At 43.4% G+C, this 70,963-nt stretch overlaps 4 protein-coding genes and 1 long non-coding RNA gene across 5 annotated transcripts in view; 2 read left to right on the top strand and 3 right to left on the bottom strand.

Moving 5' to 3' along the window:
• Nucleotides 1-176, top strand: part of LOC128767483 (uncharacterized) — a 1,370-nt gene extending 1,194 nt beyond the window's left edge. Inside the window, exon 5 of the mRNA XM_053879571.1 lies at nucleotides 1-176. This exon is cut by the window's left edge and continues 22 nt beyond it. Coding sequence (XP_053735546.1) covers nucleotides 1-86 — 86 coding nt within the window. The 3' untranslated portion in view covers nucleotides 87-176.
• Nucleotides 177-1,620: 1,444 nt separating this feature from the next.
• On the bottom strand, nucleotides 1,621-3,082 carry LOC128767484 (uncharacterized). The gene is made up of 4 exons (XR_008416118.1): nucleotides 2,866-3,082; nucleotides 1,923-2,018; nucleotides 1,806-1,855; nucleotides 1,621-1,716 (listed from the first exon to the last, which is right to left on the bottom strand). It is a non-coding gene; the product is annotated as an uncharacterized LOC128767484 (long non-coding RNA).
• Nucleotides 3,083-17,775: 14,693 nt separating this feature from the next.
• Nucleotides 17,776-21,346, top strand: LOC128767405 (uncharacterized). Its single transcript, XM_053879439.1, has 5 exons — nucleotides 17,776-18,041; nucleotides 18,121-18,393; nucleotides 19,332-19,463; nucleotides 19,542-19,591; nucleotides 19,659-21,346. The coding sequence occupies exons 1-5, from the start codon at nucleotides 17,813-17,815 to the stop codon at nucleotides 19,800-19,802; spliced, it is 828 nt and encodes a 275-aa protein (XP_053735414.1). The 5' UTR covers nucleotides 17,776-17,812; the 3' UTR covers nucleotides 19,803-21,346.
• LOC128767403 (uncharacterized) lies at nucleotides 19,345-23,489 on the bottom strand. The gene is made up of 6 exons (XM_053879438.1): nucleotides 23,451-23,489; nucleotides 23,043-23,381; nucleotides 22,652-22,972; nucleotides 21,169-21,270; nucleotides 20,491-20,549; nucleotides 19,345-19,985 (listed from the first exon to the last, which is right to left on the bottom strand). The coding sequence occupies exons 1-6, from the start codon at nucleotides 23,485-23,487 to the stop codon at nucleotides 19,863-19,865; spliced, it is 981 nt and encodes a 326-aa protein (XP_053735413.1). The 5' UTR covers nucleotides 23,488-23,489; the 3' UTR covers nucleotides 19,345-19,862.
• Nucleotides 23,490-44,654: 21,165 nt separating this feature from the next.
• LOC128767637 (uncharacterized) lies at nucleotides 44,655-60,336 on the bottom strand. Its single transcript, XM_053879812.1, has 5 exons — nucleotides 60,263-60,336; nucleotides 46,102-46,419; nucleotides 45,922-46,035; nucleotides 44,884-44,933; nucleotides 44,655-44,824 (listed from the first exon to the last, which is right to left on the bottom strand). Exons 1-5 carry the CDS (start codon nucleotides 60,303-60,305, stop codon nucleotides 44,660-44,662), a joined length of 690 nt encoding a protein of 229 aa, XP_053735787.1. The 5' UTR covers nucleotides 60,306-60,336; the 3' UTR covers nucleotides 44,655-44,659.
• Nucleotides 60,337-70,963: the final 10,627 nt, after the last annotated feature.

The raw sequence follows: 70,963 nt of genomic DNA, 5'->3' as shown, positions 1-70,963 counted from the left end.
GTTACACAGCCGTCTGCAGTGAGGAGAAGGCAGGAGGAGAGAGAGCAGCGTGCAGGAGGAGGAGGAGTCAGAACCTGTCACACTGAGCCTCACTGAGCTTCCTGTGTCATCTGTGTCCCACATTCACACTTCTTATCTGTCTCACCCTCTGAAACACTTCAGTTTCAACAATAACTTCACTCTGAATAGTCTCTTCTTTGAACAAATAAGCGCATGAAGACAAAATGATCCTCCTGCAAGTTCAGAATTGTTTCACTTTCATATGTGAGTCTTAGGTGAGAAACTAGATTTGTTCTGACACATTTCAAATGATTTTTTAAATAAAATAACCTTTAAAAATACATGGGTTTGTGTTTACTCAAACAAGTCATGTGACACGGTTTGACCCAGTTCCACCGTCTCAGCAAAATACCTGAACCAGGAAGCAGAAGGAAGAGTAAAGCTGGAGGCCCACACAGTCTGCACTCAGTGAGGAAGCCACAGACATCAGTGCTCGTGGTTTCTGTCTTCCGCCTCCTGCTGTCCCCAGCTGAAGTACCTGCACGGAAAGTGCTACTTCATGTTGACTCACTCTGAGCAGTGAAGCCAGTTGGCACAACTGTCATGGCTCCTTCCTCACTTCAGATTCAGAATCAGAATGCCATGGTGGTTGGAGATTCCATCAAGGGTCTTCTGGGGCTTGAGCTCCAGGCTGCTGTGGCTGCACCACGACACCAGCCTGTCAGAATGAAATGAAGGGCCTGCTTCACTGCATCGTCCACAGATCTGTTGGCTCTGTAGGCAAACTGCAATGAGTCCAGGTGAGAAGCAGTGATAGATTTCAGGTGAGAGAGAACCAGGCGCTCAAAGGACTTCATGACCACAGACGTCAGTGGCACCGGTCTGTAGTCATTCAGTCCTGTGATCCTGGCCTTCTTTCAAACATTGCAGCACAAACGGAGAGCTTGGAGCTGTTCAGGAACTTTGGTTAGAAGAAGAAAACATCATCTCAGTTCCAGGTGCCATAGATCGTCTATACTGAAGTGAGCACTGTGAGTGAACAAATGAAGAGCTGTTTACATGACATGACAAACCATTGTGTATTCAGGGAGAAAGCAGCACCACCCCATAGTTTAACCCAAACTCAACCATCTCTCTTTGCCGTGATGTGCTGCCTTGGGCGACAGGAAATGCCATGCATGCAGAAACATGTGCTTTAATTGAACGCCCAATTCTGGGAATTCTAAAAACCAGATCTGTTCCATGAGAATTTATGAGAATTATGGGAATAAAGTGGGAATTTTTATGACTGAAGGTTGGCTCTTCAGTAAGAACTTAGATATATTTGAAAGAATATTTTAGTTAAATTTTGACATGAGTAAACACAAAGACAAGAATTTTTACTTCAGTTTTTTTTAATTCAAAAAAAAATCAGCAAAAATATGTCACAACAAATCTAATTTCTTCAGACTCACATATTTAAAGTGAAACAATTCTGAACTTGTGACAGGATGATGTTGTCTTCATGAGCTCACTTAGATGAAAGAAGAATAGAAACAATGAAGAGTGAAGTTGAAGGTGAAAGTGTTTCAGAGGGTGAGACAGATGAGACAGGAAGCTCAGTGAGGCTCAGTGTGACAGGTTCTGACTCCTCCTCCTCCTGCACGCTGCTCTCTCTCCTCCTGCCTTCTCCTCACTGCAGACGGCTGTGTAACACATCACTGAGTGTTCATGGCTCTGAGGAGAGAGCACAGAAGCATCGCTGACTCAGGAACCTGAAGAACAAAAGGTCTTTCTGAAGGTCCAACAGTGACTGTGCTTCTCACCAGGGGAGCCTGGAGACCGTCGCTAGTTTGTGTTTGCAGATCAACCAGGTCTGAAGGAGGAAAATAAAGAGCAATGAAATCCCCTCACAATAAAGTCTCAGGTGTCGTGAGACTCACTTTTGGGTTGGTGGATCAAACAAGCAACAATCAGGACCACAGTCAGAGCAGCAGCCGCTCCGACATAAAGGAGGTTGTTAGTCGACATGTTTGAGCCTGAAATGAAATGTTGAATTGTGTCTGTTTGTTGTGGATCAAAGAACTGATAGTGACACACACACAGCAAGACTGAAGGAAAGATCGTCTCAGGAGGTTTGTTTTTAAAAGGAAGAGAAATGTTGCACACATAATGAAAAGAAAAATGAAAAGAAAAACAATATTTAAAAATAAGTAAAACATTTAAATACTGAGTTGAGAAGATCAAACATCATTTTAGACGATGAAAATGTTACAATTTATGTACAGTGATTGGAGCCTGGCTATTTTAAATGTTTGCTTTCGTCATTCATTAATACAATGACAAAAAACTGAAATAATAATGACAGTAAAAAAAATATTTTGTACACTTTTTATTCTTCTATAAAATACATTGATAAATTATATTTTACTAAATGATTAAGAGACATGAAAAAAACAACTGCACATAGAACACAAATATTATACTTTCTCTTGAGTGTGGTGACATAAAATTTTTTAAAATGTCTATTTTTCTGGGAAGAAATAACATCAATTAAGTTTTACATAACATGACAGGAGGGAGAATTTACGAACAGTATCTTTATTAAATGCAGAAGGCATCTGGTTTCATAATGCACAACAGTAATACATTGAAAAAGAAGGGACTTTGTTTTACAAATCCTTAGGAATGTGTTTTGTGTAAAAAGTCTTCTTTTTGATCCACAATAAATACATTTTTCGGAGCTTTTGCATTGTCAAATGTTTGTATTATGACAGTCCAATTGAATTAAAATTTTGAGTTCAGTCAAGAATCTGAGTTTAACGTTGAAAATTAAACATGAAGCAGTTGAAACCTCCATTCATTTGACTTATGCTGAAGTCCTACCTGCAGCTCCAGCATCAGACCTGTCTCCACATGAGGTGACAGAGCGTAATCCTCCCTCAGACAGGCTGGTGTTCATGAAGAAGCTGTAGACACATGTGCTGGAGGACTGTCCCTCGCGCTCATCTCCACACTCGTACTCATGATTCCCTTCAGTGTAAACTGAAGCAGGTCCAGATGGAAACTTTCCAGGTGGAAAACAGGAGGTTAAATCCTCCAGTGTTGGGCGAGGGGGAGGAGTTGAGGCTCCTGGATGGACTGGTTTGGACACATCTACAGATAACAGCAGGACAAATGTCATTCAGGTGTTGAATTATTGAGATTTGAAACATGAAAAAATGTTTCTACCTGCCACCGTCAGCTCCACACGCTTCAAAAAAATCCATGACCGCTGACTTATTTCCAGACAGATGAAAACTGCAGAATCTTCTTCTCTCGCTTGAGAAAGACGGAGGGAGAATGTGCGCTTTTCAAATGTAGTTTTAAGGTTAAAAGGTTGCTGATAAGAATAGACTGGTCTCCCAAAAGCATGCAGCGTGTGGTTCAGTCCCAGTCGGATCCAAACTAACTTAGATAGATCACTGCGCTCACAAGTCAAAGTGACGTCTTCACCTGGACTCACAGTCTTGTTTTCCAGGACCAAAGTGTCATCACTCCCTGAGTCAGAGAAGAGAAGAGTCAGATGAAGCCCTCCAACACTGCCTCCAGGTGTGAGACAGTAGAGTTTACTCACGGGCTCGGTGGAGGAGCAGCAGCACAGTCACGACCATCAACATCCTTCCTTGTTGGTCTGAGCTCTGTCGAGACTGAGGCACAGAAGAAGTGACATCTAGAAGGAGGAGCCAGACACAGGACAGACTGATTGGTCTTCGCTTGACTCTCATGTCTCAGTGGAAACTTCTCATCAAAGGCTCTGAACATCAGGAGAAAGAAAAAGAGCGGAAACATATTGATGATCTGTTTGAATAGGAAAGATACAAATAGGTGGCAGGGAAAGAAGGGAGGCTGAAGAGGAAGACTCAGAGTTGGATGCTGAGGAAGTGGACATGGTGTTGGAGATTGATGAGGCCCAGGAAGAGCCTGGTGACTGAGCTAAAATTGCTTGGAGGAAGGTTCCCATGTTTGATGGGACATTCTGCAGGGAAAGTGGCTCTTTTCATTTACCATTTTGAATGGGACTTTGTGGAGATTTTTTTAAATGGGCGAATGCATTTGTGAATGAGTGGGGTGAGAGGATTGGCCCTTTGAAACCCTACTCCCAACTGGAGTCCGCCAGTTTTCCAACATTTTCCAAAATGATATCTTTCCAAATGGCACATGGAAATTGAATGGAAAATGTTGAAAAATGCTCCTTTGCAACCTGAAGCATGCAGTGTTGAAGTGAGGAGTGAGAATGTGGTGTTTGTGGCGAGAGCTTGGTCTGAACTCTTCAGCTCAGGGACTGAAGGAACACAGAACAAGGCCACCTGGGGCTGAATGGGTGATGAAGCTGGAGATAAACTGCAGCAGAGGAATGTTTTACACTCACTGCTCTGTGACTGATACAAACGTATCATTCTGCATCTCACGGTGACTTGGTGAGAAACCTTTCCGCTGATGTTCAGAGCCTTTGATGAGAAGTTTCCACTGAGACATGAGAGTCGAGCGAAGACCAATCAGTCTGTCCTGTGTCTGGCTCCTCCTTCTAGATGTCACTTCTTCTGTGCCTCAGTCTCGACAGAGCTCAGACCAACAAGGAAGGATGTTGATGGTCGTGACTGTGCTGCTGCTCCTCCACCGAGCCTGTGAGTAAACTCTACTGTCTCACACCTGGAGGCAGTGTTGGAGGGCTTCATCTGACTCTTCTCTTCTCTGTCTCAGGGAGTAATGACACTTTGGTCCTGGAAAACAAGACTGTGACCGCAGGTGAAGATGTCACTTTGACTTGTGAGCGCGAGTCTGTTGTGAATTTGTATTGGATACGTCTGGGACTGGACCATTCTCTGGTTATTTTTGCGAAACATGGCTTCTCTGCAGAGTATCCTCACATTAAACTTGAGAGGGACAGGAAGTTCTCCCTCGTTCTTTCTGGAGTGAAGAATGAAGATTCTGCAGTTTTCTTCTGTGTGGAAGTATATCAGCGAAGATGGGCTTTATTGAAGCGTGTGCAGCTGACGATCACAGGTACAGACATTTTTTATGTTTCAAATCTCAATAATTCAACACCCGAATGACATTTATCCTGCTGTTATCTGTAAATGTGTCCAAACCAGTCCATCCAGGAGCCTCAAGTCCTCCTCCTCGCCCAACACTGGAGGATTTCACCTCCTGTTTTCCACCAGGAAAGTTTCCATCTGGACCTGCTTCAGTTTACACTGAAGGGAATCATGAGTACGAGTGTGGAGATGAGCGCGAGGGACAGTCCTCCAGCACATGTGTCTACAGCTTCTTCATGAACACCAGCCTGTCTGAGGGAGGATTACGCTCTGTCACCTCATGTGGAGACAGGTCTGATGCTGGAGCTGCAGGTAGGACTTTAATACCGTATCAACGTTTCTCTAAAAAAATAAAATCAGTTTAAAATCATTTAATTAAAAAAAAAAAAAAAAAAAAAAAAAAATATATATATATATATATATATATATATATATATATATATATAGATTTAGATTAGATTTCATCTTAATCTCCACTTTACGGCTCCCAGTAGAAGAGTGTCTCAGAAAAGTTCTGAAAAATCATGAAATGATTTTGCAAAGAGAATAAAATAATAAATGAACATCATGATCCCTGGTCAGGCGAGTCTCATGATATGAAGCGGTCGGCACCATGAATTTATTCAGTGCTGAAATACTCCATTTTTTCTCGTTCTGGCTGCCGTGCTGCAGTCAGCACCGAGTGGTGCCTTCATCAAAGTCAACAAAACCAACGTATTAATACTGTGTTTCGTGAGAGAAAAATAATGATATAGATATTTTTGTTTTGTATTCTCCTTTTAATAACTATATTAGATATATTTTTCAATACATGCCACTTTCGTATGTGACAGTTCAAATTAAAAAAAAAATGTTATTGTGATAATAATGGTTATAAATATTTTTATCGATTTAGTTTTCATATTCTTTAATGCATCCGATTAATTATTTAGGGACGTTGTATTTTTCCCTCCATTTTTCATTGACAATCATTTTCACTCATTCACGGTCATTCAGGGCCAGTGAGCATGAAAACAGTGCACAGTAGTAATGAAAGTCAGCGAGACGTTTCCACAGACTGTGTGGGTGTTTCATTTGCCGAGTCCTCAGAATCTAGTTCAATTGAAGTCATGACATCAAAAGGCGACAAGTGCTCTTCACCTGTCTGCCACTTCATCATGTTATCTTCTTTCATGTGTTTCACCATCTGCGGGCGGCGTGACTGGTTTGAACTGGTTCAGTTTTGATGCAACAAGTTTTTAACATTCGAATTCAAACGGGCCAAAACAGCAAATGAACAATTGTTGTAAATATGGCTGTTATGAAAAAGAAATAAGAAACTATCCAGGCACAAAATGTTCATAAAAATCAGAGCTGTTTTTCGAGAAATCATAAAAAGGTCAGTATACGCAATAGAGATACGGTGAAGTTTGTTTATTATTGTGTTTGATAGAGTTCCACACTGGTATATGCACTTCATTTATTTATTTTTGTTTACTGTCCAAAAGGACTCTTTCTTATTTCCTGCAATTGGCACTTCACACCAACACCCTCCCCACCTTGGCTTCTCCTGACAATCCTCCCACATTTTCCCACCCAAGAACCTCGGTCCCTGCAAACAATGTATCAGGGTGTTTTGTCATAAACCGTGGAGCAGGTTCAGTCTCCTCAGCTCACTGTGGGACAACTCTGACTCAAAACAGTGTCAGAAGATCATGTCAGACAGGTGTCAGCATGAGCTTTGGGAATGAATGAAGGTGTTTTCTCCGCCAACAGAGGCTTCATCTAGTTTTACAAACTGCGGCATCATGGCTGGTGTACTGGGCGCTGCTCTGGCTGTGAGCCTGATGGTGACAATCTTCCTTCTTCACTCCATCAAGAAACTCAAGAGTGGGTGTCTCTGCTGCTGAAAGAAGCTCAATTCTCCATGTCCTCTCAACGGTTTTGATTCTACTTCCAGATGCAGCAGCTCTGCAGGCAGAGGGTGTTGAACACCAGCAGGTACGATGCTCCGCACTCACTGTGGAAATGGTGGTCTCATTCAGACTCTCTTTTCAGGAGGACTCGGTCATTTACTCCTCGGCGGTTCAGTTTAGACACCAACCTAGAGAAAAGAGAGGGAGGAACCTCAGTCCCCCGGAGCAGCAGTGCATCTACACTTCAGTCAGAACCAACCACTGACGGAACTATTGTCCAAGCAGATGACAAGCTTCAGACAAGCTGTCTTTACCAGAACATACTACTGATGGGTGGATGAGGTTTGATGAAACAGTGTCCTGACTTTCGGAGGCCACCAGATGGCACTGTCTGTCTGGACTTGAACAACTATTTGTATGAAACCTTACATATGTTTCTAAATCAGGAGCGTCATCTAGTGACCTCTGAATATAAGACACTGTTTCATTCAACACTGTTTCGTGATGCCTCATTGAGCCATTAATAAAAATCAGCTACAAATGAGTGAAAATCACACCTCAAAGTCACCACTGACTCCGAAAACGTATCAAAACATCAACGTCAAAGTGAAGGAATCGTGGTTTCGGCCCTTCGATCGAGGGACGAACATGGTGTGGACGGTTTGAGGTTTGGTGAGTCGTCTTGTGTTTCCATGGCTTCATTTGTTGGTTGGTGTGTCGAAAACAGGAAGTGGCTCAAAGTCAAACCTCCGTCGAGAGGTTTTGTTGAAACATGTGAACATGGTCAGAAGAAGGGAGAGTGAAACTTCTTGCAGGATGCTTTGCTAGGTTTACTGAGAAAAGTCACACCTCTTCTCAACAGGGTCACAGCAGCCACGATCATCAACCACAGAGTCCTGAAGTGATGATGTGAAAGTCACGCAATGAAAAAGTAATGACCTTTTGCTGATGATCCATGCACACACTCCTTTGCTTTCTTACTTCCTGTTTGTTTTTGAAGCCAAAAATGATTGTTCTGTCTGCTGCTTTTTAGACTCTGGCACCTTATCACTTCTAATAAAATCCTAAAAACTTCAACTCACAAGACCAATGTCTCTCAGTTATTAAGGGCGCTTTCACACTACGGGTTCTGTCTCGAGACAAGATCTTTCGCCTTGGAAGTCCGAGATGTGAACACAAGCGAGTCGGGTTTTGGCTGCGGACCTGATCCCCACTGGAGAGGTGCACCACGTCTCGGGAAACTCTCAGCGGGTTGCTCAGCGGGTGGTGAGCTTGTCGCCTCTGGAGACTCAGCGCTAGATGCCGGAAACTACGTGTCCAGCCCGACTCCACACAAACATGATAGATGCCGGGCAGTAAAGGGTCTGATCAAACTCCCAGAACACTTAGGTGTGCAGCTGGGAGCTGCAGGAAAATTGCACTCCGGAGCGGTCCGGGACTCGCGATGTGAACGTGTTGTGAGAGCAGCGTGGATCAAACATGACACTCTGTATTACGCAGCTTGTTTCCGCTATTTCCTTGTAAAACAAACATGAAACCATGTTTAGTTTTGGCTGTGAAACGCCACATTCTGTTACAGCCATGGTGGAGCTCCGTCATCAGTTCAGTTCTGAGGTGAGGACGACTCATAATGTTAAGAACTGACAGAGAAATAAGGAGCCCAAGCCGGTGATGGTAAATAGGTTATTGCACGGCTGATGACAACTTCCTTGAGACGTGCTTCATCGTGGGTCACAAACCAGCTATTTTGCGCAGAGCGCCTCTAGCTGAGAGGAAAAAGAAGGACATTGCTTGAGGCACAGAGGTGCGAGGCTGCACAGCGGGGGGCGAGTCGGACTCAGACCCACCCGAGACAGAACCCGTAGCGTGAAAGCACCTTAAGATACTCCAAACTCAGCAGCTGGACCATGAAGCTTGTCTTCTCTCCACGGATCCAAACCATTTCCCTCACTTTGTCACCAGTCTTCCCCCTCTGATGAAAGATCCCTTGACTTGACTTCAGCGATCTATCTATCCACCCATCTATCTATCTATCTATCCATATATTTTCATGGGCACGATTCCATGTTCTACTCACTGATGGTGACCTCGGCTCTGAACCCCACTCTTCTGCTTCTGAAACCCTGTTCTCAAATGACCCCTGACACGTAGCTGTGGAAAACAGTCACACTCAAAAAGGAAATAGCGCTTCAGCCGAGGGTGCATGCACACGAGTGTGTAGCTGTGGTGAGGCTCTAATGTATATTGAGGCCATGTTTCCTCTCTGGTGTTTCACAGACCAATCAGACTGCTGTTGCTGAAACCGTCTCCCCTCCATCAGCTCTCTCGTTTCCTCTTCTCTCTTGATCACATTCACTGTGAAACCATGGCAATACTTGCTCTGCTGCTGCTTCTTCACCTCAGAGGTAAGTCTTCATTCGCTCTCTGACATCCAAGTCAGAAATGTTGATCTGAAATCTGTGTTTTTAGGCTGTGTTGGAAGCCTCCAAACAATCGAAGCCTCCACTGGTGAAGCAGTTCGACTAGTTTGTCCTGTGACTTCGGGGTATTTTAACTGGATGAGACTCGTTCCTGAAAACGTTCCTGAAGTCTTCACTGAATCATCATGGACGCACTTGAATATAAATGTCATCAGAGAGGAGAAGGAGAAGTTGATCCTGGAGTTTAAACACGTCAGTAAAAATGACTCTGCAGTTTATCTCTGTCTGCGAGTCCTTGGAAACAACTGGACGTTCATCAAACAAGTCAAGCTCATTGTTACAGGTGATTCAGTTCAAGTCAGAAAAAACCCAAAACATTTTCTTTATGTGAGTTATCGACATTTAGATCTTTAATCTCCCACCATCAGAGCTGCCCATCAATCATTTGACTCCAGCTCCGAGCCCAAAAACTCCACCAGTGAATTGGACCTGTTTCCCACCTGGAAAGTTTCAGTCTCAACCCAGTTCTGTGCTCGTGGAAGGAGCTCAGGAGTTCAACTGTGACGGTGACCCGGAGGAACCGTCCGCCAGGAAATGCCTCTTCAACTTCTTCATGAACGTCAGCCTGTCCAACACCACGGGGTTCGGGTCGGTGGCTTCGTGCGGAGAGAGAACTCAGCAAGGAGCTGCAGGTAGGTGCTCAGTTTACAAGGTTAAAAAAATGTCTCGGCAGCAGTAAAATACATGTCTAACCGGTCAGACACTGATGCTCTGAACGGATCTTAGTCAAATTTGGTCCTGAGCTGACCCGGTTCTGTCTCACTTTCACATAGGTTATTATTATTATTAGTTACTTAAAGAAGATCTTAAACAAGATCGTGAGTACAATAGTTCAATATCATGTCAGCGAAGGCAGAAGTGAGCATGAAGTTCGTATGACACTGCTGGAATGTCAGTCTTCATTTAAGTTCTCATCTGTCTCCTTGACTGAATTATACTAGGGCTGTCAATCAATAACAAAATAAAAATAGAAGAGATACAAAATATGAGATCAACATGCCATCAATTGCAAATTAATTTTTATACAAGATTAAAAATTGTAATCTACTGACAGCCCTACTATTAATACATGTGCATGCATTTAATTTAATAAAGTGAATGAATAAAATGTATATTTTGTTTTTTGTCTAATGTTTAGAAATATTGTCAAAACAAAAAAATATTATTCCTTATACTTTTTCACACTTACTCATTTCTCTCATTTTATTTTATTTTCCAATTCACATCACACATTTCAGTTTCATATTTCTAATCATCATCACCATGAGACAATGTTTGTATGAATCCTGTTGTGTGAACCACAAATCCAAACGTTTCCATCATCTCATCTCTCCACAGCGAATGCGAGTCACTGGACGAGCAACGTCATTTATTTCGGAGCGGCTGCTGCTCTGACTGTTCGGCTGATCCTCATCCTGACTCTCATCTGTTTCATCAAGAAACCCCAAAGTACCTGCCTCAAGACCTGAGTGTGCATCGTGACCAGACTAAATCTATCCTAACAGGTACTGTTTGTTTTTCTTTTCTTTCAGACGGGGTTGAATAACAAACACAAGCATGTTCTCCTTCACCTTTCTGAATGAGCCATGTTTCCCTCATCTTTCCTCAGAGCCATGAAGACTGCATGGTTTGGAGTGGACTAGTTCGACCTGTGGACATGGTGCATTGTCACATCAGCAGGGAACGTCAATAATATTTGCACACCTGTCTCCTCCTGCCTCCATGTAGCTTCATGCATGCTGGGCTATGCCAGGTCTTGATATCGCTGCTAAAAAAAAAATGGTGTCAATGAGTAGACAAAGAACGTTGAAATGAAACGAAAACCTGAAATGAAAGCAGAAATTCAACCAGAGAGGAGTCAAATTTCAGTTTGCTGAGTTCAGTAAACAGTTGCTTCCATATACAGTGGTACCTTGGTTTTTGAACAAATCGGAGTTCGAACAAAAATTTGGAGATTTTTTGCATCTGATTGCAAACGAAAATCCAGAACTCAAATGCCCCCAAAAAAAGGTAAAAACGTACGCGGACCGATCAGCTGACCCACGACGCGCTTTGTTATTGTGTATAACGCAGCGTCTGTATGCAGACGTGTCCCGTTAGCTACATTTACTGACTGTTTTTTCTTCATATTGAGGTGTAAAACCTTTCCTGTCTCTGCACTGGACTGTGGTAGAGTGTCACAGGGGAGGTGCTCGCTCTCCACACCTCCGAGGCTGGAGCGCTCACTCCAGGGTTTGATGTCCTGTTGTGGGCTGGAGCTGGGACAGGGATGAGGCGAGTCTGGGACAGAGCGTGACTTGGTTTATGACTTTGTCACAGCCAAACTGCACAGAAGCGCACATTCAGAGCTGGACACGCACCGGGCACCTCTTCACTTCTGGAGAGACGTCACTCACTCGGCAACCCCTCCCACATGCAGCGGCCACACACATAGAGGAACAGCGCACCTGCAGCAGACACTCTACATTCACTCCTACAAAAGACTATTTTAAGGCTCGGAACTCATTGTTTCTGTTTCCACTCATTGTAATGGGAAAAATCGATTCAGATTTCGAACATATCGCTTCTCGAACAGCCTTCGGGAACGGATTGTGGTCGAGAACCGAGGTACCACTGTATGCCCATTTACAGTTGGTATGTTCACTGGCACTAAATCAGAATCACCTGGGGTCTCGGTCCGAAGATTGAAGTCTCTGTCTGATGTCGGGTGGGAGTATTTGTATTTCAGCCCCTGCCCTTTTGTTGCATTTATTCAGCATACTTACCATTTCCTGTTCAAAGTCTCACTTTCTGTCAGTTTTGAGAAACAAATGTTAAATTCCTTTTGATTTCTTTAATGTCTAAACTGTTGCTGATATTGTTTTCGTGGTTCGACTGTGTTCAACTTCTGATTGAACAGATGGAATGTGCTTCATCTCATCTGAAAAAGTAAATCACTCAATAAATGCTCTTTTTGTATAATTAAATCTGCAAGTCTCATTTTTCATGATCTGGTTTTAAAGGTTTAAGAAAAGAGTGCAGCAGGTCAAGCAAGGGACGGAACACTGGAGTTGAAGGAAGAACAAACCTGACAGTTGCAGGTCGATCCATTCATCACTGCCCTCAGACCACGTCATCCCAGCTGTCCAGGATCCTCAGTGAAAAACAGGGAAACTGACCTCTGCGAATTCTCAAAAACACAGCTTACTATGAGAATTTCAGGGAATTTATGGGAACTTTCACAACCTAAGGCTGGCTCTTGAGAGAGAACTTAAATATAGTTGATGAAAGGTTATTTTAGCAAAATCTTGACTTAAAAAACAAAACAAAACAGCTGCCATTCAAATACAAGTGAATATGCATGAGGTTGATTCCTCAGTCACATGCTCGGAGCACTGCCTGGCTATTGAGACCACACCCCCCAGTGGAAGTGTGCAGCCCTCCATCACCTGTACAGGAGATTTCTAGAGGACTGGACCACACTTTTGAGCCTGAAGCACAAAGAAGGCTCACACCTGAGTGAATGGGCAAAACTAAGTGAAGCAAGGTTCGATGGTTTATGGGGAAATATATCGATCTGTTTGAATAGGAAAGATACAAATAGGTGGCAGGGAAAGAAGGGAGACTGAGGAAGTGGACATGGTGTTGGAGATTGATGAGGCCCAGGAAGAGCCTGGTGACTGAGCTAAAATTGCTTGGAGGAAGGTTCCCATGTTTGATGGGACATTCTGCAGGGAAAGTGGCTCTTTTCATTTACCATTTTGAATGGGACTTTGTGGAGATTTTTTTAAATGGGGGAATGCATTTGTGAATGAATGGGGTTGGAGGATTGGCCCTTTGAAACCCTACTCCCAACTGGAGTCCGCCAGTTTTCCAACACTTTCCAAAATGACATCTTTCCAAATGGCACATGGAAATTGAATGGAAAATGTTGAAAAATGCTCCTTTGCAACCTGAAGCATGCAGTGTTGGAGTGAGGAGTGAGAATGTGGTGTTTGTGGCGAGAGCTTGGTCTGAACTCTTCAGCTCAGGAACTGAAGGAACACAGAACAAGGCCACCTGGGGCTGAATGGGTGATGAAGCTGGAGATAAACTGCAGCAGAGGAATGTTTTAGACTCACTGCTCTGTGACTGATACAAACGTATCATTCTGCATCTCACAGTGACTTGGTGAGAAACCTTTCCGCTGATGTTCAGAGCCTATGATGAGAAGTTTCCACTGAGACATGAGAGTCGAGCGAAGACCAATCAGTCTGTCCTGTGTCTGGCTCCTCCTTCTAGATGTCACTTCTTCTGTGCCTCAGTCTCGACAGAGCTCAGACCAACAAGGAAGGATGTTGATGGTGGTGACTGTGCTGCTGCTCCTCCACCGAGCCCGTGAGTAAACTCTACTGTCTCTCACCTGGAGGCAGTGTTGGAGGGCTTCATCTGACTCTTCTCTTCTCTGTCTCAGGGAGTGATGACACTTTGGTCCAGGAAAACAAGACTGTGAGACCAGGTGAAGACGTCACTTTGACCTGCGAGCGCAGTGATGTATCTAAGTTAGTTTGGCTCCGACTGGGACTGGACCACACGCTGCATGCTTTCGGGAGATCAGTCTATTCTTATCAGAAACATTTTAACCTTCAAACTACATTTGAAAAGGACACATTCTCCCTCCGTCTTTCTCAAGTGAGGGAAGAAGATTCTGCAGTTTTCATCTGTCTGGAAATAAGTCAGCGGTCATGGATTTTTTTGAAGCGTGTGGAGCTGATGGTGGCAGGTAGAGACATTTTTCATGTTTCAAATCTCAATAATTCAACACCCGAATGACATTTGTCCTGCTGTTATCTGTAGATGTGTCCAAACCACTCCATCCAAGTCCTCCTCCTCGCTCAACACTGGAGAATTTAACCTCCTGTTTTCCACCTGGAAAGTTTCCATCTGGACCTGCTTCAGTTTACACTGAAGGGAATCATGAGTACGAGTGTGGAGATGAGCGCGAGGGACAGTCCTCCAGCACATGTGTCTACAGCTTCTTCATGAACACCAGCCTGTCTGAGGGAGGATTACGCTCTGTCACCTCATGTGGAGACAGGTCTCATGCTGGAGCTGCAGGTAGGACTTTTATACAATAATTTTATGATTCAAAATGACAGAAATAATCATCATTAAAAAAGATAGAAATCTTCACCGACACTTTACTGCTCCCAGTCGAAGAGTCTCATTTCAGAAAAGAAATACAAAAAATACAAAACTCAACTACCCTTCCTTGATCAGGCAGGAGCATGATAGGAAGCAGTCGGCAGCATGAATTTATTCACTGCTGAACTAATCTCTGTTCTTGTTCAGACGGCTGTGCCGCAGTCAGCACACAGGGAAGAGGTTTCATCAAAGCCATAAAAAAATTACAAATTGCTGACAATTAATTTCACTTTTTTTATTTGTTTGTTCTTTTTTTGGACTATGATGAGTTGACTTAAAAAAAAAAGTCAACTCATAGTAGTCATAAAACAAATTTAAAAAAAAGTTGAATAAAAAGGAATTATTGAAATATATATGAAATTATTATTATTTTTTTTTGCTACTTTCAGTGACTCCAGCCATAATTTTTTATTTGTATATATATTAAAAAATACATTTTGTTTTTTTAATTTATTTCTATAGTTCAAACGTCCGTGATCATGGCTGGTGTACTGGGCGCTGCTCTGGCCGTGAGCCTGATGGTGACAATCTTCCTTCTTCACTCCATCAAGAAACTCAAGAGTGGGTGTCTCTGCTGCAGAAAGAAGCTCAATTCTCCATGTCCTCTCAACGGTTTGATTCTACTTCCAGATGCAGCAGCTCTGCAGGCAGACAGTGTTGAACACCAGCAGGTACGATGCTCCGCACTCACTGTGGAAATGGTGGTCTCATTCAGACTCTCTTTTCAGGAGGACTCGGTCACTTACTCCTCGGCGGTTCAGTTTAGACACCAACCTAGAGAAAAGAGAGGGAGGAACCTCAGTCCCCCGGAGCAGCAGTGCATCTACACTTCAGTCAGAACCAACCACTGACGGAACTATTGTGAGCTCAGACCACGAGCTCCAGAGGCAAAATCCAGCTTCCTGGGTCCCCCAGAGCATTCTAGTGAAGGGTGGATGAGGTTTCATGAAACAGTGTCCTGATTTTCAGACGCCACCAGGTGGCACTGTCTGATGTTAAATGATTCAATGAAGTCTCACGTCATTTCTAAACCAAGAGCCTCCATCTAGTTACCCCTGAATATAAGACAGTGTTTTATGCAATACTGTTTCGTGATACCTCATCGACTCGTCACTAGAAATCAGCCACAAATGAGTGAAACTCACATCTTTAAGTCACCACTGACCCCGAAAATGTATCAAAGCGACAATGTCAACAGAAGTGAAGGACTCATGGTTATGGCCATTCGATCGAGGGGAGGACGGTTTGAGGTTTGGTGAGTCGTCTTGTGTTTCCATGGTTTTATTTGTTGGTAGGTGTGTCGAAAACAGGAAGTGGCTCAAAGTCAAACCTCCGTTGAGAGCTATTGTTGAAACAATGTGACACTGTTCATCAGCTAGAAAGGTCAGCAAGGCTCTCGGCTGAATTCACATGTTTCTCTATTTCTTAGTTTGCTGCTGTTAAAAAGTGAACATGGTCAGTGGAAGCAATGGGAGAGTGAAACCTCTTGCAGGATGCTTTGCTAGGTTTACTGAGAAAAGTCACACCTCTTCTCAACAGGGTCACAGCAGCCACGATCATCAACCACAGAGTCCTGCAGTGATGATGTGAAAGTCACGCAATGAAACAAGTAGCTCATTTGTTTGTCTGTTTCCTTTTTATACTTCCTGTATCTTTTATAAAGCTTAAAATTATTGTCTGTCTTGTGATTTTTATGCACCTTCTCATAAAATCCTAAAAATTGCAACTCACAAGGCCTCTGTTGAGTAATGTGGGTCAGTTTTTAAGATAGTCCACACAGAAGAGCTCACGAGACTGATGATTCTATCAAGGTTCACCAGTTCATACTCAACCATTTAAATGGCAACCTTAAAACAGAGACTCACTTTAAAGAGGAAGGAAACTCAAGCCCAAGTACCAATTTACTGCTTCATGAGCTGCACCTCGACTCATCCAGCTTCTCCGTCGTCATCATCATCATCATCATCATCATCATGAAACTGGTGGTTGTCCTCCTCTTATTCATCTCCAGCATCCCTGATCCAACTTCTGCTATTTCTAACCCCTCCTTAGTGACGGTGAGTGACCATGACTAAAACGCACATCCGTTTAATGGCCTTCAAAGGCAATTTGATACATTTTCAAACATAGAATGAATAGAGCGCCACCCAATGGCTCACACCAACTATTTATATTTTTTCACGTGTCACGATGCCTATGCGACAGCATTCGCTTCTGATGGCTGCCTTTTCGTCATTATTCGACGCAAAAGGCTATACAATATATATATAATATATGGGAGTGAGGGTGTGTTGATATAAACATACACCGTGGCATCTACTGTCCAGTTACACATCTCTTTCTCTCTTGTTGCTGCTCTGACATGCCACTGGTCTGCACTCTCTTCTCTGTCCTGCACATTTCTCAGCATTGTTCTGTGGGACTGAGCCCAGATTTCACTGTTCTTTCCCACTTTCTTCTGTCCTCTCCAGCCTCTCCTCCAACTCCTCCTTGTTCTGGCTGTCCTGTATCATCCACTAACATCAAGGTCCATAGTGCTTCTGTGCACTTTGTGAGATGCATTGAGTGGTTTTCCTCCATTGTAAAATTTCACCTTAACTTCGCCTCACTAACTTTTTATCTAGAGACCAAGTGAGGACCTATGACGCTTTTTTTTTTTAATTACATCATAACATAGCACCTGGTGTTCGCTGTGGAATATGCTGCTGTAAAATGGTAATCATAACTTTTCAGCATTGTTGAATGGACTTTCCCAACACTCTCCATCAAACATCCAATTTTTCCATGTTCTCCTCACTGATGGTGACCTCTACTCTGAGCACCACTTTTCCGCTTCAGAATGAAGCAGGACACGTAGCTGTTGAAAAGAATCACTCACACAGTGTGTAGGTGTGTGTCAAATTTCTTGTGGTGACGCTTTAATATATATTTAGCCATGTTTCCTCTCTGTTGTTTCACAGACCAATCAGACTGCTGTTTCTGAAACCGTCTCCCCTCCATCAGCTCTCTCGTTTCCTCTTCTCTCTTGATCACATTCACTGTGAAACCATGGCAATACTTGCTCTGCTGCTGCTTCTTCACCTCAGAGGTAAGTCTTCATTCGCTCTCTAACATCCAAGTCAGAAATGTTGATCTGAAATCTGTGTTTTTAGGCTGTGTTGGAAGCCTCCAAACAATTGAAGCCTCCACTGGTCAACCAGTTCAACTAGATTGTCCGATGACTTCGGGGTATTTTAACTGGATGAGACTCGTTCCTGAAAACGTTCCTGAAGTCTTCACTGAATCATCATGGACGCACTTGAATATAAATGTCATCAGAGAGGAGAAGGAGAAGTTGACCCTGGAGTTTAAACGCGTCAGTGAAAATGACTCTGCAGTTTATCTCTGTCTGCGAGTCGTTGGAAACAACTGGACGTTCATCAAACAAGTCAAGCTCATTGTTACAGGTGATTCAGTTCAAGTCAGAAAAAAAAAATTCCTTTATTTGAGTTATCAACAGTTGAATCTTTCATCTCTCACCATCAGATCCATCCGTCAATCATTCGACACCAGCCGCCAAAGTTCCGAGCCCAACGACTCCACCAGTGAATTGGACCTGTTTCCCACCTGGAAAGTTTCAGTCTCAACCCAGTTCTGTGCTCGTGGAAGGAACTCAGGAGTTCAACTGTGACGGTGACCCGGAGGAACCGTCCGCCAGGAAATGCCTCTTCAACTTCTTCATGAACGTCAGCCTGTCCAACACCACGGGGTTCGGGTCGGTGGCTTCGTGCGGAGAGAGAACTCAGCAAGGAGCTGCAGGTAGGTGCTCAGTTTTCACGCTTAAAAAAATGCCTAGTCAGCAGTAGAATACATTTCTATCTCTGTCTAATGATTTTCACCGAGATTATGATGATTATGATTATTAGATTGTTTTGTGGAACTAAATACAACTTATTACATCCTTTTAAAATATTACTCATGTAGCACATGTAGAGTGTCTGTTCGCCCACGTCTGTGAAGCACAGAGACACTGATGTGTTTTGATATCATTTCAGCGAAAGCAGAAGCAGAAGTTCAGTGAAACGAAAATAAAAGTAAATCGCATGCAAACAATATTTTTCTTTCGCTTCAAATTTGTTTAGAATTTTTGTTATTTTAATTATTATTAATATTATTATATTAATTATTTCCGTCTGTAATATCTATGAAATATTCTATGTGTCATTATCCTGTGCTTAAAACACAAGATGGAACTTTCCACAAACAGAAACTAGCAGTGGCTCACTATTAAGAAGCAAAGTCTGTGGCCAGGGTTGTTCCCCAGTGAGTCTAAAAGAAGAAGTGAATATTGAAAATAAAGCACATTTGTCTATAATATACATATATATTACATACATACATATATACATATTACAGGACACTGGCCACTATAATGAAAGTATGTTCAAATATAAAGTGCTTTGAAACATGTTAAGGTTTGTAGCAAAATAATAAGAAGTAGTGGAAAGAAAATATTTTTTATGCAGCAGTGTAAGAAAGTTCTGTTTCTGGAAGTGACTTGGACATTTTGACTTGAAATTTACTCAATACAGACAGGCGTAAAATCATTATGAGACCTGAGTTTGGATGTTGAATCGGAAGAGTCGGAAAGAAAATCAAAAGCAGCAGACTTGAGGAGCAGAGAGTAAATATAAAGTTTATTTTGGGGAATAAATAAACAAAAGTTTTTTTTTTAATTTGTTTGATTTCTTACACAGCAAATGTGTGTGACTCCACAAAATACGACAAAGTTCATATTGTCATGAGCGTAGCTTTGACCGTGAGCCTGGCGTGCATCGCGGTTCTTCTTCACTCCATCAAGAAGCTGAAGAGTCAGCTGCAGAGCAGGGGTGAGACACATCCTGTCAGAAACGCCTCGCTTTTGCAATGAGTTATTTCAGTCGAGTTTCTTTGTTTCTCTTGAACAGACATGACTGAGCTTCAAGACGGCGCGAGCAGCGTTGAACAGGACCCGTCGGTACGTTCAGTCTGAGGTTCTTATGCTGTTCAGTTGAAATGACTTCTTCTGATTTGTCTTCCTTCAGTCACACTCTTTGATTTATGCGACCAACTTGAGGTTTCAACGCAGAGCTGACAGCAACGGAAGACAAGGGACCAACCAACGGGAGGACCAGTGTGTTTACTCAACTGTGAAGAAGCATCGCTCAGGAAGTATAATACGGGTTTAAATAACATCACAGACACATGAATAAATAGATGAGGTTTGGACTCCGGCTTCAGGCGCCTCTTCAGTGGATGTACGCAGCGGACGTTTGGGAGTAGATGCATTCCTCACTTTTGTATTTCAGTCTTTTGGATTTCCTCATGGGAAAGTTCAGCGCAGCGTAGCTGACTCCTTCCACGTCACCATCCTATACGGACCCATAAAACAAAACGATTAAAAAGGAGTTGAAACACACAGGGTTGCGATAATAATTATAATAATTATTATCGTCATCTTGACACACATTTATTCAGCTTTTATTTTGTCTGACCACTTCCTGTCTGTGGTCTGTTGCTGCTCTTTATAGCAGTTCCCAACACTCTCTCTCTGGATTATGAATTTGTTGCTTCCATGTGTCTCTTTCTTCCTTTCTTTTACCTCGTTGTTGTGTTTTACAGGTGTTATTTTACATCTTCCATTTTCTCTAGACCTCTGTAGACATCACCGTTATTCCAGCTACCTGCGATGACATATGGGGGACGCCAGTTCACCTCAGACAACCCCTCACACGCTGCTTAGAAACTCCACACAGAAGACAGGGCATGGGTTCACCTCACACCCAAGAGTTGACCCTTGCTCTGAGGCCGCAGCACGGAGGCCTTTCGCTGAGAGAGTAAGGTCACACTCTAAATAGAAGAAATCCTACAACTCACCGGGTGGAGTCCACGGTCAGTGGCCTGAGAAGGAGCCGCACAGGAAACAGCTCTTCCCTCTGTTTTAAAGAGAAACGGATTTCAATTTTTGCAGGGTAAAACCAATAGAAATTCATGTGAAAAAAGGTATTTTATACAGCGGTATGAAAGTGTTTAGTTATGCTACAGAATTTGTGGCATTTATTGTGAAAATGAAAACATGTCTGTGGTGGAGCTGACATTTCAGGCAAGCATGTGACCTGAGGCTGCACCCAGTGGCTTCAGGCGAAGCTGCTCTCAAAGGTGACAAACTAAATTTAAACATGCATGATAATGCAAATACGATAAAAGTTATTCTATATATATTTTTATGTTTTTTTCAATAATTTCTTATTGAAAAAAACGCTGCTGAAAATGAGTGTCACTCTTTGGAGGTTTGAATGAGAGAAGTGGAAATAAAGACTGAAAACATAAAGAGTGAGAACGTATTTAGAACTAGAAAAGTGAATGAAAGAAAAATGCAAAATCTTTTCCAGTTTTGCTCATGAAGGTCACATAAATACAGGCAAAGGGTCGAATGTGTGGCCACACTTCTCCTCTTGGAAAGTGACAGGATTGAAGATTCAGTGGATTTGTTAACATTTTAATGACGTACATCCTCTCCGTCAGAGTGAAGTAGTGAAGAACTTGAAAACTCACCTTTGCCGACTTTATTCCTGGCTATCAGCAGCGCTACAATTACGACCAAACAAACTGCTACGAGTGCTGTCAGCACGATGATGATGATCTTCACTTCTTGTTCTGCGAGAGCAAGAGAGAAAAAAAGGCACTTTGTAATTCAACATTTGATGGTAAACAAAATGTCTTTTTCATCTTTGAAGTGGAAAAAAAAAAAAGTCATTTCCTTCACGGCTGAGCCAGAACTCTGTAACCACAGAGTTTCGTCTTCACAAAGATTGACATTTAAAGACGAAACTGTGAATGTGGTCGTCAGTGTTGTGATGGAATATGTATATATGTATGGTGCTGACTATAAAGCCGTTTCCTCTCTGAAACGGCTTTATAGTCAGCACCATACACCCCCCAACACGTGCCTACGTGTCACCTGTCAATCACTTCAACATATATTTACGATAAGAAATGAGTCAAAGAAGTTTGTGTGGTGAAATAATCCTCTCCGTGTTTGGAACATTCTATTCATGAATCATACAGTACTGTAATATCATGGCTTGTTCATGCACTTCATTGAATACTCATCATGGATTCCATGTGGGTGTGTATTGCTCATGTGGAAAGAAATATCAGTATGTCTGACCCACACTTTTTTTTCCAGAAACATGAAAATGGCGTAATAATAATAATAATGAATTAAATAAAAAATCAAATTGGTGTGATGTAAAGTATTACGATTTTATAAAATAAAACAAAACAAACAAAGGCTATTGACATGTTGGCCATTGACAGTATATGAACATTTCTGGGACGTATTTATATACAAAGTTCTGCAGATGAGGAACACAATTAATGAAGTTATTTACTATGGTAAGTTATTTAATACCCATTGATAAACTGGCTCCTCATTTCTTTAGCGTCTTCTCAGCGCATGGCAACTGTATTTTCAATCCGGTTTTTAAGGACACGGCTGTGTTGTTGCCAGGGGGGAAAGTGCTTCACAGTCCAGGCACCTCTCTTCAGTTTCCTTTTGTCTTGTCTCCCTTTAAAATTGCAATGACACCAACCATGCCAAACCTTTTCAATAGCTCCGTGTCCAGTACTTTCATCTGTTCGATTGAGCAACCAACAGTTGGTGCGGCCTGTGAGAGACTCACTCTGCACTGAGCGATTGAAAACTCGGGCAACAAATTCTCACCACTGTACATTCCTGAATAAATAGATAAGTTCTTCTCTCCATCTCATGTGGAGGTGGAAATGTGGACGAAGTTCTGCCGATTGGAGTGATCCCTTCAGTCAGAAGGTGAAGGCTCAAGAATCCAAAACCCAAGTGTTGAGTGAATGGGATTTAAAACATCCTACAGTCTAAGTTTGTAAAGAACCAGTGATGTACTTGACCTGCTGCGGATGAAACTTCCTCACAAATATACAAATGATGAATTTACTCAGCGAATGTGGCTCAGTGTGCTCTTATGGTTAGTGTGAGGGTGAAGCTTGGTGTGATACTCACCACTCTCCACAGTTGTTCCCGGTCCGAACAGCACTCGGCCACATGTGAGCGCGGCGCAGTAGTACACTCCAGAATCCAAAGAGCCGCCGGCTCGCAGGAGACTATAGTGGCAACTTTGCTCGTCGCTCCTGTTCCTGGGTGAGTAAATCACGTCTGGGAGGGAATCTCTGGCTCCGGTTCTAAACCAGTACACTCCGTCTGGACACGGGTCAGTGGCGCTGCTGCCGGGGAAGAGGGAGCACTGGAGGGGAGTCGAGTCCCCGGGCTGGACGGACTGAGGTGTTTGTTTCACGTGGAAACACTTGTGCTTCTTCTGTTTGTCTGCGTTGTTTACGAAAATGAAGTGGTTCACCAAAACGGCATTGACTTAAGCAAGAGCTTTGATTCTTACCAGTGATCTTTAGATGAGTCACGTTGACGAATCTGAATGAATACGGTGTCACACTTTCACACAAATACGTAGCTTCATCCTCCTGAGTGACGTTTGTGATCTGAAGATGATGCTGATCCTCCACTTTTGTATAGTTGAGTCTTGAGCCTGAAAACTCCTCTGTGACTTTGATATTCCTATGTGATCCACTCACAACAGTTTGAGGCATAAATCCAAAGTGGAACTTGTGCCAGTACAACAAAGGTTCCAACATAGAGACAGGACAAGTCAGCGTGACAGTCTCCCCAACTTCAGCCACGACCACGGAGATCCTCTCTGGAGTCTGACTTTGGATCAGAGCTGCAAGAGAGACACACACAACAATGACGTCTCCGTCTGGTCAAACGACAGCTGCACCGACAGACTCACTGAATGTTCGGAGGAGAATCAGTATTGCGAACATCATGCCTCAGATCCTGCCTTGATCTGGAGCTCCGCTGAGAAAGGACGAGGCTGTAGACCTCGTAGAGTCACTGTGATTGGCTGAATGGTAGAAACACACTTCCTGTGAAATTCTTCTGTGAAAGCATTGCTACCTCAGAAAACCCTTCCAACCTCAGCTGTAACCCAACAGCATTTGCATAGCAGCTAGGTCATACTTTCCATAGAAGGCGCCTGCCTCAGTCAGAAAACTGCTCGGCATTCACTGAAACAGGAAGCGTCACGGTGAAGAGGAAATCTCTTTTTTGAGAATCAAAACAGCTGCAGAATTTAGTTTTTGAAATGCCTCCCGTCGTTGCTCTTTGGAATTCCACTCCTGGTTTTGGCTGATGTCGGCTGAGGAAAGCGCCTGATCACTGAGGTACTATGTGTGAGCTGTGAAGCCGGTGGATGCCACAGGTTTGGGGCCCTTTGATCCTGAATGCAGCTTTGACCCTTCAGTGTCTTTCTTGAGCCTGAAAATATTTATTAATACATGCGAGATAGTTTCTATCTCTCTGTGTGCATTCCAGTTTCCTCCCACGGTCCAGCGAAAACAGAGGTCATTCGGTCACTGATAATGTGTCTTCGTCCTGTGAACGCCCCCTTGTCTTGTCCAACCTCCCCTTTACCTTCTGATGTCCTGCTGCTGGCATGTTCTGCACGACTGGGACCAGCTGAACAGTCTGAGCGACACATCGTCCAGCGACATGATCTTTGGACGTCAAATTCAGAATCCATTGCTCGCAAGTCCAACTCTAAAGACTCTGAATTGTATGCAGTTATCAATCCAGAAGCTAAGTAATACAATAGTAACAAAACAGTCAAATAACATTTGAAACTGTAATGTGTCAGAGAATTGAAATAAACATTCATTCATTCAGAAATATTTTGGTGGGAGGTTGAAATATGATTTAAATTTCCACAATATGACTGTTGTCGACTAGTTTCATTCTGAAGTGGCTGAATTCTTCCTGTTCTAGGACTAGCACTTACATTTTGGCAAAATGAGAGGCTCCTGTCATTTCTGCAGTATTGAAACTACCCAGCAACACATCTTGTTGAGACCCACCACTACAAATAGCTACAGCAGTGGCGATGATGTGACGACTGCTTTGAGGTTTCCACTGAGAAGAGAACACATTTTCACATTTTTATTTCTCAGGTTTGTCTGTAAAGGACATTTCAGAATTTAAGATGGTCAAAAAAAAATGCTCACGAAATGAGGGGAGAAATAACATTTCTATTATATGTTTAAAAAAACGTGTTTGTCAGATTATATTTTGTGGTTGAATATTCAACATTGTTGCAAATAAAGATAAAAATTAAATGGATTAAAAAATATGGAAATCAAAGACAGTCTTTATGATACAGAGATAACATCAAGGGTTAAACAGATGAATAGAGGAATAAAAAAAAATGCAAAAAGTTTTTGCATATTATGCTGTTAAACAAAGATATTCTCCTAAACAAAATGCTGCTGTATGAAAGCAGTGTGTCTCAATGAAAAATAATTTAATGCGAGGATTTAAAACGGCATATGAAGGCTGAGAGCAGCGTTCAGAGTGAGCTCCGAGCTGTTCGCTGACTGAGTTGTCATTTATAAGAAACGGTTTCACACTATGGTGAATACAGCGCTGAATACGTCTGAAACTGGCAGTGCTTCCTGTTGACGTGCTCTGGCGGGTTGATGGTGCTCAAACACGAGCAGCGGTTGATCAGCGTGCCTGCCTTGGGTTTTGGTTTGTTGGAGAACTTCCTGTCTGCTGTGCGTTTCGGGGGGGATGTTGATATAGAAAGCTTCCACGATACTGAAACGTGTTTGTATTGTATTTTTGACACACTTGAAGATGAAGGTTAAAAAAGCTGTGGAGCTTCAGTGGGTTTTTCGTTTAAAAAAAAAAAGTGAAACTGAAGAGTGAAGAAACTGAAAGTGAAATGTCGGAGGCGACAGCAACATTTTAACTGACTCAGTTGTCAATGAATAAATGACAAAATGGACGGTGGGTGCCCCCCTCTTCTTGTCATGTGAAAGTGGGATACGAGGCGAATGCAACCCCAGAATAATAGAGAAGCTCTTGGTTCTAGTTCTATCGAGAAAAGTTGACATCAACTTTTTTTAAATGTATCAATATGAATAAATGAGACAGGAAGTAGCTCTTATTGAACTTTATTTAAATTTGCAACATCATCATCATTGACTCGCGTCTGATCAAACACACGTCTGCGTCCGGACGGAAGAGTGGTTTCTCTATTTCTCCTCATGACAGTGGTCTCTTTTCACAGTGTAGAGCGCAACCGACTCCATGTCTCCTCTCTCTCCCTGAGAAGGATATTTCAACTTCAAATCACATGAATGCATCAGAATCTGTCCAGCAAAATGCACTTACCTCAACTGTCTGCCGACCGCAGATGTTTTCTTGATCTGGACAAGTAGAGATTTTTTTGTGTGAATTTAATAGTACATGAAAAAGGAGTGAAATAAGTTCATAGAAAAAAAATAGAACCTTCATTATTCTGGGCCATTTCTCTTTTGACGATGCAGAAAAATATGGCCGTCACACTTGCGGCCAAGATGGACGTCAATGAATGCATTATTAAATTTGCCAGCGTCACGTGACCCCCTGAATATCACGAATAAAAAACAGCAAAAGTGAAGGCTTTAGTTAAAAGTGAATGTAAAGTAAAAGACAAACCAGTCTCCACAGTTGTTCCCGGTCCGAACAGCACTCGGCCGCATGTGAGCGCGGCACAGTAGTACACTCCAGAATCCAAAGAGCTGCCGGCTCGCAGAAGACTATAGTGGCAGCTTTGCTCGTCGCTCCTGTTCCTGGGTGAGTAAATCACGTCTGGAAGGGAATCTTTGGCTCCGGTTCTAAACCAGTACACTCCGTCTGGGCACGGGTCAGTGGCGCTGCTGCCGGGGAAGAGGGAGCACTGGAGGGGAGTCGAGTCTCCGGCCAGGACGGACTGAGGTGTTTGTTTCACGTGGAAACACTTGTGCTTCTTCTGTTTGTCTGCGTTGTTTACGAAAATGAAGTGGTTCACCAAAACGGCATTGACTTAAGCAAGAGCTTTGATTCTTACCAGTGATCTTTAGATGAGTCACGTTGATGAATCTGGATGAATACGATGTCACAGTTTCACACAAATACGTAGCTTCATCCTCCTGAGTGACGTTTGTGATCTGAAGATGATGCTGATCCTCCACTTTTGTATAGTTGAGTCTTGAGCCTGAAAACTCCTCTGTGACTTTGATATTCCTGTGTGATCCACTCACAACAGTTTGAGGCATAAATCCAAAGTGCAACTTGTGCCAGTACAACAAAGGTTCCAACATAGAGACAGGACAAGTCAGCGTGACAGTCTCCCCAACTTCAGCCACGACCACGGAGATCCTCTGTGGAGTCTGACTTTGGATCAGAGCTGCAAGAGAGACACACACAACTTAAACTCTCTCAGACACTCAGGTGAATAAAAAGCACTCACTCGAACTGAAGGCAAACAGAGCTGCCAGCGTCACGATCATCCTGTCGCAGAGTCACTCCTTCTTATGAACATTCCGTGGCAGTCATGAAGCTTTACACGCTGAGAGTCGACGTGATTGGCTGCAATATAACAACACACTTCCTGTGACAAACCAAGAGCCCATCAGCTTGAATCAAAGACTTCCCCTCAGCTCCTGACTGATCACGCTGCCTCCATTATGTCTATTTGTTTCTCATAAACCAGTGTCAAGACCCCTCCCTGTAGTTGGCGGCTCACGTGAAATCCATACTGCACATTTATACTTTGCATTTTGGGTTGTGGTGGTGAAAAATCAATGAATGAAAAAGAAAAGTCGAAATTCTCGAGCACTACGTGTGAAGCATCCTGAGGAGGATAAGTGCTTTTAAGTTTAAGTCCGTGGTGGATAACTGTGGAATGTTTTGTGAGGAGCCATCACTTTGACAGAGGTGTCAGTGATAAGTCAATCGATTAACCCAGGAAGTGGGTTTACAAAGCTTCATTTTCAAAACCCACTAGGTGGCACTCTTCGCTCTATAACGTTGGGCCTTGAACAGCTACTTTAACGCAATTGTTTTTTAAGTCAGATAGCGCCACCCACTGCGCTCTGAAATTAGCACAGTGCTTCTTCATGAAGCCTCACATGCCCAGGACAATACTTCTGGTCAGAGACATCTTTTTGGTATGACTTTGACCCTTGACAAAAAAAATGGATAGACAATTCTAGTGTCTAACTGATCAACTTTGACCAAATAGTACACAATGATCATTAACTCAAATAATGAACAGCATCTGTACTTCAGAGCTTTGAGTTCAAAAGCACAGCTGCAATAATCTGGTCTCAGCGTTTCTTTCACATGAAGGAGCCACAAAAATGATGACCTTGAAACAGGAAGCTGAGGTCTTCTGAGAGCGCAGCATGTCTGGAGCCTCAACTCCACACAAATACATTTCCTTTTCAGATGAAGGTCTCACTCTCAAGTGAAGTAGATCACTGTGTATGTGGCTTCATGCGAGGAAGAGCTACAGTCTCTCAGGAGAGAAGAGTTTGGGCCAAACATTGTACCTGCCACACTTGTCTCCATCTCTGTATCTGACACTGGAGCAAACCACTCCCACCTCTTCGGCAGCGCGACCACAAGACAGATGTATTTTTAGGTTTCTATGAACTCCTTTTCTCTGAACCTTTAGCAGCATGTTAACCACAAACGGAGTGCAGTCAAGAAAAGAAACCAGGGGAGGAGATCAGTGGGCTCGGTGCTCGAGAGAGAGATTGTGGGCTGGGAGAGAGTGCTCTGCGCAGATGTTGCTTGTGCTCGTCCTTGCTGTGCCCTGAGTCAACAGCAGTGAGGTGCCATTGATCCAACTCTTGATAGTCCACCAGAAAACCTTTTGAAGAGGAAGAGTACGAGTAGAGAATGAGAGACAATGACCTGTATGTTGAGGGATGCCAAGGAGTCTGTGGACCTCCTGCCCCACATGGATATTGAAGTCTTGAGTAATCCCCTGGATTTAAAGACCAGTCCACCAACAACTAACTAAAGTCTGACTGACTAAATGAGCTGCAGGGGAAGTTATTGTGTTTTATTGAAGAACAACTGTGAATAATCCAGTGGGGCATCAGGGGTTTGTATCTCCAGCGTCTTGCTAGCGTGCCACCCTCACACCAGAGTAGACCACGCTCTCCTCCGCAGGCACTTGTTCTCTCCGGGGAGATTTCCTCTTGGCGTAGCTCGGTGTGGAGTAAACCAGATACATGTCACTGTCCTGCAGAGAAGAGAGGAAGTGCTGTTGGTCACCAGGGCTTTAGTGAAGGAAAGAGTTCCATAGTTCACCTGCACAGTGGGGGAGGCACCAGTGGGGCTCGGATCATCAGCTTGATGAGAAGAAGAACCTGAAGACAGGTGAGGAAAAATTGATTTGAAAAGACTTGTAAAGAGAGAGAAAAGGGAAAAAAAAATCAGATTGAAGTGGTGGCAGCAAAGGTTTCAGTGAGGACTTCAAGTCAAACACATATTAAATAGAAAGTTGCACCTCTTTTTCAGCACAACTGCTGTCAGAGAGACTTTTTAATATTTATAAATATGAACGTTGAAATACCACCAAATGATAATAATGATCGTGTTGCATCACAATAACCACATCAGCCGTCCTTTCAGTCACATACCTTTCACTTCCCTCCTCTTTTTCTTGATGATGTAAATCAGTAGAGCAACCACGACCAGGACTATAACAAGAGCGCCACCTAACAGCAGCAGAGTCAGAAGAGGAGGAGGAAGGTTGGAGGGAGCAGTGGACGGAACAGGTGTAGTTTCACCTGCAAAGTGTTTGAAAGTGTTGAACTTCAGTTCAGCGAATGTCAATTGCTGAACTCAGAAAATAAAGGAAATGTTCAGGACAACATACCTCTGACTTGCAGAGAAGTGGAATTCAAAATTGTCACATTCAATCGAGCAGCTACAAAGCAGTAGTAGAATCCAGAGTCGCTGAGCTCAGCACTGCTCAGATGCAACACAAACTCTGATGTGTTGCAGGTGACAGTGAAGCGAGGGGACTTGGGAGAACAGTCGTTCTTCACCATAGTTTCAGCTCCTGCTAAAGCTTCAGGAAAGTTGTCCACAGAAGATTTCATCCAATACACTCCTGCAACACCATCACTGGGAAGTGAGCATGTCAAAGTCAGACTGTCTCCAACTGAAACTGTGGTCTTCACTGTGGTGCGCTCACTTGTGGATCCTGAAAGACAAATCACATAAAAGATCTGACTCGATTCAACAGTTGGAGTCTCAGCTCAGATTTCTTCAGTCTAATCTGTTGAAAAACATCACCTGTGGATGGAAACTAATATCAACAAGAACAAACAGTGACTTGACTTAACAACTGCACCACAATCAGTAATAAACAAATATAAATTTTGTTTGATTCGGAACTTACTAATACTTTTAAAAACAAAACAAAAAAATAAAAACAATAATAACAATAATAATAATGTTTATTTTGTCCGATGAAAGAAATTCCTCAAACCAAGCTATGAACTCAGTTGTTCAGTCATGTTCAGTAAAAAAAAAAAAACAGAACAGGAGAAAATCTAGTTTTCTAAAAGAGCTGGAGCACGGACCATGGAATAAAGGAGTGTAATAGTATTCATGAGAGTCAGATACAAGAGGTCAAATAAGAACCACAACGGAATTTACATTTTGGAATTTTTGGTTTTTGTATTTAAAGTAGCCCAAACTTACACCAAAGAAACATATTTCATGTATAGACTTTGGTTGAGCTCCATGTCCATCATGAGGTTCAGAGGACCGATGGGTGAGGCAGATGAAAGAGAGCAGTGAGAAACGGTACGTACCCCCGATGGAGAACAGAAGACAGAAGAGAAGCAGCATCTTCACGTAAAGTCCAGCCCAGTCAACAGAGAGCGGAAGATGCTCTTGTTAAATAGACGACAGAGAAGAAGGGAGGGAGCAAGAGAGTCCTCTGTGATTGGCTGATCTCAGCAACATCTGACCACATCCATGTAGCTGCTCGTGTTCAGCCTTGACTCACACCTCTCTTGGCCTGTTATTCACAATGAACTGGGGCAAAGAATCAGAGCAGATTTGTGTTTCAGCAGTGTGGAGGAGAGCTGAGTTCCAGACTTGGAGAGTCACATGCTCAGGTGTGTCCAAGTCTCTCCTCTTTATGCACATATTCGCGGGAGGATTTTCCCTATACTGAACTGGTACGTCGCCCGAGTGTAGAGTCAAACCTGGTGGAGAGTCAGAGCCAGACATGTCTGTCAAGATGCTTCCAGTGTCTGCGAAAGAACCAGACTTCCTTGAAGCTCTGGGGTCAGAACTCAACAAACTAGTTTGCGCTTGAGAAAGAAAATGGCGGCACTGGTCTGGTGGTGTGTCGGTTGGGAGTTTCCTGTTTCACTTTAATATATTCACATCGGCTCACGAGCAGGAAATAGTTCTGAGCAGAGCCTGTGCGAGCGTGAGGTTGTGGCAGGAAATGTTTCTCTCAGACTGAAAACAGAAATGAGCCTCTGGTCTGATACATTCTGAATCCACTCCATCACACCACAGCGACGCACACTTCATGTTGATCAAGGTGTCAACAGTGTTCTGTCAGCTGCTTCATCTGATCTGAGCTCATGTTTGGTGCTTCATTTTTGGTGCTTTACAGGTAGTGACCTTCACAGTGACCTGTGAAGGTCACTAGTTCAGGAGGCTGCAGTCAAAGCTGAAGAGAACCTGGGTCCATCCTGGATGGACTTTGGAGATGTGATTTGAAGGACTCCCTCGAGGCACTCTGGTGTCCATTGCAGCCATGGAATGGTGAAAATTTGGAACACTGGAGCCCCATGGAGCTGCAATATTCTCCATGGACACCAACACCTGCACCTCCACTCTTCCAGGCTCCTGACTCCACCCTAAGTGGAGACGGAGAAAACGGAATGGAACCCAGGGCCAGTCCTCCCCCATCATGCTGCACGGCTCTCCAGCCAACATTGTGAAGCTCTTCTTTCTCAGCCAAACCAGGAGCTCAAGTGGGAGCTGAACATCAGCCCTCTCATCACTGAAGCCCATCAGAGGGGCTTTCTGTTGCAACTGAAGAAGTTCCAAGAACACAGTTTGGATTTCATGAGAGTGAAATTCAAAGTAATGCTTCAGAATAGCTGATTCTTTGATGAAAAATAATCGTTCCTCTGAACAGTTTATTATTGTGGACAAAAGATGAATGTGATTAGTTTCAACGTTTTTTGGAGAAAGTTTAGATTTCTAGAGGAAGCTCTGGAGCATGGATCATGGAATTAAGCCATAGCATTACAGTGGTTCTCAGGAGCAGATGACTATTACTCAAAATGGTGGTGAGCCCAATTTTTAAAAGGATTATTGAGATAACAACCATGATGGTTCAGATGGGAGATGAATACCTTTTTTGTTTTTTCAAGTTGATTGCTAGCCCAAATTGACCCCAAAGAACCATAAATCAGGTGTAGATTTTGATTGAGATCCATGTCCATCACGAGGTTCAGAGGACCGATGGGTGAGGCAGATGAGAGAGAGCAGTGAGAGACGGTACGTACCCCCGATGGAGAACAGAAGACAGAAGAGAAGCAGCATCTTCACGTAAAGTCCAGCCCAGTCAACAGAGAGCGGAAGATGCTCTTGTTAAATAGACGACAGAGAAGAAGGGAGGGAGCAAGAGAGTCCTCTGTGATTGGCTGATCTCAGCAACATCTGACCACATGTATGTCAGCATCTTCTAAGTCTTACAACCTTGTTACTTTTTCTGAAGACCAGAGCTGGGGCCCCTCTCCACCAGTATGGTCAAAGATGTCATGTAGAATGAAGCAAAATACTGTTGAATGGTATCAAATTGACACCAAACTAAAATGAAACAATGTTTCCTTCAGCAGAAGATGCTCCTCCACAGTCTGGTGGTCTTGTTTTCAGGGGCCACCTCGTCCCTCTCAACGTCGTCATTTGTCAAAGTCTCCGCTTGTTTCACACACCAAAAACAGATATCAAGGTCACAAGGCTGCATGTGAATGTGGCTATAGAGGCTGTGGCAGGAAACAGGCTGACGTGCAGAAGCAAGAAGATGAACGTGTTTGAATAGAGCGAGAAAGTCGGCTGTAAATAGAAACCAAGCAGAGCCTCACAGACGACACCACATCTGTCCTAAACAGACTTTAATGAGTGATCAATATTCTGGCAGCGTGACGCTCTGTAGCCTGTGAAAATCCATATACTCACGGTGTCGTTGTACAAGTTACAATGTTCAGACCATGAGGAAAAAAATAGCAGCTTATAGTCTGGATATTACAGTACTCTGTGAGCCACTCCCCTGTGGAGGAGTCTGTGGTCCATCAACCCATGCAACCACCTGGTCCAAACCTCCAGCCTCAGGAACAGCTTCTCTCTTCCTGCTGCTGAACTCCTCTGTGAGTCAAAGCCTTATGAACATAACTGGACTTTTCTGTTTTCCTCACTCCATGTTTTGGAAACGTGTTCACGTCTTGATGTTCTGTTGCTCACATGACTCCAACATGATGACACCAGGCTTTTAGGCTGACTCTGATTTCAATGTTGTCAATTCATCAACCAATGTTGGTGAATAAAAATCGCAAGACTAAGATTCTGCAAGAGTTTTAACCTACGACCTCAACGTCTGTCATCCGTTATGTTCGAGGATCATGATGTTTCCACAGCAACTGCAGAGAGTGCAGGTTTGGTGTAGAAAGAAAAGGAGAAAGTCAGTCAGTTGTTTCACTTTTATTGACATAGAAATACATATTCTATATATAAAAAAAAGATGGACTGGGACCCCGCCATCTTCATGACGGTTGAACAATGTGGACTTTGAGTGACAGAGACACAGCTGAGGGATGAAGAACTTCAAGGGTGGTTTGGTCAGTATTAGGTCAGTAGTTTGGCTTCCAAGGGTTTCTGTTCAGCTGTGATGAGAACAGGAACAATGAGAGACCCATCATCTCTTCCTCTGCTACGGACCGTCTCATGCTCTGTTGCTGCAACTGGTCAGCGTCGAGGGGGCAGCAGAGGACTTCATCAGTGACTTTTTTACTCCATCTTTGAGTGAATCACAAAGTCCACCATGGAGTAAAGTTGGTCTCCACTCCAGGCTGAGGCTTTTGTCTCATGTGGTGCAGAAATCACAGAAAACTTTTGTATTTCCTGAAACATGAAGGAACGGAAGGTCACTTTAGTTGAAGGAGAAACCTGTGTTCTATTTACCTCCTGATCAGGTCGGTCTCCTGCTGATTGTTGGCCTGAAGAAAGAAAAAAAAAATTGGTTAAATATATATTATCTTCCTGTTTCCCTTAATGTGCGTATATTTGATTTTGTTTATTTTAAAGACAAGTCTGAGTCAAAGCAACATGAGGCTGATCCTGGGCGACTCTATAAGAATAAGATACCTGTTACTGCGACACAATAACCACATCAGCCGCCCTTTCAGTCACGTACCTTTCACTTCCCTCCTCTTTTTCTTGATGATGTAAATCAGTAGAGCAACCACGACCAGGACTATAACAGGAACACCACCTAACAGCAGCAGATTCGGAAGAGGAGTGGAGGGAGGAGGTGGAGTTTCACCTATAAAAGGTTTGGAAAAGTGTTGAACTTCAGTTTAGCAAATGTTAATTTGCTGAACTCAGAAAATTAAGGAAATATTCAGGACAACATACCTCTGACTTGCAAAGAAGTGGAATTCAAAAATGTTACATCCAGTTGAGCAGCTACAAAGCAGTAGTAGAATCCAGAGTCGCTGAGCTCAGCACTGCTCAGATGCAACACAAACTCTGATGTGTCGCAGGTGACAGTGAAGCGAGGGGACTTGGGAGAACAGTCGTTCTTCACCATAGTTTCAGCTCCTGCTAAAGCTTCAGGAAAGTTGTCCACAGAAGATTTCATCCAATACACTCCTGCAACACCATCACTGGGAAGTGAGCATGTCAAAGTCAGACTGTCTCCAACTGAAACTGTGGTCTTCACTGTGGTGCGCTCACTTGTGGATCCTGAAAGACAAATCACATAAAAGATCTGACTCGATTCAACAGTTGGAGTCTCAGCTCAGATTTCTTCAGTCTAATCTGTTGAAAAACATCACCTGTGGATGGAAACTAATATCAACAAGAACAAACAGTGACTTGACTTAACAACTGCACCACAATCAGTAATAAACAAATATAAATTTTGTTTGATTCGGAACTTACTAATACTTTTAAAAACAAAACAAAAAAATAAAAACAATAATAACAATAATAATAATGTTTATTTTGTCCGATGAAAGAAATTCCTCAAACCAAGCTATGAACTCAGTTGTTCAGTCATGTTCAGTAAAAAAAAAAAAACAGAACAGGAGAAAATCTAGTTTTCTAAAAGAGCTGGAGCACGGACCATGGAATAAAGGAGTGTAATAGTATTCATGAGAGTCAGATACAAGAGGTCAAATAAGAACCACAACGGAATTTACATTTTGGAATTTTTGGTTTTTGTATTTAAAGTAGCCCAAACTTACACCAAAGAAACATATTTCATGTATAGACTTTGGTTGAGCTCCATGTCCATCATGAGGTTCAGAGGACCGATGGGTGAGGCAGATGAAAGAGAGCAGTGAGAAACGGTACGTACCCCCGATGGAGAACAGAAGACAGAAGAGAAGCAGCATCTTCACGTAAAGTCCAGCCCAGTCAACAGAGAGCGGAAGATGCTCTTGTTAAATAGACGACAGAGAAGAAGGGAGGGAGCAAGAGAGTCCTCTGTGATTGGCTGATCTCAGCAACATCTGACCACATCCATGTAGCTGCTCGTGTTCAGCCTTGACTCACACCTCTCTTGGCCTGTTATTCACAATGAACTGGGGCAAAGAATCAGAGCAGATTTGTGTTTCAGCAGTGTGGAGGAGAGCTGAGTTCCAGACTTGGAGAGTCACATGCTCAGGTGTGTCCAAGTCTCTCCTCTTTATGCACATATTCGCGGGAGGATTTTCCCTATACTGAACTGGTACGTCGCCCGAGTGTAGAGTCAAACCTGGTGGAGAGTCAGAGCCAGACATGTCTGTCAAGATGCTTCCAGTGTCTGCGAAAGAACCAGACTTCCTTGAAGCTCTGGGGTCAGAACTCAACAAACTAGTTTGCGCTTGAGAAAGAAAATGGCGGCACTGGTCTGGTGGTGTGTCGGTTGGGAGTTTCCTGTTTCACTTTAATATATTCACATCGGCTCACGAGCAGGAAATAGTTCTGAGCAGAGCCTGTGCGAGCGTGAGGTTGTGGCAGGAAATGTTTCTCTCAGACTGAAAACAGAAATGAGCCTCTGGTCTGATACATTCTGAATCCACTCCATCACACCACAGCGACGCACACTTCATGTTGATCAAGGTGTCAACAGTGTTCTGTCAGCTGCTTCATCTGATCTGAGCTCATGTTTGGTGCTTCATTTTTGGTGCTTTACAGGTAGTGACCTTCACAGTGACCTGTGAAGGTCACTAGTTCAGGAGGCTGCAGTCAAAGCTGAAGAGAACCTGGGTCCATCCTGGATGGACTTTGGAGATGTGATTTGAAGGACTCCCTCGAGGCACTCTGGTGTCCATTGCAGCCATGGAATGGTGAAAATTTGGAACACTGGAGCCCCATGGAGCTGCAATATTCTCCATGGACACCAACACCTGCACCTCCACTCTTCCAGGCTCCTGACTCCACCCTAAGTGGAGACGGAGAAAACGGAATGGAACCCAGGGCCAGTCCTCCCCCATCATGCTGCACGGCTCTCCAGCCAACATTGTGAAGCTCTTCTTTCTCAGCCAAACCAGGAGCTCAAGTGGGAGCTGAACATCAGCCCTCTCATCACTGAAGCCCATCAGAGGGGCTTTCTGTTGCAACTGAAGAAGTTCCAAGAACACAGTTTGGATTTCATGAGAGTGAAATTCAAAGTAATGCTTCAGAATAGCTGATTCTTTGATGAAAAATAATCGTTCCTCTGAACAGTTTATTATTGTGGACAAAAGATGAATGTGATTAGTTTCAACGTTTTTTGGAGAAAGTTTAGATTTCTAGAGGAAGCTCTGGAGCATGGATCATGGAATTAAGCCATAGCATTACAGTGGTTCTCAGGAGCAGATGACTATTACTCAAAATGGTGGTGAGCCCAATTTTTAAAAGGATTATTGAGATAACAACCATGATGGTTCAGATGGGAGATGAATACCTTTTTTGTTTTTTCAAGTTGATTGCTAGCCCAAATTGACCCCAAAGAACCATAAATCAGGTGTAGATTTTGATTGAGATCCATGTCCATCACGAGGTTCAGAGGACCGATGGGTGAGGCAGATGAGAGAGAGCAGTGAGAGACGGTACGTACCCCCGATGGAGAACAGAAGACAGAAGAGAAGCAGCATCTTCACGTAAAGTCCAGCCCAGTCAACAGAGAGCGGAAGATGCTCTTGTTAAATAGACGACAGAGAAGAAGGGAGGGAGCAAGAGAGTCCTCTGTGATTGGCTGATCTCAGCAACATCTGACCACATGTATGTCAGCATCTTCTAAGTCTTACAACCTTGTTACTTTTTCTGAAGACCAGAGCTGGGGCCCCTCTCCACCAGTATGGTCAAAGATGTCATGTAGAATGAAGCAAAATACTGTTGAATGGTATCAAATTGACACCAAACTAAAATGAAACAATGTTTCCTTCAGCAGAAGATGCTCCTCCACAGTCTGGTGGTCTTGTTTTCAGGGGCCACCTCGTCCCTCTCAACGTCGTCATTTGTCAAAGTCTCCGCTTGTTTCACACACCAAAAACAGATATCAAGGTCACAAGGCTGCATGTGAATGTGGCTATAGAGGCTGTGGCAGGAAACAGGCTGACGTGCAGAAGCAAGAAGATGAACGTGTTTGAATAGAGCGAGAAAGTCGGCTGTAAATAGAAACCAAGCAGAGCCTCACAGACGACACCACATCTGTCCTAAACAGACTTTAATGAGTGATCAATATTCTGGCAGCGTGACGCTCTGTAGCCTGTGAAAATCCATATACTCACGGTGTCGTTGTACAAGTTACAATGTTCAGACCATGAGGAAAAAAATAGCAGCTTATAGTCTGGATATTACAGTACTCTGTGAGCCACTCCCCTGTGGAGGAGTCTGTGGTCCATCAACCCATGCAACCACCTGGTCCAAACCTCCAGCCTCAGGAACAGCTTCTCTCTTCCTGCTGCTGAACTCCTCTGTGAGTCAAAGCCTTATGAACATGACTGGACTTTTCTGTTTTCCTCACTCCATGTTTTGGAAACGTGTTCACGTCTTGATGTTCTGTTGCTCACATGACTCCAACATGATGACACCAGGCTTTTAGGCTGACTCTGATTTCAATGTTGTCAATTCATCAACCAATGTTGGTGAATAAAAATCGCAAGACTAAGATTCTGCAAGAGTTTTAACCTACGACCTCAACGTCTGTCATCCGTTATGTTCGAGGATCATGATGTTTCCACAGCAACTGCAGAGAGTGCAGGTTTGGTGTAGAAAGAAAAGGAGAAAGTCAGTCAGTTGTTTCACTTTTATTGACATAGAAATACATATTCTATATATAAAAAAAAGATGGACTGGGACCCCGCCATCTTCATGACGGTTGAACAATGTGGACTTTGAGTGACAGAGACACAGCTGAGGGATGAAGAACTTCAAGGGTGGTTTGGTCAGTATTAGGTCAGTAGTTTGGCTTCCAAGGGTTTCTGTTCAGCTGTGATGAGAACAGGAACAATGAGAGACCCATCATCTCTTCCTCTGCTACGGACCGTCTCATGCTCTGTTGCTGCAACTGGTCAGCGTCGAGGGGGCAGCAGAGGACTTCATCAGTGACTTTTTTACTCCATCTTTGAGTGAATCACAAAGTCCACCATGGAGTAAAGTTGGTCTCCACTCCAGGCTGAGGCTTTTGTCTCATGTGGTGCAGAAATCACAGAAAACTTTTGTATTTCCTGAAACATGAAGGAACGGAAGGTCACTTTAGTTGAAGGAGAAACCTGTGTTCTATTTACCTCCTGATCAGGTCGGTCTCCTGCTGATTGTTGGCCTGAAGAAAGAAAAAAAAAATTGGTTAAATATATATTATCTTCCTGTTTCCCTTAATGTGCGTATATTTGATTTTGTTTATTTTAAAGACAAGTCTGAGTCAAAGCAACATGAGGCTGATCCTGGGCGACTCTATAAGAATAAGATACCTGTTACTGCGACACAATAACCACATCAGCCGCCCTTTCAGTCACGTACCTTTCACTTCCCTCCTCTTTTTCTTGATGATGTAAATCAGTAGAGCAACCACGACCAGGACTATAACAGGAACACCACCTAACAGCAGCAGATTCGGAAGAGGAGTGGAGGGAGGAGGTGGAGTTTCACCTATAAAAGGTTTGGAAAAGTGTTGAACTTCAGTTTAGCAAATGTTAATTTGCTGAACTCAGAAAATTAAGGAAATATTCAGGACAACATACCTCTGACTTGCAAAGAAGTGGAATTCAAAAATGTTACATCCAGTTGAGCAGCTACAAAGCAGTAGTAGAATCCAGAGTCGCTGAGCTCAGCACTGCTCAGATGCAACACAAACTCTGATGTGTCGCAGGTGACAGTGAAGCGAGGGGACTTGGATGGACAGTGGTTCCCAACCCATTCAGCTCCTGCTAAAGCTTCAGGAAAGTTGTCCACAGAAGATTTCATCCAATACACTCCTGCAGCACCATCACTGGGAAGTGAGCATGTCAAAGTCAGACTGTCTCCAACTGAAACTGTGGTCTTCACTGTGGTGCGCTCACTTGTGGATCCTGAAAGACAAGTCAGATAAAAGGTCTGACTCGATTCCACAGTTGGAGTCTCAGCTGACGTTTCTTCTGTCTAATCTGTGTAAGAATTTAACACGGAAGGTTTATCGTTCCAAACCTTCAATAATTGTACTCTCCACAGCAGAAAAGCAATTTAATAAATAGATTGATGCATCATATCATGATACATGATGAAAAAGAGTCATCACCTCACCAGCATGCCAGTGTTTAAACTGCCTCTGTTTACTCTTTTACATTTGTTTTGATATGAATAAAATACAAATAAATCCACTTCTATTCCAAATCTACGGCCTTGAAAAACATCTTCATTTTGAGGGGAACAGTTATTATTCATCAGTTAATCTTTTTCTAATGCTGAATAATGGAAGTACAAAGATTGTCACAGGATTAATTTGAAACAAAAGTTGTGCGTAAAGGTGCTGGCTGTGATGTTCTGCTGAACGCCTCAAAACATGATCAGAAAATGTGTTAGCGAGAAACGCAAAGCTCTTCAGGATAAATGTGGACCAGCTCTGCTCTTTGATTATAAATGTTTGCTCCTCTGGACTATTGACAATAGTGGACAATAGATGAACATATTTAGTTTGTAGTTTACGTTGAAACTCGAGGATTTCTAGAGGAAGGTCTTCTTTCTTGAATCTTGTAAGTTTGGCAGATTGTTAGCACAAACTGACACCAAAACAGCCCAAATCAGGTGTAGATTTTGGTTGAGCTCCATGTCCATCATGAGGTTCAGAGGACCGATGGGTGAGGCAGATGAGAGAGAGCAGTGAGAGACGGTACGTACCCCCGATGGAGAACAGAAGACAGAAGAGAAGCAGCATCTTCACGTAAAGTCCAGCCCAGTCAACAGAGAGCGGAAGATGCTCTTGTTAAATAGACGACAGAGAAGAAGGGAGGGAGCAAGAGAGTCCTCTGTGATTGGCTGATCTCAGCAACATCTGACCACATCCATGTAGCTGCTCATGTTCAGCCTTGAGTCACACCTCTCTTGGCCTGTCACTCACAATGAACTGGGGCAAAGAATCAGAGCAGATTTGTGTTTCAGCAGTGTGGAGGAGAGCTGAGTTCCAGACTTGGAGAGTCACATGCTCAGGTGTGTCCAAGTCTCTCCTCTTCATGCACATATTCATGGAAGGATTCTGTCAATACTGAACTGATTGTAGAGTCGAACCTAGTGGAGAGTCAGAGCCAGACATGTCTGTCAAGATGCTTCCAGTCTCTGCGAAAGACTTCGAGACTTCCTTGAAGCTCTGGGGTCAGAACTCAACAAACTAGTTTGCGCTTGAGAAAGGAAATGGCGGCACTGGTCGAGTGGTGTGTCGGTTGGGAGTTTCCTGTTTCACTTTAATATATTCACATCGGCTCAAGTGCAGGAAACAGTTCTGAGCAGAGCCTGTGCGAGCGTGATGTTGTGGCAGGAAATGTTTCTCTCACACTGAAAACAGAAATGAGCCTCTGGTTTGATACATTCTGAATCCACTCCATCACACCACAGCGACGCACACTTCATGTTGATCAAGGTGTCAACAGTGTTCTGTAAGCTGCTTCTTCTGATCTGAGCTCATGTTTGGTGCTGCAGCTTCACAGGTCTCAGAAGGTCACTGGTTCAGGAGGCTGGAGTCAAAGCTGAGGAGAACCTGGGTCCATCCTTGATGGACTTTGGAGATGTGATTTGAAGGACCTCCTCCAGCTACTCTGGTGTCCAGTGCAGCCATGGAATGGTGAAAATTTGGAACACTGGAGCCCCATGGAGCTGCAATGTTCTCCATGGACACCAACACCTGCACCTCCAGTCTTTCAGGCTCCTGACTCCACCCTACCTGGACTCGTCTCAGATGAGTCAGACAGCAGCGTCTAAAGCTAAAGTGGGGCTTAGTGCTCTAAAGACAGTGGACCTCAGGAGGAACACAGGGCCCCTCCTCCCCCATCATCCTGCATGGCTCTCCAGCCAACATTGGGAAGCTCTTCTTTCTCAGCCAAACCAGGAGCTCAAGTGGGAGCTGAACATCAGCCCTCTCATCAACAACAGAGGACCTCAACGTCTGTCTTCCATCAGGATGTAGAAAGAATTGGAGGATGTAAATCAGTTATTTATTTTTTAATTCTATAAAAAATAAAATGAAAAATCTGGATCAATCTCTCTCATCATCTTCTTATCTGCTGGCATCATCTCGGGTTCTGTGTGGTTTTTGTCTTGTATTTGAGTAAAAACAGAAGAAGAGAGTCAAAAAAGAAGAGAACAGAAGGAGGCTTCATCAAAACCGCAGAAACAACAGCAATAGAAGCCAAAATATGCCTCCTGCATGCTGAAGTCTTGACCGATCATCCATGCTGAGACTTGAGAAGCGTCATCCCCTGGATTTAAAGAGCAGTCCACCAACAACTAACTAAAGCCTGACTGACTAAATGAGCTGCAGGGGAAGTTATTGTGTTTTATAGAAGAACAACTGTGAATAATCCAGTGGGGCATCAGGGGTTTGTATCTCCAGCGTCTTGCTAGCGTGCCACCCTCACACCAGAGTAGACCACGCTCTCCTCCGCAGGCACTTGTTCTCTCCGGGGAGATTTCCTCTTGGCGTAGCTTGGTGTGGAGTAAACCAGATACATGTCACTGTCCTGTAGAGAAGAGAGGAAGTGCTGTTGGTCACCAGGGCTTTAGTGAAGGAAAGAGTTCCATAGTTCACCTGCACAGTGGGGGAGTCACCAGTGGGGCTCGGATCATCATCTTGATGAGAAGAAGAACCTGAAGACAGGTGAGGAATAATGGATTTGAAAAGACTTGAAAAGGGAGAGAAAAAAAAATCAGATTGAAGTGGTGGCAGCAAAGGATTCAGTGAGGACTTCAAGTCAAACACTTTGGTTGGTCACATATTGGATGGAAATTTGCACCTCTTTTTCAGCACAACTGCTGTCAGTGAGTCTTTTTAATATTTATAGATATGAATGTTGAAATACCACCAAATAACAACAACAACAACAACAACAACAACAATAATAACAATAATAATCATAATAATAATACTTTTGTTGAATTAGTTATTATGATTATCGACGTGTAATAAGAGTGTATTTAAAAAAAAATCTCATCAACATTCAGTGTTCCGGATGTTCCTTCTTCTGTTTCATGATCATGTTGCATCACAATAACCACATCAGCTGCCCTTTCAGTCACGTACCTTTCACTTCCCTCCACTTTTTCTTGATCATGTAAATCAGTAGAGCAACCACGACCAGGACTATAACAGGAACGCAACCTAACAGCAGCAGAGACGGAGTTGATAGAGGAGTGGAGGGAGGTGGACTTCCACCTTTAAAGTGATGAAAAATGTTGCATTTTCTGTTCAGCTTCCATGTTGAAATGAAAGAAAATGAGAGATATTCAGGACAACATACCTCTGACTTGTAGAGAAGTGGAATTCAAAAATGTCACATTCAATCGAGCAGCTACAAAGCAGTAGTAGAATCCAGAGTCGCTGAGCTCAGCACTGCTCAGATGCAACACAAACTCTGATGTGTTGCAGGTGACAGTGAAGCGAGGGGACTTGGATGGACAGTGGTTCCCAACCCATTCAGCTCCTGCTAAAGCTTCAGGAAAGTTGTCCACAGAAGATTTCATCCAATACACTCCTGCAGCACCATCACTGGGAAGTGAGCATGTCAAAGTCAGACTGTCTCCAACTGAAACTGTGGTCTTCACTGTGGTGCGCTCACTTGTGGATCCTGAAAGACAAATCAGATAAAAGATCTGACTCGATTCAGTTGGAGTCTCAAAACGGTGTCTTGATTTCTGTTCTGAAGCATCTATAACAGAAAATGTGTTTACCCAAAAAAATCAAAGCTCTTCAGCATAGATGATGTGTGGAACAGCTTTGCCCTTAGATTATCGATGTTCGCTACTCTGGACTGTTGGTTATTGTGGACAAGAGATGAACATATTCAGTTCAGAAGTTATGAGGAGAAAGTCTGGATTTCTAGAGGAAGGTCTTCTTTCTTGAATCTTGCAAGTTTGGCAGATTGTTCGCTCAAACTGACACCAAAACAGCCTAAATCAGGTATAGATTTTGGTTGAGCTCCATGTCCATCACGAGGTTCAGAGGACCGATGGGTGAGGCAGATGAGAGAGAGCAGTGAGAGACGGTACGTACCCCCGATGGAGAACAGAAGACAGAAGAGAAGCAGCATCTTCACGTAAAGTCCAGCCCAGTCAACAGAGAGCGGAAGATGCTCTTGTTAAATAGACGACAGAGAAGAAGGGAGGGAGCAAGAGAGTCCTCTGTGATTGGCTGATCTCAGCAACATCTGACCACATCCATCTCAGCCCCTTCTCACCTTTTTACTCAGCTCCTTTAACACAAGGACAGAGCTGCGTTGCCTCTGCACCAGTCTGTAGTCAAATTTATTCACAGTTATCACATAGACTGAAGCAATATAAGGTTGAATGGTACAAATAATATTCTTCAGTTAGTATAACCACCATCCAGTTTTATTCATTTCTGTGTTTTTATTTATTTCAGTTACTTTACTGGGGGGCGGAGCTACTGGCTCATTTGGATGGCTGATCCATCCTATACATTTCAGTCACCTTGAATGTGTCGCCGACGCTGTGTCGACCTCCATCCTCAGTTTTACAATGATTTTAGAAGACGCTCCATGGAAGTGGTGCTGTTTTGAAAGGTGAAAACAGTTTCACCCTCAAACTCAGTGGAGCCCACCTTCAACAGGGGACCAGGTTTTGTTTTGAATAAATGGCACTTGTGTCTCTTGACACTTTTCTGGTTGCAGTAAACGCCAAGCTCCTCCTCAGTCTGGTGGTCTTGTTTTCAGGGGCCACATCGTCCCTCTCAGTGTCTACATTTGTCAAATTCTCCACTCGTTTCACACACCAAAACGGAAATGAAGTTCACAAGGCTGCATGTGAATGTGGCTGTGGCAGGAAACAGGCTGACATGCGGAAGTAAGAAGATACAAGAAAGTTGGCTGTAAATATAAACCAAGCAGAGCTTCACAGACGACACCACATCTGTCCTAAACCACTGCTACACTGATATATATATATATATATATATATATATATATATATATATATATATATATATATATATATATATATATATATATATATATATATATGTATGTATATGAAATAGAAAGCAACACACTTCTGCATTGGCTTTGATTGATTTTATTTCTTCAATTGACACACTACTGTATATCCAAAGCAAACAGAAGTCCTAAACAGCAAGACAATGTACATGTGTCTCTGCGCTGACATTTACAGTCATCGAAAAAAAAAAAAAAAAAGTTGTCAGTGGTCTTCAAAACAGATCCTCGGTTCTCCAACTCTCACATTAGAATAGATCACACTCTCCAACTGGCTCACAGGTGGTTTGCCAGCAGTTCTCCTACTGGTGGTGCTTGGAGTTGCATACGTCAGGACATCTCCATTCTCCTCCATGGCAGCGAAGCCACTCTGAAAACAGGAAAGGGAATTTTACAATGAGGTTCATCTTTACATCTGTTTATATTTACCTGTGGACCATTCCTGTCACCTGCGGTGGGATTCCGGAAAGAAGTAGCCGCTGGAAAATGGAACACGAGTTTAGTTTTCAAGGTAAAACCCGAGTAGGACTGGATTCTTGGATGCAGCATGAAGAGGGCAGTTGTGTCTACGGAAGAGGATCAAGATGGGTGGTGCGGACTTTCCATGGCAACCCCTGATGCATGAAGTTTGTCGACCTTTGCTCTTGTACACTCAGCATTACCCATCTGTCTGAGTCTTAAAAAAAGGTTGTCAAAAGAACATTTCTGTTCCACATCACCCAGTGTTGCCGACTTTGCTAAAGAATCTGTTGCAAAAGGTTTTTGTGGCGCCACTCTCAGTGAAAAACAAACAAGTTCTCACTCCCAAGGTGCCAAACAGCCATTATTTTCAAGTGATTCTCTGAGTGTTGACGTATTCGGCGCTCCATGTTGACTGTGCGTCATGTTATAGAAAGGCAGAGGTTGGGGTTCGGGTTACAGAGTGGCGCTGCCTGTGCTCTGTCAAGTTCTCAGTCCATGCATCCATGCTTTTTTTTTTTTTACATTAGCTGCTGTTCACCTCAACACATCCAACCGGGCAGGCAGCCCAGAGCCGAAAGTTGACGACAACAACAAATATGGCGACTGTGGAAGGAGAACTGACAATGTACCTCTTGTACAAAAGTGGAAAACACTAAATGTATCACGACTAAAGGTCGTTGTTAAGTCTTCTTCGTGTCTCATTAGGGCTACGTATTGGGTAGTGACAGCAACACTGCCCCCCACAGTTTCCAGTGGTACTGCTCTGTTTGGTCCGTATCAGTAAAAACTGGGGGAATGAAGGCAGAGCACGGACCGAAGGCTCTGTCTGGATCCAGATCTGCGGGTAACGTTGAGCATAATGGTATAATACAGTGTTGGTGAGGACCCGTCCCACAGTACCGCTACTGAAGCAGGAGAAACCTGAGGTGACTACATTCAATATACTACATACTACATTCAATAATAACACATATAACTCAATAACTCAAACAGTTGGTTTCTTACCAAGCAAATCTCGCTTCAGTTTCATGATGATGTAAAGGAGTGCAGCGATGACTCCCACACAGATGAGGAGTCCACCTCCCAACACACCTGGAATCACCAGATCCTGAGGAGAAGCTGTGAGCAGGAAGACAAGAGAATTATTTCCTTGAGGAGGATTGAGTTAAATAAACACTTCATTACATTCATTCATGGCTTTTGAGAAATTCCCAACTAGAATGTGTCCACATGAGAGCACAGCACAGAAGTCAGGGTCACTGTTGTTGACAGTGACGTTTCTTGAGGTGCGGAAAACACACTTCTGCTGTGGTTCTCTCTTGCATTCAGCCTTTTCCTCGGTCGTTTGATTAAAGATGAAAGTGGGTGGTGATCCGTCTGGTGCAGATTTGAACCAGAAGACATTTCCCCGCCTGCACTTTAAATTCATTCCATGACCGAAAACGGAGCAGTCCATGGTCTTCTTGCTTACTAGCTCCAGCCGAGTTGTCTCATTTTCTGCTCCTATGAAAGACAAAACACCGTCACAGATTTAACCAAATCAAACCTTCAGACACCATGTTAATAGCAAGTATGTGATAAAAAAAAGAGCAAGAAAAGTTGTTTCATGCATGAGAGAACTGTGTGTTATTTGAGTTGAGCCTCATTGTCATAAACATAGCATGCTGTGTGGAAACAGGAAGCGATGGAACAGTGAGACAAGACAGACCGATAACGTGCTTGAAACGAATGCGTCACATTGAAAATATAATAAAATAAATTGTCATCATTGTTAAGTTCAAGAAAGCCTGTGAAAGAATAACTAGAAATACCTAGAAAATATGAGGATTTTAAATGTATCAACAGGTCTGGAGTCAGAAACCCAAAATAACTGATGCTAAAAGTGAGGCAGCCATTTAAAGTTCCTCCTCATGAAGGTCTGAAGAGTACTTACGTCCGATCACCAAGAGAAGAGCGAGGCAGACACTGAGCAGCATCTTACAGGGAGCGCAGCAGAGTCGACAGTCAGCGGTGGAAACTTTCAGCGCTTATGAGAAGACGAAGAAGAGGAGGGGACAACAGCAACGCATCTGACCTAGTCATCTGATAGGCTGGGTTGCACTCTCGCTTTTTTGTGTTTACTTTCTCACCAATAAAATGAAAAAAAAAAAGATAAGAAACAGAGCTACACTCATCACACTTTTCTTTTTTGTTAGTTTATTAGAATCAAAACATGCATTCATGCTCTTGAGGCCTGGGAGTTTGAGGGTTTGTTGCAGTCGCTGTTCCTAGGACTGCACTCTTCTGGGCTGAGCTTCAGATGTCCAGGGATCTGTTGGAGCCACTTTCCCACTTTGCGGTCACAGCTCCAAGTGCTCCTATTGCCACAGGGACTACGCTGGTCTTGACCTTCCACATCTGTTCCAGCTGTTCTTCCAGCCCCTGGTACTTCTCAACTGTTTTGTGTTCTTCCTGATGTTGGTGTAAGCTGGTATTGCCACATCTGTCACCTCCTCACTATTGTGCTCCTCTACAACCATGTCCGCTTGGTGAGTTAGTCTGGAAGCTGAAGGTCCACACTAACCACTGTCGTGTCCTATTGGGATTTGGGTACTAGTCCGTACTGGGTACAGATGTATGTTTGTAAATATATATTTCAGGTTTGTGAACTACTGGATGTTGGTGAGGGACAATGGCAGTGATCTTGGAGGTGATGAGGTGATGGCGGAACATCTCAGATCCAGAGAAGGTTGACGATCCAGGGTCCAGTCTCATGTTCCTCTCTTCTATTCCTGCCCCCTCACTTAGGAATAGATGACATTTTCCCGCACCTTGGCACGTGTTTCCTTTCCTCCAGTTTTCCTCTTGGTGTGTCTTGGCACAGCATACACCAACGACCTGTCTCCTCCCTGTTGGATGGGAAGAAACACGTGTTGAACAATCCCAGTTGGATCTCACTGGAGAGCTCTGGGTTTGTACCTGCTGACCACGGCTGCCATCAGTGGGTGTCGGTCGGAGAGAAGCAGCAGCTGGAAGAGAACATCCAGGCTGGTCACCAGTGAATCCCAGGGGTTCAGTTATTTCATCTCATCTCTGAACTGAGGTTCGATGACCAACCAGGTTGTACATTTCATCAAAAGTTGAATCAATGTTTCACTAAATGTTGACCCTCTACTGAGCATTTTCACTCCTCAGATGTCGATGATGGTACGATCTTTACTGCAGGGAGCTGCAAAACCCTCACACTTCTCTCAGATCTGGTGGTTGTGACTGCGTAGGTGGCCTTCCTTTCACGCCACCAATGTTTTGAAGTTGAACAGAAGGAAACTTTATGAAAGAAGACAAACCTTGACTGACGTCCCATGTGACTGAACTCAATCTTTCCTCTGCCTCACACATACAAACTCTCTCCACCTGTAGACCATCTAAGACCCTTTTGCAGTTCAGGCTGACCTGTCCAAGACCTTACAGACAAGCAAACTATTGTTTTCCTCAGCACCACCTCTGCTTCCTCCACTTTGCACATCATATTTGCGACACTTGCATCCTTCTTTGGTTTAAAGAACAAATCAAATATGTACAATCCAACAACAAGATGTAAAGCAAAGCAAAGAAAAATACAGAAGGTGAAATAAAACATTACCACAAACGTCTCGGTTTCTTACCCAGCAAATCTCGCTTGAGATTCTTGATGATGTAAAGCAGCGCAGCGATGACTCCCACACTGAGGAGGAGTCCACCTCCCAACACACCTGGAATCACCAGATCCTGAGGAGAAGCTGTTAGCAAGTAGACAAGAGAATTATTTTCTTGAGGATGAGTGAGTTAAGTAAGTCCTTGACTGTATTCACCAGAGGGTTTTGTGAAATTCCCAATTGAAATGTCTCCACATGAGAGCACAGCACAGAAGTCAGTGTCAGTGACAGTGGAGCTGATGTTTCTGGAGATGCTGTAAACACACTTCTGCTGTTGTGTCGCAGCCTCTTGACCACATTCAGCCCTTTGTTTGGTCGTTTGTTTGAAGAGCAAAGTTGGAGGTGATTCGTCTGATGAAGATCTGAGCCAGTACACAGTTGCATGTGTGCACATTTGACTCTTTAAAGAGGGGAAAACTGAACACGTGAGGTTCACTGTGCTTCCTGGCTGGAACAGAGCAGTATCATGGTGCGCTTCTGTGAAGAAAGAAAAACTGTGAAGGTCTTCAGAGGAGAGACGCTGAAGAGACTTGAGTAGTTACCTGAACCTTACCTTTCACTTCAAGAAATGTGCTGCTCAAAAATGTGATTTTTAAAAACGTCACTTCAGCACAGAAGTAAAATCCTGCATCGCTCAACTGCACGTCCTTCAGATGAAGGTCAAATCTCTTCACCATTAATCCAGCTGTCTGACGCTTTTGTTTGATGTTATATGTTTCCCCATTTTTATCACCTGCAAGTAGAACTTTAGGAACGTGTTTGCCTGAAAATGTAATCCAGTAAAATTCTCCATATGTTGTCAGAGGGTCACATGACAGAGTCACATTTTGTCCGATCATCACAGTCGTCCTGGACAGAGGAAAGTCACCGTCACATTCTGGAAGACAAACATAGTTTTTATGGAAATTATGTGGTGAATAATGAGCAAGAAAAGACAATTTATTGATATTAGAACTGAATATTCTCTTTTAGCATTGTATCAATGCGACAAAGGGTTTTACCATACTGTTATAGAAGGTGTGAAACAGGAAGATACAGAACAAAGAGCAAAGACAGACTGAAAACCTGAAGTGTTTCGAGTGAATGGGAGGAACTATAAATAAAATAAATCGATAAATGAGATCAGCATTCAGTTTTTTTTTTCTTTTTTAAGTCTGTTAAAGAATATGTTGTGAATACTGTCAGGACTATCGTCGCTTTGGGACTCAGACACACACATCAATTGACGTTAAAAGTGACGCAGCCATTTAAAGTTCCTCCTCATGAAGGTCTGAAGAGCTGAGCAAGTACTTACCTCCGATCACCAAGAGAAGAGCGAGGCAGACACTGAGCAGCATCTTCCAGGGAGCGCAGCAGAGTCGACAGTCAGCGGTGGAAACTTTCAGTGCTTATGAGAAGACGAGGAAGAGGAGGGGACGGCAGACATCCTTCTGATCTAGTCATCTGATTGGCTGGACTGCACTCTGGTTTTGTCTTTGCTCTCTCACCCAAAAAGAGACTCACACGCTCACACTTTGCTTTGAGTGTTTCTTAATTCTTGAAAGACTGTGAAAGAATGAACAGCAAAAACATTGATGTGCTTCATCTGAGTCGATATGTGGCTCCAACAGAAGGTTATCAGTTGAGGTTGATCCTTAACTGGATGTTGGTGAGGGACAATGGCTTTGATCTTGGAGATGATGAGGTGATGGTGGAACATCTCAGATCCAGAGGAGGTTGACGATCCAGGATCCAGTCTCATGTTCCTCTCTTCTATTCCGGCCCCCTCACTCCAGAATAGATGACATTTTCCCGCACCTTGGCACGTGTTTCCTTTCCTCCAGTTTTCCTCTTGGTGTGTCTTGGCACAGCATACACCAATGACCTGTCTCCTCCCTGTTGGATGGGAAGAAACACGTGTTGAACAATCCCAGTTGGATCTCACTGGAGAGCTCTGGGTTTGTACCTGCTGACCACGGCTGCCATCAGTGGGTGTCGGTCGGAGAGAAGCAGCAGCTGGAAGAGAACATGCAGGCTGGTCACCAGTGAATCCCAGGGGTTCAGTAATTTCATCTCATCTCTGAACTGAGGTTTCGGGCCGGAGCAGAGTGTGAATTTATAATAGAGATTTACAAAATCTTTTCCAGGAGCAGGTGAAGTGAAACATCTAAATACGCATCACACGAGTGACAATTGATATGCGAATACAGAAAGTAAAATATAAGCAGTAAAAATGAAGCAGGGCCAAATTGCGACTCTGAGGAACAATGACTTCTATTCTACATTGCAGTTGCGACCAGGAAACAGTGCTCATGGTCACTTACCTTCAGGGTTGTTTCCTTTTTGTTTCTTGATGATGCAAAGCAGGAGAGCTATGACTCCCAGACAAACAACGATAACACCACCCAGCAGGAAGTGAAGAGTCTGATGGCCAAAGAAGGATTTTTCTTCTGCAAAAGATCACAGTGAAGTTGGTCACCAATCACAAATATCATTGTCATTTTAACGGACTTGCTTTCTCCACCTTCACTGTAGATTTTGGATCCATTTCCAAACAGAATGTGTCCACAAGAGACCACAGCGCAGTAGTTCATCTCATCTCCAGAGGAGCTGATGTCTCCGGAGACACTGAAGACACATTTGTGGGACTGGGTCGTAGAATCCCATCCACACTCTGCTCCTCTGTTTTTATATGCCTGCAGCAAACTTGGACGTGAGTCATGGTTTCCACGTGTGAGCCAGTACACTGTTGCTTCACCAGCACTACGATCAGAATCAGAGAAGACTGAACACTGGAGATCGACAGGGCTCACTGGTGGGACCAAATCTGAGGATGCATCTTGAAATACAGCAGTGATGTCAGACTCTGTGTCTGTTGAGAACAAAAGAAGATTTTGATCACAAAGATGGTGGTGCTGTGAACTTCAACTCATAAAACTAAAATACTAAATGCAGTTTTGGGTGACGTCACCTTTGACTTGCAGGAACATCATGCTTGAAAATGTCATGTCAAAGGTCCAAACTGCAGTGCAGAAGTAAAATCTCTACTGCACGCTGTGAAGGTCTATGTCAAACTTTCCTACGGCGTCATATCTCACACTGATGTGAGAACCTTTAAAATAATATTGGGATCGTTGAGAATCAACTGCAATCAAAAGTCTGGGTAGTGAGTTGGCAGAAAATCGGATCCAGTAGAAGTCTCCCTTTGTCTCCTGACTTCTACATTCCAGAGTCACATCTTGTCCAACCTCAACTGTCTTCGTCCAGACTGCATTTTCACACCCTGGAACAGATACAAACGCTACATGAAGAGTTGCAACTTGGTTCGACACAAATGTGGTGAGAGAAACTGAAGAAGAAAACAGAGCTGAGATTCATCAAGTTTAAACAATTCATCTGTGAAAAGTGTTGAGTAACTGCTACAGAGTTGAAATCCTTCAAGTTCATACTGAATAGAATTCATGAAGAAGAGTTTGGGGGAAACTTACCTCCGACGGAGAAAAGTGCGAGACATAAAAGGAAGAGCATCTTCACGCTTCTTTAAAGTCCAGACGAAAGGCGAGGTGGGAGGAGACAAGACAAAATCTCTGCAGTTGATTTTTTTCGACATCTGGTTTGTGTGTGTGTAATGAGTTTTCTTGTTGCTGTTGTTGTTTTTCATGGCGGCTTGTAGTGGGACGAAAACGAAAAGAAACCATTGACTGAAACTCTGAGGGACTTGACAGACATCGTCAGACTTCCTTTTCAACATGTTTAATAAGGGAAAGAACACCTTTATTTATACATGTGGGGATTTTAACAGATCCTCCATCACACTTTCTCCCAGGACTTTTAAACTCATTGTAGTTACCGCAATGTCATCAAGCTGTATTTCCCTTCACTAAAATGAAGCATCAGAGAGGAAAGCGTGTCTTCAAAGAAAACAAGAAGCAAGTCTGAGGTGGAGACCTTCATTACAGTCTTTAACAATTACTTCTCTGAGGTTTAAACTGTGGCCCATCTGGAGGAACAACCCTGCCATGTCCTTTAATCTTCCCCTGCTGTGGCAGGTGTCTGTTGCTGGCCACGTTGATCGAAACTAGCGCAGCACGCCTTCCAACTCTACTGACTTCCTGTCTCACTCTCTGTGAGGCGCAGAAGTCCAGACACCTTTTTTTCATCACTGCGAGTGAAGAAACCACACGAGAGATTGACATCAACGTCCTCACACAGTCCTGAGCTGATTCACACTGAAACACAAACACATCTAGCAACTCAAAGATTGTCCTGTCCCAGTGTCCAGGGAGCATCTTAAGTCCTGAGTGGATGATCCAGGATCTATTCCATCATCTGCACTGCAGAATACGTCACATTTTCCTCCACCTCAATGTATCCTTTTTTTCCATCCACTTGTCCTCTTGGTGTAATTCACCATAGTATAAACCAGAGGTTCTTCATTCAGCTGCTGTGTGGTGAGAAATCATCATTAAACAGTGAGAGGGTCAGATGCACCTCCTTCTAACATCTACCTGCTGGTGCTCTTCACTCAGTGCTGGCTGGAAGCTGGAGGCTGCTGGATACAAACAGAGAGTTCAGGGAGTTGTTCAAACTCACTTCTCACTATTATTTCCTTAGTGACTGCAGAACGCCTCATGAGCCTCATGCTACTCTGAAGATCAGTGATATTCAAGGCAAACACAGGTTCAGAAACAGGAAACAGCGACTGAGTGGTTGTGGCAGGAAGCAGTCGGGTGTGCTTGGACTGCACTGCACTTGTGAAGGACGCTGTCGCAATCACACACACACAATATCACGACTTAAACTACAGCCTCAGTCACCAGCATTATTCCTCACCATCACAACGAGAAACAAAGAAAAGAAGCCACATATATGAGTCGGTTTCAAAGCTTCACAGCAGCAGAGCAGAACGTCTCTGTTGATGGAATGATCCATAATAACTGAATAAAAGTGCTTTGTACAACTTCAGTTTGCTCACCACTGAAGTCCCTCTTCTGTTTCCTGATGATGTAAACCAGAAGAGCGTTGACTCCCAGACTTATGATCAGACCAGAGCTCACCACACCTGCAGTTAACCAGGAGTGATGAGGCTCTGTCAGAGAAAGGACGAATGAAGGACTGAAAACAGGATCGACAGCAACTAGAACAATAACCATGTTCTTCTTTTACCTTTAGGAGGCTTTTTTGGCCCATTTCCGAAGAAGATCTGTCCACATGAGAGCACAGCGCAGTAGAGGGTCTCATCATGAGACCAGTCCACGTCTCTGGACACGCTGTAGACACATTTCTTCAATCCAGTCGTAGAGTTCCATCCACACTCCTCACCTCCGTGTTTATGTGCGACCAGTAAACTTGGTGATTTGTCTGCTCTGGGTTTGAACCAGTAAACTCTCTCTGAACATGAACTAGTCTTGGAACTGGAGGAAACTGAACAGTGATGGTTGGAAGAGAGTCCATGATGGACCTCAGATGAATCCTCTTCTATGTCAGTGACGTGAGGAGACAATTCTGCGACAACAGAAAAAGAGTAAAACTTGATCTACATCTTGATACTGTGAGAGTAGAAAGTAAAGAGGAAGGTGTGAGATTTGTTCAAATAACAAATGTTGAGGTCGTCTTACCTTCAACATGTAAAAAGGTCACGTTCAAAATCTTTAAATCTGTGTACCAAACTTCACAGCAGATGTAAAATCCAGTGTCATTCAGCAGCACTCCATGAAGAGGAAGATCAAACTTCCCTGATTCGTCTTTCTTTACCACCTCAGAAGACTCGCGGCTGTCACTGGTGGCTAAATATTCCACAGACTTGTCGATAGAAAGTCGAATCCACCTCAAAGTTCCGTATGAGTTCTGACTGCTGCAGTACAGAGTCAAACTCTCTCCAACTGGAACAGACCTCAGAAACACTGATCCACATCCTGGAACACAAGTTATTGAGTGTTGAGTGTTAAGCAATGACGGTTCAGACAGATTCAAAAGGCTGTTCAAGCTAATTTTTTGTTCTTTTTTCAAAAAAAAACAAAAATAAAATGATAATCAAACATGTAGTCTGTGTTTCATGTTGACATGAATGTGACTTTCATCATTTGGTGAACACTCACCTCCAATCCAGAGAAGAGCAGCCAGACAGAAGAGGAACAGCATCTCCACGACAGACTCAGCAAACGTGACACAGTTTGAGGTGAAGACTCTCTCCGTGACGCTTTTAAGCAGAAGCACAAGCGAAGGGAGGAAGCCACTTGGTTCTCTGATTTCATTGGTTCATCTCAACACTTTGGTTTTGAGTTCAACAAAAGGTGGCTTTTAGATTTTTTTTTTTTTTTTAAACATGCGACTTGTTGAAGTGTTTCCACTAAAAAAAAAAAAATTAAAAAAACATACAAACACACACACACACACACACACACACACACACACACACATATATATATATATATATATATATATATATATATATATATATATATATATATATATATATATATACACATATATATGGATTTTTTGAGGGGATACTCTTCAAGAAAAGAAGAACACATCACACTGTGAGTTTACTTTCTCACATTTATATATTCAGTCGTGAAAGACAGAGAGTCCCCACCTGAACTCTCATTACGAAACAGACAAAAATCTTGACATTCTTTCTGTCAAGATTTGGGGATTTTGGTGGGTGGTGTGGTGGGACAATGGCTGTGATCTTGGAGATGATGAGGTGATGGTGGAACATCTCAGATCCAGAGGAGGTTGAGGATCCAGGATCCAGTCTCATGTTCCTCTCTTCTATTCCGGCCCCCTCACTTCAGAATAGATGACATTTTCCCGCACCTTGGCACGTGTTTCTTTTCCTCCAGTTTTCCTCTTGGTGTGTCTTGGCACAGCATACACCAATGACCTGTCTCCTCCCTGTTGGATGGGAAGAAACACGTGTTGAACAATCCCAGTTGGATCTCACTGGAGAGCTCTTGGTTTGTACCTGCTGACCACGGCTGCCATCAGTGGGTGTCGGTCGGAGAGAAGCAGCAGCTGGAAGAGAACATCCAGGCTGGTCACCAGTGAATCCCAGGGGTTCAGTTATAACATCTCATCTCTGAACTGAGGTTTGACGACTGAACAAGTTGTACATTTAATTGAAAGTTTAAACAATGTTTCACTAAATGCGAAACCTCTTCTGAGCATGTTCGCTCGGCAGATGTCCATGATTGTAGGATCTTTGCTGCAGGGAGCTGCAAAACCCTCACACTTCTCTCAGATCTGGTGGTTGTGACTGCGTGGGTGGTCTTTCACGCCACCAACGTTTTGACGTTGAAGAACACTAAACATTATGAAAGAAGTCAAACCTTGACTGCACCAGATCGGGCCACACTGACATCACCTCAAACACTGACGTCCCATGTGACTGAACTCAATCTCTTCTCTGCCTCACACATACAAACTCTCTCCACCTGTAGACCAACCAAAACTCGGTCTGGAGAAGAGAAAACTGTGACCCCTGTCATGCTGTCCTGACCTTAGAGACATTGTTTTCTCTGTTCACATCATATTCGCAACACTTGCATCTTTTGTAGTAGCAGTAGTTGTAACAAATCAATGATGAATCAACAATGTGGAGGAAAGCAAAGCAAAATACTGAAGATCAAACAAAACATTACAAAAAAAAAATCTCTGTTTCTTACCGAGCAAATCTCGCTTGAGATTCTTGATGATGTAAAGCAGCGCAGCGATGACTCCCACACTGAGGAGGAGTCCACCTCCCAACACACCTGGAATCACCAGCTGGAGAAGATCCTGAGGAGAAGCTGTTAGCAAGAAGACAAGGGAATTATTTTCTTGGGGATGACTGAGTTAAGTAAGTCCTTGACTGTATTCACCAGAGGGTTTTGTGAAATTCCCAATTGAAATGTCTCCACATGAGAGCACAGCACAGAAGTCAGTGTCAGTGACAGTGGAGCTGATGTTTCTGGAGATGCTGTAAACACACTTCTGCTGTTGTGTCGCAGCCTCTTGACCACATTCAGCCCTTTGTTTGGTCGTTTGTTTGAAGAGCAAAGTTGGAGGTGATTCGTCTGATGAAGATCTGAACCAGTACACAGTTGCATGTGTGCACATTTGACTCTTTAAAGAGGAGAAAACTGAACACGTGAGGTTCACTGTGCTTCCTGGCTGGAACAGAGCAGTATCATGCTGCGCTTCTGTGAAGAAAGAAAAACTGAAGGTCTTCAGAGGAGAGACGCTGAAGAGACTTGAGTTGTTAACTGAACCTTACCTTTCACTTCAAGAAATGTGGTGCTCAAAAATGTGATTTTTAAAACCTGAACTGCAGCACAGAAGTAAAATCCTGCATCGCTCAACTGCACGTCCTTCAGATGAAGGTCAAATCTCCTTTTCTTGTTCAATCTGGCCGTCAGATGGAAGTTCTTTGTTTCATGTGTAAAATCACTGTCCATAGCTGCAGCTATAACTGCAGGGAAGTCGTGGCCAGAAAATGTAATCCAGTATAATTCTCCAAAGTTTTTCTGAGCGTCACATGGCAGAATCACATTTTGTCCGACTGGAATTGTCGTCCTCGAGAGGCTGAAGTTACTGCCACATTCTGCAGCACAAGCAGAGTTTTAATAGTTAGTATGTGGTAAATACTGAGCGACAAAAGCCAATTTATGGATATTAGAACCAAATATTCCAATTTAGCATTGTGTAAATGCAACAAAGGGTTTTATCGTAAAAAAAAGTTGTGTAACAGGGAGAGACAGAAGAAACAGCAAAGACAGACTGAAAAACCTGTTTGTTTAATGTTTTGTGTTTAGATTGAATAGGACACACAAAAAGTAAAACAAATGGAATGTATGAGATCATTTACGCATAAATTTTTTTTAAGGCTGTTGTCTGTTTTAAGTCTGTCAGTCCTATCATCACTTTCGGAGTCAGAAACACAAATCAATCAATGCTAAAAGTCAGGCAGCCATTTAAAGTTCCTCCTCATGAAGGTCTGAAGAGCTGAGCAAGTACTTACCTCCGATAACCAAGAGAAGAGCGAGGCAGACACTGACCAGCATCTTACAGGGAGCGCAGCAGAGTCGACAGTCAGCGGTGGAAACTTTCAGTGCTTATGAGAAGACGAGGAAGAGGAGGGGACAACAGACATCCTTCTGATCTAGTCATCTGATTGGCTGGACTGAAATTGTGTTTTCAGTTTGTTGTTTTACATACGCAAAAAAGCCCACACACACTTTCCAGCCAAGTTTTTTTTTAATAAACTGTTTAAAGACAAAGAAAACATGATGTTGAAAACAACAAAAACAATGATGTGCTTCATCTGAGTCGATGCATGACTCCTACAGAAGGTTATCAGTTGAAGTTGATTCCTAACTGGATGTTGGTGAGGGACAATGGCTTTGATCTTGGAGATGATGAGGTGATGGTGGAACATCTCAGATCCAGAGGAGGTTGAGGATCCAGGATCCAGTCTCATGTTTCTCTCTTCTATTCCGGCCCCCTCACTTCAGAATAGATGACATTTTCCCGCACCTTGGCACGTGTTTCTTTTCCTCCAGTTTTCCTCTTGGTGTGTCTTGGCACAGCATACACCAATGACCTGTCTCCTCCCTGTTGGATGGGAAGAAACACGTGTTGAACAATCCCAGTTGGATCTCACTGGAGAGCTCTGGGTTTGTACCTGCTGACCACGGCTGCCATCAGTGGGTGTCGGTCGGAGAGAAGCAGCAGCTGGAAGACAACATCCAGGCTGGTCACCAGTGAATCCCAGGGGTTCAGTTATAACATCTCATCTCTGAACTGAGGTTTGACGACTGAACAAGTTGTACATTTAATTGAAAGTTTAAACAATGTTTCACTAAATGCGAAACCTCTTCTGAGCATGTTCGCTCGGCAGATGTCCATGATTGTAGGATCTTTGCTGCAGGGAGCTGCAAAACCCTCACACTTCTCTCAGATCTGGTGGTTGTGACTGCGTGGGTGGTCTTTCACGCCACCAACGTTTTGACGTTGAAGAACACTAAACATTATGAAAGAAGTCAAACCTTGACTGCACCAGATCGGGCCACACTGACATCACCTCAAACACTGACGTCCCATGTGACTGAACTCAATCTCTTCTCTGCCTCACACATACAAACTCTCTCCACCTGTAGACCAACCAAGACTCGGTCTGGAGAAGAGAAAACTGTGACCCCTGTCATGCTGTCCTGACCTTAGAGACATTGTTTTCTCTGTTCACATCATATTCGCAACACTTGCATCTTTTGTAGTAGCAGTAGTTGTAACAAATCAATTATGAATCCAACAATGTGGAGGAAATCAAAGCAAAATACTGAAGATCAAACAAAACATTACAAAAGAAAAATCTCTGTTTCTTACCGAGCAAATCTCGCTTGAGATTCTTGATGATGTAAAGCAGCGCAGCGATGACTCCCAAACTGAGGAGGAGTCCACCTCCCAACACACCTGGAATCACCAGCTGGAGAAGATCCTGAGGAGAAGCTGTTAGCAAGCAGACAAGGGAATTATTTTCTTGGGGATGAGTGAGTTAAGTAAGTCCTTGACTGTATTCACCAGAGGGTTTTGTGAAATTCCCAATTGAAATGTCTCCACATGAGAGCACAGCACAGAAGTCAGTGTCAGTGACAGTGGAGCTGATGTTTCTGGAGATGCTGTAAACACACTTCTGCTGTTGTGTCGCAGCCTCTTGACCACATTCAGCCGTTTGTTTGAAGAGCAAAGTTGGAGGTGATTCGTCTGATGAAGATCTGAACCAGTACACAGTTGCATGTGTGCACATTTGACTCTTTAAAGAGGAGAAAACTGAACATGCAAGGTTCACTGTGCTTCCTGGCTGGAACAGAGCAGTATCATGCTGCGCTTCTGTGAAGAAAGAAAAACTGTGAAGGTCTTCAGAGGAGAGACGCTGAAGAGACTTGAGTAGTTAACTGAACCTTACCTTTCACTTCAAGAAATGCGCTACTCAAAAATCTGATTTTTACAAACGTCACTTCAGCACAGAAGTAAAATCCTGCATGGCTCAACTGCACGTCCTTCAGATGAAGGTCAAATCTCTTCACCATTAATCCAGCTGTCTGACGCTTTTGTTTGATGTCATATGTTTCCCCATTATTAGCACCTGCAAGTAGAACTTTAGGAACGTGTTTGCCTGAAAATGTAATCCAGTAAAATTCTCCATATGTTGTCAGAGGGTCACATGACAAAGTCACATTTTGTCCGATCATCACTGTCGTCCTGGACAGAGGAAAGTCACCGTCACATTCTGGAATGCAAACATAGTTTTAATGGAAAATATGTGGTGAATAATGAGCAAGAAAAGCCAATTTTTCGATATTAGAACTGAATATTCTCTTTTAGCATTGTATAAATGCGACAAAGGGTTTTACCATACTGTTATAGAAGGTGTGAAACAGGAAGATACAGAACAAAGAGCAAAGACAGACTGAAAACTTGAAGTGTTTCGAGTGAATGGGAGGAACTAGGAATAAAATAAATCGATAAATGAGATCAGCATTCAGTTTTTTTTAAAACTGTTAAAGAAGTCTGTTAAAGAATATGTTGTGAATATTGTCAGGACTATCGTCGCTTTGGGAGTCAGACACACACATCAATTGACGTTAAAAGTGAGGCAGCCATTTAAAGTTCCTCCTCATGAAGGTCTGAAGAGCTGAGCAAGTACTTACCTCCGATCACCAAGAGAAGAGCGAGGCAGACACTGAGCAGCATCTTACAGGGAGCGCAGCAGAGTCGACAGTCAGCGGTGGAAACTTTCAGCGCTTATGAGAAGACGAGGAAGAGGAGGGGACGACAGACATCCTTCTGATCTAGTTATCTGATTGGCTGGACTGCACTCTGGTTTTGTCTTTGCTCCCTGACACATACTCACACTTTACTTTCAATGTTTATTCATTCTTGAAAGACTGGGAAAGAGTGAACAGCAAAAACAATGATGTGCTTCATCTGAGTCCATGCGTGGCTCCAACAGAAGGTTATCAGTTGAGGTTGATCCTTAACTGGATGATGGTGAGGGACAATGGCTTTGATCTTGGAGATGATGAGGTGATGGTGGAACATCTCAGATCCAGAGGAGGTTGACGATCCAGGATCCAGTCTCATGTTCCTCTCTTCTATTCCTGTCCCCTCACTCCAGAATAGATGACATTTTCCCGCACCTTGGCACGTGTTTCCTTTCCTCCAGTTTTCCTCTTGGTGTGTCTTGGCACAGCATACACCAATGACCTGTCTCCTCCCTGTTGGATGGGAAGAAACACTCATCTCCAGAGGAGCTGATGTCTCCGGAGACGTTGAAGACACATTTGTGCGACTGGGTCGTAGAATCCCATCCACACTCAGCTCCTCTGTTTTTGTATGCCTGCAGCAAACTTGGACGTGAGTCATGGTTTCCACGTGTGAGCCAGTACACTGTTGCTTCGCCAGCACAACGATCAGAATCAGAGAAGACTGAACACTGGAGATTGGCAGGGCTCCCTGGTGGGACCAAATTTGAGGATGCATCTCTCAATACAGCAGTGATGTCAGACTCTGTGTCAGTTAAGAACAAAATTTTTTGGTCACAAAGATGGTGGTGCTGTGAACTTCAACTTAAAAAAAAAAAAAAAAACATCACACAAAATGCAGTTTTCGTGTCGTCATGATTCTGCTTTTACTTTGGTCACGTGAGTCCAGTTTTGTTTTCTCCCTCCTGTCTTCCTGTTCCTGTGGCACATGGCTTGAGCCAATCACCCTCTAATGACCCCAGCTTAAAAACACCTGCACTCCAGCAACGTGTGTCAGATGGTTTGCTTCATTTGCTCCGACTGGTAATCTGCATTTGGTCCTCTCTACCCGTGTACATTTATCCGACGTTTTGACTTATCTTCTGTTCAGTTATTTCTAAACCCTGGTGTTCTGAGTTTTTGTAGTTTGACTCCCTTTGTTCTCCCTGCTCTGTGTGGCTTCTTGGTTTTCTCTCCGTTTTCTGTAACTCCCTACTCGTACGTTTGTTTTGACCACCTCGATAGTTTACTTTGTTTTATTGCACATTGTGTGTTTGCTCTCCTGTTACAGACTCTTCTTGCATTGTTTCTCCCAGTTCGGTGACGCTTTTTTTTTTTTGTGATAAATTATTGTATTGACTCGCTCCTGCCTCCTGTGACTCTTTCAACACTGCACGTGGGTCCTGCCCCGCGTCTCGAACCATAACAGTCACCTTTGACTTAGAGGAACATCACTCCTAAAATTGTCATGTCCAAACTGCAGTGCAGAAGTAAAGTCCACTGTCTCTCATCTGCACGGTGTGAAAATGAAGATCAAACTTCCCTGAGTTGTCGAGCTTTGCTTTCAAGTGAGAATCTTTAATAACATGACGTAATCGGCGGGAATCAAAGGCAACCAACAGCCGAGGCACAGAGTTCAGAGAAATCGAGTCCAGTAGAAGTTTCCACTCGTCTGACTGTTGCATTCCAGAGTCACATCTTGTCCAACCTCAACTGTCTTCGTCCAGACTGCATTTTCACACCCTGGAACAGATACAAGCTCTACATGAAGAGTTACAACTAGGTTCGACACAAATGTGATGAGAGAAACGGAAGAAGAAAACACAGCTGAGATGCATGAAGTTTAAAGCAATTCATCTGTGAAAAGTGTTGAGCAACTGCCACATAGTTCATGTGGTTCAGGTCATATTGAAGAGTATTTAAGCTGAAGAGCTTGGTAGGAACTTGCCTCCGACGGAGAAAAAAGCGAGACAGAAGAGGAACAGCATCTTCACGACAAGTCGACAGTCAGAGAAGAGTGTGGGCCTTTTAAGTCCAGACAAAAGGCGAGGTGGGAGGAGACAAGACATCTCTGCAGTTTGGTTCTTCACATTCGGTGCACCAGGAGACTCAGAGAAAGATGAACAAAACATGAAATACCTGGTTAAATGTGTGAAGTAACTCGACATAAGTCACCAGAATTTGGATTTTCAAATACAGAAATATTAGGTAACAGATTGTGAATGTCTTGATATGAGCACAGATGATGTGGACTCTTGTTGGTCGAAACTAGTGCTGCACGTCTTCCAACTCCACTGACTTCCTGTCTCACTCTCTGTGAGGCGCTGAAGTCCGGACACTTTTTTTCAACACTGCAAGTCAAGAAACCACACGAGAGCTGAACTAGTGTGAGCTTGAACTGCCTCCGATCAAGTCCACATGAAGACAGAGTCTGTCATCTCTCTCTAGAGCTTGTTGGGAATTTCAAAACAAAGTTTTTGTCCAGACCTTCATCACTGAGCAGCAAGTCACCGTTGAACTCCATTGTACTCCAGTTGAGAAGCACACTCACCAGAGAATCACAAACACAAGTTTAATATTCTGATCAAACTTTTATTTTCTCAAAACAATATATCTATCTATCTATACTTCATTCAGCTCACTAGCTGATAGAAAAACGGGTCAACATTTCTAACGTCATTAGATAGACACAGTTCAGATTACATCTTTAAAATGAAAAGTCGAGCAAAAGACCGTTATGATATATTTTGAAAGCACTGAGATACAAGTGGTTGTAGATCTGAAAACTCCCAAACACAGATGTGAATGCATCCACAGTATGGTGATGCTCAGACCCCGATCGTCTTCTTCTCCACAACCCTCTGGTCACTTCTGATGGTGTCTCCGCCTCACATCCGCTCTGTATTCTCCCTCAGCAGCTTTCATCTGTGTGAAACTCACCACAGAGAACACGGAGGAATCTACGTTTCCCTGCATCAATGAAACAAGAAACTCAGAATCACACACCAAATAAATGGCTCCACTCTGACGTCTTCAATACTGACCTGCTGGATGTGTTGGTCTGCAGTCCATGGTGCATGGTTTGTTGGCAGAGAAGAAGCAGGTAGAAGAAGAGATTCATAAACTCTTCAAGGTCGTCATGTTGGCTCAGTCAGAGTCAAAGGAAGAGCAGGTTTGGAGCTCATGAACGATGTGTGTGTCTCACTGACTCACCCACAGAATCATCAGCTGTTTGTCTCTTGAGGAGGTGAATCAGTAGAACCAGAACTGATAAACTAGTGGTGACAACACCGGACCATAACAATTTCATCAGAAGATGTTTGGGTGAGATGTCTGTGGATGAAATGAAGAAAAAACAAAGAAAACTTGAATATTTAGTCTCATGAAGTGGGGTTTTTGTATATGTTTCACACCGTTGTGCTGGAGGGTTGTGAAATTCCCAATTGAAATGTCTCCACATGAGAGCACAGCACAGAAGTCAGTGTGAGTGACAGTGGAGCTGATGTTTCTGGAGATGCTGTAAACACACTTCTGCTGTTGTGTCGCAGCCTCTTGACCACATTCAGCCCTTTGTTTGGTCGTTTGTTTGAAGAGCAAAGTTGGAGGTGATTCGTCTGATGAAGATCTGAACCAGTACACAGTTGCATGTGTGCACATTTGACTCTTTAGAGTGGAGAAAACTGAACACGTGAGGTCCACTGTGCGTCCTGGCTGGAACAGAGCAGTATCATGCTGCGCTTCTGTGAAGAAAGAAAAACTGTGAAGGTCTTCAGAGGAGAGACGCTGAAGAGACTTGAGTTGTTAACTGAACCTTACCTTTCACTTCAAGAAATGTGGTGCTCAAAAATGTGATTTTTAAAAACGTCACTTGAGCACAGAAGTAAAATCCTGCATCGCTCAACTGCACGTCCTTCAGATGAAGGTCAAATCTCTTCACCATTAATCCAGCTGTCTGACGCTTTTGTTTGATGTCATACGTTTTCCCATTATTATCACCTGCAAGTAGAACTTCAGGAACGTGTTTGCCTGAAATGTAATCCAGTAAAATTCTCCATATGTTGTCAGAGGGTCACATGACAAAGTCACATTTTGTCCGATCATCACAGTCGTCCTGGACAGAGGAAAGTCACCGTCACATTCTGGAACACAAACATAGTTTTTATGGAAAATATGTGGTGAATAATGAGCAAGAAAAGCCAATTTATCGATATTAGAACTGAATATTCTCTTTTAGCATTGTATCAATGCGACAAAGGGTTTTACCATACTGTCATAGAAGGTGTGAAACAGGAAGATACAGAACAAAGAGCAAAGACAGACTGAAAACCTGAAGTGTTTCGAGTGAATGGGAGGAACTAGAAATAAAATAAATCGATAAATGAGATCAGCATTCAGTATTTTTTTTCTTTTTTAAGTCTGTTAAAGAATATGTTGTGAATACTGTCAGGACTATCGTCGCTTTGGGACTCAGACACACGTTAAAAGTGAGGCAGCCATTTAAAGTTCCTCCTCATGAAGGTCTGAAGCGCTGAGCAAGTACTTACCTCCGATCACCAAGAGAAGAGCGAGGCAGACACTGAGCAGCATCTTACAGGGAGCGCAGCAGAGTCGACAGCCAGCGGTGGAAACTTTCAGTGCTTATGAGAAGACGAGGAAGAGGAGGGGACAACAGACATCCTTCTGATCTAGTCATCTGATTGGCTGGGTTGCACTCTCGCTTTTTTGTGTTTACTCTCTCACCAATAAAATGAAAAAAAAAGATAAGAAACAGAGCTACACTCATCACACTTTTCTTTTTTGTTAGTTTATTAGAATCAAAACATGCATTCATGCTCTTGAGGCCTGGGAGTTTGAGGGTTCGGTGCAGTCGCTGTTCCTAGGACTGCACTCTTCTGGGCTGAGCTTCAGATGTCCAGGGATCTGTTGGAGCCACTCTCCCAGTTTGCGGTCACAGCTCCAAGTGCTCCTATTGCCACGGGGACTACGGTGGTCTTGACCTTCCACATCTGTTCCAGCTGTTCTTCCAGCCCCTGGTACTTCTCAACTGTTTTGTGTTCTTCCTGATGTTGGTGTAAGCTGGTATTGCCACATCTGTCACCTCCTCACTATTGTGCTCCTCTACAACCATGTCCGCTTGGTGAGTTAGTCTGGAAGCTGAAGGTCCACACTAACTTAGCTTTGTTGTCTCGACCTCTGTCGTGTCCGATTGGGATTTGGGTACTTCTAGTCCGTACTGGGTACAGATGTATGTTTGTAAATATATATTTCAGGTTTGTGAACTACTGGATGTTGGTGAGGGACAGTGGCAGTGATCCTGGAGGTGATGAGGTGATGGCGGAATATCTCAGATCCAGAGAAGGTTGACGATCCAGGATCCAGTCTCATGTTCCTCTCTTCTATTCCGGCCCCCTCACTCCAGAATAGATGACATTTTCCCGCACCTTGGCACGTGTTTCCTTTCCTCCAGTTTTCCTCTTGGTGTGTCTTGGCACAGCATACACCAACGACCTGTCTCCTCCCTGTTGGATGGGAAGAAACACGTGTTGAACAATCCCAGTTGGATGTCACTGGAGAGCTCTGGGTTTGTACCTGCTGACCACGGCTGCCATCAGTGGGTGTCGGTCGGAGAGAAGCAGCAGCTGGAAGAGAACATCCAGGCTGGTCACCAGTGAATCCCAGGGGTTCAGTAATTTCATCTCATCTCTGAACTGTGGTTTCGGGCCGGAGCAGAGTGTGAATTTATAATAGAGATTTACAAAATCTTTTCCAGGAGCAGGTGAAGTGAAACATCTAAATACGCATCACACAAGTGACAATTAATATGCGAACACAGAAAGTAAAATATCAGCATTAAAAATGAAGCAGGGCCAAATAGCGACTCTGAGGAACAATGACTTCTATTCTACATTGCAGTTGTGACCAGGAAACAGTGCTCATGGTCACTTACCTTCAGGGTTGTTTCCTTTTTGTTTCTTGATGATGCAAAGCAGGAGAGCTATGACTCCCAGACAAACAACGATAACACCACCCTGCAGGAAGTGAAGAGTCTGATGGTAGAAGAAGGATTTTTCTTCTGTCAAAAGATCACAGTGAAGTTGGTCACCAATCACAAATATCATTGTCATTTCAACCGACTTGCTTTCTCCACCTTCACTGTAGATTTTGGATCCATTTCCAAACAGAATGTGTCCACAAGAGACCACAGCGCAGTAGTTCATCTCATCTCCAGAGGAGCTGATGTCTCCGGAGACGTTGAAGACACATTTGTGGGACTGGGTCGTAGAATCCCATCCACACTCAGCTCCTCTGTTTTTATATGCCTGCAGCAAACTTGGACGTGAGTCATGGTTTCCACGTGTGAGCCAGTACACTGTTGCTTCGCCAGCACAACGATCAGAATCAGAGAAGACTGAACACTGGAGATTGACAGGGCTCCCTGGTGGGACCAAATCTGAGGATGCATCTCTCAATACAGCAGTGATGTCAGACTCTGTGTCTGTTGAGAACAAAAGAAGATTTTGCTCACATAGATGGTGGTGTTGCGAACTTCAACTCATAAAACTAAAATACTAAATGCAGTTTTGGGTGACGTCACCTTTGACTTGCAGGAACATCATGCTTGAAAATGTCATGTCAAAGGTCCAAACTGCAGTGCAGAAGTAAAATCCACTGTCACTCAACTGCACGCTGTCAAGGTCTATGTCAAACTTTCCTACGGCGTCATATCTCACACTGATTTGAGAACTTTTAAAATAATATTGGGATCGTTCAGAATCAACTGCAATCAAAAGTCTGGGTAGTGAGTTGGCAGAAAATCGGATCCAGTAGAAGTCTCCCTTTGTCTCCTGACTGCTGCATTCCAGAGTCACATCTTGTCCAACCTCAACTGTCTTCATCCAGACTGCATTTTCACACTCTGGAACAGACACAAACTCTACATGAAGAGTTACAACTCGGTTTGACACAAATGTGGTAAGAGAAACGGAAGAAGAAAACAAAGCTCAGATGCATCAAGTTCAAAACAATTAATTTGTGAAAAGTGTTGAGTAACTGCTACAGACTTCAAATGGTAGGAACTTACCTCCGACGGAGAAAAGAGCGAGACAGTAGAGGAACAGCATCTTCACGACAAGTCGACAGTCAGAGAAGAGTGTGGGTCTTCAACGTCTACAACGTCGACAAAAGGCGAGGTGGGAGGAGACAAGACAACACCACTGCAGTTTTTGACATCTGGTATCTGTGTAATGAGTTTTCTTGTTATTTTTTATTTATTTATTTTTTTCCAAGGAGGCTTGTAGTGGGACGAAAACAATGAGAAACAATTGACTGAAAACTACGACTTGACAGACATTGTCAAACTTCCTTTTCAACATGGTTCATAAGAGAAAGAACAAAGAAAAAGTTTTCACATTTATTAAAAAATGTAGGGATTTAAACAGATCCTCGTATTACAGTATTTCCCTTCACTAAAATGAAGCATAAGTGATCAAAACTAAACAATAACTGTATCACATCTGAAGGAACAACCCTGCCATGTCCTTTAATCTTCCCCTGCTGTGGCAGGTGTCTGTTGCTGGCCACGTTTATAGAAACTAGTGCAGCACGCCTTCCAACTCTACTGACTTCCTGTCTCACTCTCTGTGAGGCGCAGAAGTCCGGACACCTTTTTTTCATCACTGCGAGTGAAGAAACCACACGAGAGATTGACGTCCTCACACAGACCTGAAGTGATTCACACTTGAAATGAGACAAACACAAACACATCTAGCAACTCAGAGATTGTCCTGTCCCAGAGTCCAGGGAGCATCTTCAGTCCTGAGTGGATGATCCAGGATCTATTCCATCATCTGCACTGCAGAATACGTCACATTTTCCTCCACCTCAATGTATCCTTTTTTTCCATCCACTCGTCCTCTTGGTGTAATTCACCATAGTATAAACCAGAGGTTCTTCATTCACCTGCTGTGTGGTAAGAAATGATCATTAAACAGTGAGAGGGTCAGATGCACCTCCTTCTAACATCTACCTGCTGGTGCTCTTCACTCAGTGCTGGCTGGAAGCTGGAGGCTGCTGGATACAAACAGAGAGTTCAGGGAGTTGTTCAAACTCACTTCTCACTATTATTTCCTTAGTGACTGCAGAACGCCTCATCAGCCTCATGCTACTCTGAAGATCAGTGATATTCAAGGCAAACACAGGTTCAGAAACAGGAAACAGCGACTGAGTGGTTGTGGCAGGAAGCAGTCGGGTGTGCTTGGACTGCACTGCACTTGTGAAGGACGCTGTCGCAATCACACACACACAATATCACGACTTAAACTACAGCCTCAGTCACCAGCATTATTCCTCACCATCACAACTAGAAACAAAGAAACGAAGCCACACATATGAGTCGGTTTCAAAGCTTCACAGCAGCAGAGCAGAACGTCTCTGTTGATGGAATGATCCATAATAACTGAATAAAAGTGCTTTGTACAACTTCAGTTTGCTCACCACTGAAGTCCCTCTTCTGTTTCCTGATGATGTAAACCAGAAGAGCGTTGACTCCCAGACTTATGATGAGACCAGAGCTCACCACACCTGCAGTTAACCACGAGTGATGAGGCTCTGTCAGAGAAAGGACGAATGAAGGACTGAAAACAGGATCGACAGCAACTAGATCAATAACCATGTTATTCTTTTAGCTTTAGGAGGCTTTTTCAGCTCATTTCCGAAGAAGATCTGTCCACATGAGAGCACAGCGCAGTAGAGGGTCTCATCATGAGACCAGTCCACGTCTCTGGACACGCTGTAGACACATTTCTTCAATCCAGTCGTAGAGTTCCATCCACACTCCTCACCTCCGTGTTCATGTGCAACCAGTAAACTTGGTGATTTGTCTGCTCTGGATTTGAACCAGTAAACTCTCTCTGAACATGAACTAGTCTTGGAACTGGAGGAAACTGAACAGTGATGCATGTAAGAGAGTCCAGGATGGACCTCAGATGAATCCTCTTCTATGTCAGTGACATCCGGTCGTGCTTCTGTGGTACAGAAATAAGTTCAGTGAAACTGCACCTTGAGATTGCGTGTGTTAAATGCTACAAAGATGAAGATCCGATGAAATAATGTGTGATGAGGTCATCTTACCTTCAACGTGCAAAAAGATCACGTTCCAAATCTTCACATCTCCATACCAAACTTCACAGCAGATGTAAAATCCAGTGTGATTCAATTGCACTGCAGTAAAAGGAAGATCAAACTCCCATGTGTCGTCTCCTTGTAATGACTCCTGGAGAGTCTTTGCAGATATGACTTCAGGAGACTTGTCAATTGAAAACCGAATCCATCTCAAAGTTCCGTATGTCTTCTGCCCGCTGCAGTGCAGAGTCAAACTCTGTCCAACTGGAGCAGTCAGAATCACTGGCTCACGTTCGCATCCTGGAACACAAATGAAGGAGCACATGTGAAGTTGGAGGCTATATATGAGGAAAAAGCATGTTAAAGAAAATAATCCTTTTTTTCTTATTTCGTAGCAGATATGCTAATCCAACCTAAATCTGTGATTCACGTTGACATGAATGTGATTTTCATCATTTGGTGAACACTCACCTCCAATCCAGAGAAGAGCAGCCAGACAGAAGACGAACAGCATCTCCACGACAGACTCAGCAAACGTGACACAGTTTGAGGTGAAGACTCTCTCCGTGACGCTTTTAAGCAGAAGCACAAGCGAAGGGAGGAAGCCACTTGGTTCTCTGATTTCATTGGTTCATCTCAACACTTTGGTTTTGAGTTCAAGAAAAGGTGGCTTTTTTTTTTTTTTTTTTTTTTTTTTTTTAAAACAAGCGACTTGCAGACTCGCTGGTGTTGAAACATTCCGCCTCGACCTGCTAAGAAGTAGGTGAAGCACAGACTCGTAACGCTTTATATTTGCATGAGCTAGACTGTGTAATGTGGTGATTTACTTTGTTCCATCTGTATTTCTGCCTCATCACGTGTCCTGACTTTTACGGGTCACAGACACCAACATCAACCACCTGAAAAGTGGAATGGAGATGTGTATGTTGTGCTTCGAAAATATTTCAATAGAATTTATTTCACGTTTTCGACCACCTGATTGTGATGAGATTTTCATCAGTGGGTCCAAGGCAGCCGCCATCTTGTGACATCACTGGAGGCACCAAACACTGGTGCGCGAGGACAACTCAGGACTTGTTTTGATTCCAACCACGCCGCTGCAGAAGCGACGACTCAGACTATTGTGAGAGGATGAAGTGTGTGAACGGATGAGAAACAGATGGCAACACTGAAAACTAATGTAAATGGAATGTAAAACTCTCTTCAGGAGGGTCAGCAGTACAAAACATATACATGAGTATTGATGCCTCATCCTGTCCTTCAGTGTTGCAGGAATCACTTGCTGATTGTTTACTTTGGAAAACCCTGGGTATTTGCCTCCGGTTTCCAAACCTGTTTGAGTCTAACTTTCATGTCAGACTCATCCTGAAAGGCAGCCTAAAGCAGATGGTTGCCACTCATCCCTCATTCTTGAAACTGGCTTCATCTATTTCTTATGATGCGCTTCATCTTTTGCTGAGAAGAACAGGCTTCCATGCTCACTGGCTC

Source organism: Synchiropus splendidus, chromosome 11 (genome assembly GCF_027744825.2).
Source record: "Synchiropus splendidus isolate RoL2022-P1 chromosome 11, RoL_Sspl_1.0, whole genome shotgun sequence".
Lineage (NCBI taxonomy): Eukaryota > Metazoa > Chordata > Actinopteri > Syngnathiformes > Callionymidae > Synchiropus > Synchiropus splendidus.
This window is presented reverse-complemented; position numbering and strand designations above follow the sequence as displayed.

Coding starts and splice junctions, on each gene's coding strand:
- LOC128767405 (XM_053879439.1), top strand. CDS start 17,813: ATGACTTCGGGGTATTTTAACTGGATGAGACTCGTTCCTGAAAACGTT. Junction 19,464..19,541: donor GAGTCAGCTGCAGAGCAGGG/GTGAGACACATC, acceptor TCTCTTGAACAG/ACATGACTGAGCTTCAAGAC. Junction 19,592..19,658: donor GCGTTGAACAGGACCCGTCG/GTACGTTCAGTC, acceptor GTCTTCCTTCAG/TCACACTCTTTGATTTATGC.
- LOC128767403 (XM_053879438.1), bottom strand. CDS start 23,487: ATGATGTTCGCAATACTGATTCTCCTCCGAACATTCA. Junction 23,382..23,450: donor GATTCTCCTCCGAACATTCA/GTGAGTCTGTCG, acceptor TCTCTCTTGCAG/CTCTGATCCAAAGTCAGACT. Junction 22,973..23,042: donor GACTCATCTAAAGATCACTG/GTAAGAATCAAA, acceptor TAAACAACGCAG/ACAAACAGAAGAAGCACAAG.
- LOC128767637 (XM_053879812.1), bottom strand. CDS start 60,305: ATGCTGCTCAGTGTCTGCCTCGCTCTTCTCTTGGTGATCGGAG. Junction 44,934..45,921: donor ACTGAAGCGAGATTTGCTTG/GTAAGAAACCAA, acceptor TCCATTTTCCAG/CGGCTACTTCTTTCCGGAAT. Junction 44,825..44,883: donor GTGACAGGAATGGTCCACAG/GTAAATATAAAC, acceptor TCCTGTTTTCAG/AGTGGCTTCGCTGCCATGGA.